The sequence below is a fragment of the Coffea arabica genome, chromosome 11e, assembly GCF_036785885.1.
Source record: "Coffea arabica cultivar ET-39 chromosome 11e, Coffea Arabica ET-39 HiFi, whole genome shotgun sequence".
Lineage (NCBI taxonomy): Eukaryota > Viridiplantae > Streptophyta > Magnoliopsida > Gentianales > Rubiaceae > Coffea > Coffea arabica.
The window spans coordinates 43027651-43098125 of NC_092331.1; the positions used below are offsets into that span (position 1 = coordinate 43027651).

General features: G+C 33.8%; 1 protein-coding gene and 1 long non-coding RNA gene across 3 annotated transcripts; one reads left to right on the forward strand and one right to left on the reverse strand.

The window, feature by feature from the left end:
- Positions 1–15410: 15410 nt before the first annotated feature.
- LOC113719647 (uncharacterized) lies at positions 15411–19539 on the reverse strand. The gene is made up of 3 exons (XM_027244902.2): positions 18920–19539; positions 17946–18076; positions 15411–16571 (listed from the first exon to the last, which is right to left on the reverse strand). Exons 1-3 carry the CDS (start codon positions 19157–19159, stop codon positions 15761–15763), a joined length of 1182 nt encoding a protein of 393 aa, XP_027100703.1. The 5' UTR covers positions 19160–19539; the 3' UTR covers positions 15411–15760.
- Positions 19540–38902: 19363 nt separating this feature from the next.
- Positions 38903–41528, forward strand: LOC113717862 (uncharacterized). 2 transcript variants are annotated; one of them, XR_003454533.2, is made up of 4 exons: positions 38903–39270; positions 39691–40035; positions 41040–41078; positions 41212–41528. It is a non-coding gene; the product is annotated as an uncharacterized lncRNA (long non-coding RNA). The 2 variants fall into 2 exon arrangements; XR_011825065.1 differs by lacking the exon at positions 41040–41078 and having other exon boundaries at positions 38905–39270.
- Positions 41529–70475: the final 28947 nt, after the last annotated feature.

The following is a 70475-nucleotide window of genomic DNA, read 5'->3' on the forward strand; positions in this document are numbered from 1 at the left end:
CCTGATGAATATATATTGAAGAGATGGACAAAAGCAGCTAAAACAGAAAATATACATGTTTGCAATGAAAGTAGTTCGGAAATGGAGTTAAAGGCAAAATTAAGTTTTCGTTACAAAACGTTATCCTATCTATATATGCAGCTGATGACAAAAGTTTCTGAATGTGATGAAGCTTATCAAATTGCTAAAGATGGATTTTGGAAAATGTCAGAACAAATGGATGCATGTTGTAAAGGGAAAAAGAAAATGAAAGAAATGCGTATTGAAGAAAATAAAAGTGTATCAAGATGTTGACACTAATCCATCTGAAATCGACTATAATAAAATAAAAGGCATCAAAATGAGAGAAAGAGACACTTACAAGTCGAGCAAGAGACCAAGAAGTGCACTAGAAATGGCTACTAAGAAACGCAAGTATAAGGTGAAAGAGAAGTCTTTATCAAAAAGATTACAGGTTAGACAATTTATTTAGTTTATGTGAACAATGCTATTTTATTGTTTGACTATTACTTTTTTTGGTTCCTTAGTTCTATGATGAATGATGAGCATAGAAATAGTATTAGGATCCTTATTTATAATTTGGATAAAAATGATTGTAGGAATTTGAAAATAATGTTGTTCATTCAAATATGGATTCTTCTACAATTCAAGGTTTTGTCCGAGAATTACCACCACAGCAGGTATAGTTATTCGTCATTTTTGTCTTGTATAGCATAGTAGATATGTAATTCATTTTAAATTTTTATTTGAATGTTTTATTTTTTAAATGACTAAACTACATTAAAGATATTTTTTTCAATGATATTTTTAATTTGTGGCCATCTCTCTTTAATTATATCAGGAATTTGGAATTCCAACAGAAGACATCTACAATAGGCGATATGTTAAAAATATGACACAATTATTGCAAGTAAGTAAATAATATGTTTTTTGTAGATATTATGTCAACCATTAGTTGCATGTTGTTTCTTATTTATCTTAATTTTTTCCTAGTATTATACTTTTGCAAGTTTATAGCTGTTTGTTTGTATGTGTGGTCTTCTATTTCTTATTTTTTCGGCAGACGTTCGACCCTAACTTCTATCAAGGCTATGATTTGAGGTCTTCAAGTTCAATAGCACACCAGCATGCATCAATGAGTTTTGTCCAAGTAAGAAAAAACCTTGATTAATTACTTAATCTTATATATATTAGTTTGATAAGTTACAATTATAATTCAATACATTTGCTAACTTAGCATTTGTTTTTTGTAGGCACAAGAACTAGAAAAAAATGATGATACTGATCAACAAGTTGCTAACATTCAGTGCAAAAAACTTGGATGGTGTGAAGTTATGCAAAAAACACCAGTGCAAAAATTGTCACGTATCAACAAAATTCAAGGAGACAACATTCTTTATTAGATAAAGAAAACTGAAACTGATGCTGAGAGATGTCTGATGCCAATGGAAGACTAGTGGGTTGGTTTGTTTTATTCAATCTCCTATGTCCTGAGTTGGCTGGATGTTCCTATAATTAGCTAATCATCCCTTTACTGGTTGTGTAATGATGTATTGCTGATGACTAAGCCTTTACTGAAAATCAAGCCACGGTGTTAGTGGTACTACTACAGATGTTTTTCTCAAATGAATGTTAGTTCAAATTAATCAGCAAGTATTTATTGTTTTCTAGCACAATATTCCCTTTCACTCTATTCCTGACGTTTACATTTTTTTTATTATTGAACGATCCCATGATTTTCTTTTTATTATGACCAGAAATTATTGTATGACTAATTTAGCTCTTCGCCGCAGTTGTGCATGATGGACTCGAGCAAATACTAATCTTTTATAGTTCACGTATCAGCTTCAAACAGGCGTCATTGGTGAATCGAGCCCCCAAATTATGATGATACTCTGTTCTTTCTTTTGCTACAAGGGAGATGGTTATCCGTACACGTAGAAAAGGAAGTGTGGAGGGCATAATAGGAAGTATGGAGGGTAGTTGTCCACATTGTAATTATGATTCTGCCCGAGGAGATCAATGTGAAAACTGTGGAAAGCTTTTAAATCCTACAGAAATGATTTTAAATAGACTAGAGGAGAATAGATTTTCAAATATATACAAAAATCAGGATGTAGGTTACGAGGGTACAATGTGATATACATATGTGGTATGGATGAGTACGGAACAGCTACAGAGAATAAGGCTCTTGAAGAGGGACTTACTCCTCAGGAAATTTGAGATGAGTAAATTTTTTTTTTATTTTGGTTTTGTGGGCTTACAATTTTGGTTCATTAGTTTAATTTTTTGAGTGTTAATTGTGATGTATGTATTGATTCTACATAGATGTTTAGTTCGTATTTTATTATTTTTCCTTTTCTTTTTGCATTTACTTTATGCCTATTATGTTGAGAAGTTATTCAGTGTCTGTTAGAGAAAGTACAGTTCCTGTTAATGACTGGAAATTTAGGTCGCATTAAGAAAATGGAAAAGTTTATACAGATTAGGTATGTGATAACTTAGTTCCATGCTTCATTGAGAACTCGGAAATTAAAGAGTGTAAGTCCATCTAGTTGAGCTATTACTATTGTTTTTTCATGTAAGATATAAACTGCAAAGGGATTGATCTCGATTTTGAGATTATGAAAGTTCTTGTTAGCACTTCATCATTTTCTATTGACAAGATGGGTTTTGGTGGCAATTTGATTCTGGAGTTCTGAGTGTTCTCATGCTTCTCTAGTAATAGGTACTCTTTCGATAGAAAATGACATGCTGTTGCTGCTGTATCATTTCATTACTTGAATCATATGATACAACACTCATCACTATGATCACTTTGACTTTTACTACGAGTATGTATTTGTACTGAGGTATTTTATTTCTTCTTGTAGATACCATGCAATCCATAAAAGCATCTACGAGTGGTTTGATATTAGTTTTGATAAGTTTGGACGTACTTCAAGTCCTGAACAGACAAAGGTTTGCCAAGCAATTTTCAAGAAATTATTGGAAAACAATTGGTTGTCCGAGAACACAATGCAGCAGGTAAAGGGTTATGGTATGCCTGAATATTTTCCGAGAACAGGATAATGCTGCTGATCTTAATTCCTCTTATCAGCCTCATTTGGCAATTTTTCAAGTTTGCAATATGGGAGCTTGCTAACCAAAACTACTTTGTGAATGCAGCTTTACTACGATACATGCCAAAGATTCTTAGCTGATCGATTTGTGGAGGGTAGTTGTCCACATTGTAATTATGATTCTGCCCGAGAAGATCAATGTGCAAACTGTGGAAAGCTTTTAAATCCTACATAAATGATTTTGAATAGACTAGAGGAGAATAGCTTTTCAAATATGTACAAAAATTAGGATGGAGGTGAATTTGTTCGACAACTAGCCCGTTTAAGAAGGGTGCATGAGCAAAAACTGATATGCCCAGAAATAACCATTTCTTTATTTACTATAAAGTATAAACTAGCGAGTTACTAACGTGATGCTTTGGCATCAAACTAAGGAACAATGCACGTAAAGTAATAGAGCAAGTAGCTAAACAGAACATGAAGAAAAGGGTTCAGATTGGAAAAAACTTCAAGCGTATATTACTGATTGCAATAGTCTGCTGATATAGTTACAAGAATTTCACAAAAAAAGGGAAGATACAATCATTCCTAAAATCATGTAATGGAAAGCTAAAACTACTCCTACAATCACGTCATGACAGAAACATATATGGTAACAATATATATAGCTATATGATTGAATATCTCAACACTCCCCCTCAAGTTGGAGCATGGAGATTGCGAATGCCCAACTTGCCCAACAAATGGTGGAACTAAGCTTTCCTAAGTGCTTTGGTGAACAAGTCGCCAATTTGATCACATGAGCGAACGTGAGCAGTCTGCAACTCGTTGCTTAGTATGCGATCACGAATGAAATGGCAATTAATTTCAATGTACTTTGTACTTTCATGAAAAACTGGATTTGCAGCAATGTGTAGAGCAGCTTGGTTGTCACAAAAGAGAGACATGGGTGATGCTAACGAAACTTTCAAATCTGCAAACAAAGAATGCAGCCAGAGAAGTTCACTAGTAGCATTGGCCATTGCCCTATACTCTGCTTCAACGGATGAGCGGGAAACTGTAGTTTGCTTTTTGGACTTCCAAGAAACCGGGCTATTACAGAGGAAAATGATATAACCACTTGTCGATCGTCAAGATGTTGGGCAGCTGGCCCAATCTAAGTCACAATAAGCAGTGAGTTGCAGCAAACTAGCAGATGACAAGAATATACCTTGGCCTGGTGCCCTTTTGAGGTAGCGAAGGACTCGATAAGCTGTATCCAAGTGAGAAACACGTGGATCTTGCATAAATTGACTGAGAACTTGTACTGGATAACTAATGTCAGGTCGAGTTATCGTCAAATAAAGTAGCCTTCCAATGAGACAACGATATTGACCAGCATCTTTAACTACTGCACCAACTCCCGCTGCCAAGTTGTGTCGTTGTTCCATAGGAAAGTCAGCCAGACGTGCGTCAAGATGACAAGTCTCTTCAAGGAGGTCTAGAGTGTATTTTCGCTGGCTAAGTACAATTCCTTCCTTATTACGAGCCACCTCAATACCAAGAAAATATTTGAGTTGCCCAAGATCTTTGACGCGTTGAATCATTTCTAGCCACAATAACATCATCTACATAAACTAACAAAGCAGTAAAGTGTGCTCCACTGGTGAATGTAAAAAGTGAATTATCTTTAGCAGATTGACTAAAACCAATATTCTGCAAGCAACTAGAAAATGTTTGAAACCAATTTCTAGAGGCTTGTTTAAGGCCATAAAGGGACTTCTGAAGTCGACAAACCCGATTGTCACCTGGTTTTGCAAAGCCTTGTGGTATTTTCATGTATACCTCTTCACATAGATCTCCATGCAGGAAGGCATTATTAATGTCCAGCTGATGTAATTCCCAATGTCGTACTGCAGCCACAGCTAATAGACAACGTAGAGTTGTAAGCTTTTCAACTAGAGCAAAAGTATCATGGTAATCGAGTCCTTCAACCTGTGTAAAACCTTTAGCAACCAAACGTGCCTTAAACCGCTCAATTGTGCCATCAGACTTGTACTTGATTTTGTACACCCACTTGGAATCAATGGCATGCTTACCAGGTGGTACATGCTCTAAGGTCCAAGTTTGATTCTCCTCCAGTGCCTTAATTTTTTGCTGCATAGCAAGTCTCCAACGATGATCCCTAACTGCTTGGGAAAAAAACTTTGGTTTGTCTAATGAACTGATGGAGGTCAAAAAAGCTTTATGGGCATCAGTGAAATGAGAATAGGACAAGTTACGAGAGATAGGATAAATTGTACCTGAGTTTGCTGATGGAGGGGACTCCCGAAATGGTTCCAAGGAGGGTAACTACTTATAATCAAAACCAGAAAGCTTTGTGGACACATGCCTTACTCGATGTGGACGCTGCAAGGAAGGAATTATATTTTCACTAGGGCTGCCAGTATGTGGTTGTAGTGTAGAATTATCTTTTTCATGATGGATTTGTTGGGAAAATGTATGTTCAATAGGAGATGGTGTGGTGTCCATCGAAGTGGAGTTTATAGGAGGTGGAATTGGGTCAGATTGTGAGTAATCATGCTGATCTATATGGGGTTGCACACTCCACATTGAAGGTTTAGACTCGTTATTTGATTGAAAAGGAAATTCTGTCTCATAAAATATCACATCCCGTGATACAAATACTTTTTCTCTTTCCAAATCATAGACTTTATAGCCCTTTTGTCCATGGGAATAACCAAGAAAAATGCACCGATGGGCTCTAGTAGAGAATTTATCTCGGTGTTTGTCATGATTATGAGTATAACAAAGTGATTCAAACACCTTCAAATGATTGTAATTGGGTTTTCTTTTGAAAAGTACCTCATATGGGCTCTTGCCTTTGAGAGTAGGAGTGGGCATCAAATTGATAAGTTGAACTGCTGTCAAAACACATTCTCCCCAAAATTTCAAAGGTAAATGGGCTTGAAAACGCAATGCTCGCGCAACCTCAAGAATGTGGCAATGTTTGCGCTCCACTCACCCATTTTGTTGTGGAGTATCAACACAAGAGGTTTGATAGTCAATCCCTTGACTAGCAAAAAAATCTCTCATGGTCCGTAAGACAAATTCACTCCTATTATCACTTCTCACAACCTGTACTGGGTAACCAAATTGAGTTTGTATAGATTGGCAGAACATGGTTAGAAAATCATAGGCCTGGAATTTATTTTTCAAAAGAAAGACCCAAGTACATCGTGAAAAATCATCAACAATAGTTAAGAAATAATGAGCACTACTAAGTGATGAGACAGAATATGCTCCCCAAAGATCAACATGAATCAAAGCAAAAGGTTTAACACTTTTCTTATTGCTGTTTGGAAAAGACAATCTTGTTTGTTTGGCCCTATGGCATACATCACAAATGTGATTAAAATTGCTAGGAAAAGGAATACTAGAAATTAATTTTAATCGGCTAAAGGAAGGATGACCCAAGCGCATGTGCCACAAGGTAGCATCAGATTCAGTAACACTAAGACTTGCGAGCCCGTGGCCTCCTTCTAATTGATAAACCCCATCTCGGAGCCTACCCACTCCAATCAGCATCCTCGTACACAGGTCCTGAAAAAAACAAGAATCAGGAAGAAAGGTTGCTGAGCAGTTTAATTCCTTTGTAGCTTTGGCAATAGAGAGGAGATTGAACTTGAAACCAGGCACACAAATAACATTTTTCAAATTGATATTTGGTGTTAGGTAGGCATTACCAACGTGAGTTACAGGGAGACTAGAGCCATTTGCGATTCTCACATTTGGATATGAAGAGATGCATTTAACATTGTCAAGTATACTTTTGTCTCCAACCATATGGTTAGAGGCACCAGTATCCAAAAATCCATGAGTTATGAAATGAATTGCGTTTACCTGCAAAGTTGACCAAGGCCTCATTATCATGATTTGGTGGTCCAAGGATTTGCATGAGTTTGTTGTACTGGTCCATTGTCAATCCAAGAGGTTGTTGTGACTGTGACTTCTCACTTGGGTTGATAAATTGGTGGTCAGTTGCTGCTATGTTGCCATAGATTTGCATCTGCCCTGAATTGTTCTTGCCTCCACCACGATTGTCACCTCTGCTTTGTTGATTATTCTTCCAATTTGCTGGATACCCTATTATCTCAAAGCATTCTTCCTTGAGATGTCCCATTTTCTTGCAATGTTCACACCTTTTACTTGATCGACTTCTTGGGGCTTGACTCCTGGTATTTTCGTTGCCCCTACGATCAGTTTTTGCTGCAAAAGCCGCTCCTTCCAGGCTGTGTGATGTTTGTTCATTTACTCGTACAAAGGATTGCTCTTCTTGTAAAGCCAAGGAAAATAGTTTACTGAGTGAAAGTGTAGGTCCCATGGACAGCACATTAGATCTCAACCGATCGAAATTTCCATTCAATCCCAGTAGAAATTGAAGGGCTTTTTCTTTTTCTCGGCGTAATAAGTGATCCTTGGCTGCCTCGCATTTGCAATAAGGCAATGGATCGCAGATTTGCAGTTCTTGCCATAAAGTTTTGAACTTGGTATAATATTGAGTTAAAGGCTGCCCATCTCCTTGGAACATGTTGGAAAATTCTTTTTTTATTTTATAAAGTTGAGGTGCATTACTTTGTCCATACCTTTCACAAATCTCAGTCCAAATTTCTCGTGCCGTGCCGATGTAGACAACGCTCTCTTGTATGTCCTTGGCCAAGGAATTCCTCAGCCATGCCCTAACCAATGCATCATTCTTCTTCCACCGTTGAAAGTCTGGTGACTTTAGATCTGGCACTTCTAGACTGCCGTCAATGAAACCACCCTTGCCTTTGGCATATAGGGCTGTTTCCATGGTGCTTTTCCATGCTGCAAAATTTTCTCCTGCGAATGGTGTGGAGACAAATTGCAGCCCTGGATGATCTGAAGGGTACAACACATAGGGGGAGTCATCATAGATTGTAACCTCTCCCCCTTTCGTTGAATTCTCTGGAGTTGACATATTTTAGTGTCAACAATTGTTAAGGCTCAACCTGCTCTGATGCCATGAAGAAAAGGGTTCAGATTGGGAAAAACTTCAAGCGTATATTACTGATTGCAATAGTCTGCTGATATAGTTACAAGAATTTGACAAAAAAAGGGAAGATACAATCATTCCTAAAATCATGTAATGGAAAGCTAAAACTACTCCTACAATCACGTCATGACAGAAACATATATGGTAACAATATATACAGCTATATTATTGAATATCTCAACAGAACACTTGCCCATGACATAGTCCCGTGCAGGCACCCCACCTTGAAGAATCATTTCGTTAAGTACATTTTTCTAATCTCTAAAACAAATATAGTAAGTATATTATACTAGCACATTCACATTCTGATCAAGTTGCCATGTGTTTTAAGTTTCAACATTTAAATCACTCTGATGAAAATGTGCCTTTTTTTGTACAAAGGATTAGACAAATTTAATCCATTAAGCACATCATCCGTGACATGGAAAGCATATTCAGGTGGGATCCTACCATGCCATGCAGTTTTTGTCAACTTGGGTTGTTGGCAGGAACTAACCATCTGGGGAAATTGAGCTGCATTCGGGACAAAACAATCAAGCCCAGCAACTACTAAGATAGAAAAATTGCCACGTATCTCAGGAAATGAATCTAGATTGAAGTCCAACCAACATCTCAGCTTGTGTAGCAGTTCTCTTGCCTCCTCATGAAGTCCAACCACTATTTTTTCCTTTATAAAAGAACTGGGATTGTGTACCAAAGAAATTTTAACAGAAGGCTTTGCAGCTTTATCAGGTGCTTCATTGCCATTGAAAGTAACCAATACCTCTTGCTCCACGGACTTGATCTTCTTCAACAAATGACCAATCGTCCAATAATATTGGTGGAAGTGCATCACCGAATTCAAAGCCAAACCGAAAGCCAAGAGGAATAGAATGAGCAAAAGCTGAAGCATAATAACCAAAAGAGCATGCTGAGGGTTATAATCTTGGAGGGACAGCCTCTCGTAATTCTGAGGCAAATGTATAAAAGATTTGAGGAAGCCCATCCCAGCATTCTGAAGGAATTCTCAAGAATATTGGAGGAAGCCCATCCTAGAATGCTGAGGGTATCAGTGAATTCCACGGAAAAGCTGATTCATGACGCTTAGGCATTTGATCGAACGGGTGGTGAGCTTCGTCCAATTGCCCATTGAGAGCACATAATCTGATGAGCTCTGACGAGATGCCCATATTTTCCCGAACGATGTTTTGCTTCTGCTCTTAGATGTTGCTCTTGGCACCTAGGAGGTGCGCGGCTTCCCAACTGGTAGACACTTCCTTTTCCCCTAGATCAATGAAGAAGGAAGACGTAAGTGGATTCTTCCGAAGAACCGGAAGCAAAACACTATGCCGGACGGGGGGACGGGAAAAGAAAGGGCTCCGAAGAAGAAATTGAGGTTCCCAATGCTTCTCCACGCTCAACGAGATGCGCCAACCTCTGGATGCTTTACTCCTAACCCCACAAGGTTCCATGACGGAGCTTAACCTGAGTCTCGGTTAGAACAGCAATGATCTACCTTTCACACGGTGCACGATTCCATGGATAGTTTCATTCGACTTCGTGATGGAGGACATAGCTTACGATCATCGGCTTTGATCATGCCACTAGGCATTTGAATTGTGAGTGATTTTTGGGAGATGACGAGAGGGTATGGTGGAGATGATGACGAGAGGGTTTCGTGGTTTTTTTTTCCTTGATAAATCGTGATTTTGTGAGAGGGTTTTATTTTAATTGATTTTGGTTAAAGAGATTAAGTTTCTCTGCCCGATTAATCGGTTAATTAATTAAACATGGTCCGAGTTGGGTTGTTTCAGGATTTGGTTTATCAAGGAACACTTGGCAAGATTAGAAGGAGTGGGATAGGATGTGAGACAGGGCATGACATAGAGGATCCGTTGCACTTGGTTTTCGTATTTGTAGTTGTTTTCGGGAATTTATTACGAAATTATTTATTCAGGTTTAGTGGATTTGGGTGAATTTACCAATATGACTCTTTGATTAGGAACTTTATTGACTTATTGGAGGGTTTTTTTTTTTTTTTTTACATTTTATTGGCAAATCCTAGAGATTGGCAGTCCCTAAATTTATTAATGTTTAATAAAAAAAAATGAAGGTGGCCATGGACCTAACCTCCATTAAAAGTGAAAAAAAATTCAAAAAAAAAATAAGGAGTATTACTCCCTTACTAAAAAAAGTCATGATGTAAGGAAAATTAATGTTATATAAACTAATGCTACTCATTGGGGGTGCATTGCTTATTGTAATTTAATACTTTCTAATTGAAAATTGAAAATTGAAAATTGAAAATTTTGTTTTACTATCTATTATTGATTTCGGAAGAATGACTCTTATTTTGAGACAAGTCCACCAATACACAGTGACTGAAAAATTATGATATTTCAAAACAGTAGACACAAAAAAAAAAAGAATTCCCGATATGGGCCAATTTTAAGAAATCCCCAATATCAAGTAGATGAGCTAGTTTTTAGTTTGTATCTATCACTTTTAGATACAAACAAAGATTTCGGGATATTTCAAAGTCAGACACAAACAAGAAATCCTAAAACCAAGGACATTGATCATTTTTAAGAAATCCCTAAAATCAAGTAGGTGGCCTATCTTTATGAAATCCCTAAAATCAAGTATGTGGCCTATCTTTTAGTTTGTGTCTATCACTTAATCATATATCACGCTTTAGTTGCTTAGTATAGAATTATTCTTTTGAGACAATAAAAAGTAAAAACATGATACTTGACCGTGACACTTTGTAGATTTTTAGATTCTTCTTTTTTGGCAAAGCGAATTTCAACTCCATTTCTTATCAAATACTACATCGCGCTTCAATTCTTAGTCATTAAAGATCAAACAACTTGAAAACTTGTATAGAGAATCCATTTAATTTAGACTACTAAAACTTCTTTTTGGTAAATTATACTCCCTTGCAATTTCTTTGTCCGATTTTTGCGCACCATACGGTGGGGCATGTGGGATTTCCGCTATATGTTTGATGCAGCAATAATTAAGGTTCCGTGCACGAAAATTAAGAGAATCTGATATCACTTTGTCATTAACTTTTCGATAAAGTTCAAGATTCATCTTGTGAAGTTGGGGAAAACTGTTAATTAAGGGTAGGTGTTTAGTGTAAATTATAGGTGATAGACAGCATCATTAAGGCCAATCCGAATAACTATGCAAGTCAATGTAACATTGTAACGTGGGAGGAGCTTTAACGAGATTCCAAGGCAACCCACTGCTTGCAATTATAGCGCCAGATAATAAAGTAAAGAAAGTTGCAACCTAGAATTTTAAAAAAAAAAAATCAACGTTTAGTCTGTATCAAGTGGAATTTTTTAAAATATGTTATTGAATGATGTAACAGAAGATGAATAGATATAAGGGCAATTTTTTTTTTTTTTTTAAGGGACTGTAAAAATTTCCTAAAGTTTGAGTTATCTTTGCAATGCAGATACTGTCCTTTGAGCTGCTTAAGTTGTTCAATGCATAGGTTAAATAATTGATCATGTTTTATATGTAGTGCATTTTAATCTAGTTCCTTCACCAAAAAATAAATAAACTCTTTTGATAATTCCGTCACTGGTCTCCAAATCTTCATCTCCTTGTCTTTTTGGTGTTCAAACTTACAGTATTGCGAAATTCAAGTATGTTAATTTTCACTGTGCCACCTAGGATTTGACTTAAATGTCATTTTCACCTCTAACAGTAAAAAATAAGACATATTAGCCATTCTTAAAAATTTTATATGTTTATATTAGGGTTAATTACAAAAGACCCCTCCAGATATACGATGGCATCGCTCCGACCCGTAAATGTTTAATTTCATCAATCTTCCCCTCATGGTATCTATATTTTCTCAATCAAGTACAGTCAGCACATAAGCTTCAATTGCTCTTTCATTTGCTTACATAAGGACAAAGTAACCTATAAAGATGAGTCTATTTCAAAAAGTACCACTGGGTTTAATGGACTTTTTTTTACTTTGCTGAGGTATCAATTTTTTAGAATAATTTGCGATGACATATACAAGAGTTGTATGTATAGAAGTTCATTACAAATGTGTGTTGTGGGTTATTTAGTGTTCACACCATATGAGCAAATGAAAGAGAAATTGGGACTTATCTGCTAATTACTTGTCATTGAGACAATTTAAATGCCAGAGGGGGCAAAGTGATGCAACTGAATATTCATAGGGACCAAGTGATGAAACAATACTGTTAGAGGTGGTAATTTGGAATTATTTCTTTATATTATTGCTATAATCATAATTTTCGTTGTTAATAGTCCAAACAAAGTCTAACATAAGAAAAAGCAGATAATCTAAAATAAACATTAAACCCAACATGAATAAGAAAAATTTTCGAGGAAAATTAAACAAAAAAACTACCTTTCCTATTATCAGTTTAATATTTTGGTGTAGTCAAGATTATCAATAAGAAGTGACAAATGTTGACAGATAGAAAATGACAAAAAGGTCATTTGTCTCCGTGTCAATAAGAAGTGACAAGCCACCACCATAGCCTTTAAGGCTTGGTGGGGTGGGAGGTCAAGATTCAAACTTTACGTTTCACCAATTATCACTATATGTGGCACATCACTTTAAGTGGCTTAAATCTATACCAGTGCGTAGTGCACTCATTTGGTCCGATGGTGATTCAGTTTTCGTCGGTTCCCTAGTAGGTAAAAAATTATTATTCCCATGTCCCATGCATTCATCCGAGCCTTCAAAAAAATATATGTATCCTAATATAATTCCTAATTCTTTTTCTTTTTTGATGAAAAGGGGAAAGCTTTTATTACTAGACTTGTTGAAAATCGTCGTATACAAATTCGTGAACAAAGTTCGGGGTGGTCAAATTTCAAAGAGACTCAAACAAAATTGGCTATTTGATATAATGTGCCAATTCATGCGCATCCAGTATCTCGTGGAACCCAACTAGCTTCACTATTGAAGTGACTAAATGAAACAACACACAAGCTCTCAATTATTCGACCAATTGCAGAATTTTGCCAGTTAATTTTGAGGCATATGCTATATGACTATGAAAAATTAGTCAAAATGAAAAAAAAAAAAAATTGTTAAAACTGACCCTCAAAATCTGCCTCAACATGAACTTGTAACCACATTGTCATACTTTATAATACTCCCAAAATCTCCCTATTAGTTTTATGTATACAATATACCTCTTTAATACTTCAAACGCCGGTGTTGGCACCGGAAACTCATTACCTCAGCCGCTTTACAAAGGCAATTGGAATTTAAAATTCACCTTTTCTGATAAATTCTAAACACAAAATTCCTAAATTACATCACCGAATTCAGGCTCTTAAATGGCATAAACAAATCTGTATGTACTTAGGGACAAATTTCTTCACTAAGCTATTTGTTTAGTGCTACAAAGCCTATGCAGAAATCCGACTTATACCAGTCACAATTGTTTCTTCAAAGCTAATCATTCTATTTAAACAAAAATTGGCATGAAATTAATTATCTGTATGATGATTACTTGATTTGGGAAGTGTGTTACTTCTAAATTTCAACACCCCTGTAATTAGAGGCAGCTCAAGTTTTGGACAAAGCTTAAACTGCACAGATACAAAATCAGCTCAACTCAATGATCAAATTTTATTTATAAATTTTACAAATCCAGAAGTAATTTTTGATAAAAATATCATCATTAGTTGAATTTGCACTAATGATAGAAACTAGTGCAACCATATATAAATACAAACAGATCTGAAGAACAAGTCTAGATATTATTTCTTCAGATTTAAAAAGTCAAGAGACTATTACACTGTAAAATTCAAAAAAAAAGAAAAGAGAAAAAAATAAGCAAAGGAATAGAGGATTCTCATATTTGAGAACTTACAATTTGCAGAGCAAGCTGCAACTTTTAAACGATGAAAGAAAGAAGGCGTGAATGTTTTTATACAAAAAAAAAGAGAAAGAAACAAGCAGCTATAATGATTTCTAAGTTTTAAAATCTAGGTATCACTTTTCAGGAGGATGACTTTAATAGCACAAAAGGATCCAATTGCCAAGAAAATAATCAAGGCAAATATTTAAAACTTGCTAAAACGTGTGCTTTAGCTTTGAATGCCCTTAAATAAAAATTGGGCCAATTTTACGTATCCTATGTTTAGGCTGCTATCAAAACAAAGCACTCTATAGGTGTTGGCAAACAAAAAGTTCAGTCGGTAGACAGAAAAGGTCCAATTAGGCCAGTTTTATGAAATACAATAAACCAAAAAGCAAGTCAAGTCTACAAGTGTAAACATTTGCAAACTTGTGGTACAAACTTGAATAGGGATGCCAAGGGGCGGGTCCCCCGCCCTGCCCCCCCTCCTCCCCCGGCTCTGCCCCACTTTTTCTGTAGGACTAATAAAAATTTGTTATATAATTTTATTATAGTCAAATTTTAATAAATAATCAAATACTAAAATATCGACACATTACAGAGTTATTATCCATTATAATTTCACAATTGAAACTTATAAAAACAATCAAACAAAAGTTATTTGAATACAATTCAACATGACGAAAAAAATACAACTAAAGTAGTCAAGTTTTCACTTTTGATACAAATACAATCACTAAATTATTATTGTGTTTTTTTTTAGAAAAAAAAATGTTATTGTGTCAAGTGTAATTAGGAATTTAGTATAAATGTATTAGTAAATTTACTATAACTAATTAATAATTTCTATTAATAGACATGTATAATTATTAGTATAATTGATAATATCAATTATATTACATACACTAATATACAATATATAATACATATGACTAATAATACATTATTATAAGTTTGTAACTAATTAAGATAAATATTATATATATAATTATATACATATATATATATATATATATGTATTTATATATTTATTAATTTTTTTGGATAGCGGGACGGGGTTATACTCCCCCCTCCCGCCCCGTTTCTAAACGAGGGGGAAAAAATTCTCTCCCGCCTCATTTGCTCCCAACGGGCACCCATCCCAATTAGGATACCTAAACTTGAAAAGTAAGATATGTGTATCCAGGATGTCATATGAGATCATCGTTATCCTATTGAAGTATTTTCCTGTGCTCAGTCCTCCATTGCACCACGGAATTTTTTTCCCTAAACAGAAAGTGCAGGAGCAACAATCTGGAACAGCATAGATAAGATAGTGGCCCTCAGTTTTAAGGGTTAAAAGGTCATTACACGATTAACTTCGGTATTGTATTTCATCTGAATCCAATTATATGATACATAAAGATGAAAGGGAAATTGATAAAAGAATGTATAAATACATTTATAAAAACATCCTTTCCTCATTTGCATTAAGATCTCTATCTATTTGATGTACATTTTCTATAACTTTCAATATGCATAATGCATTGTATAACAAATCCTGCCAAAAACACAGTAAGACATTGGCAGCATTCTGCTGCTGACTAAAATTTTCGGTCCTAACATTTAACTCCGAACTTCGTTCAAAGGAAACAGTGAACATCTTTCAGCCAAAACTGAAGGGCTGTTTCATGAAATAATCAAATATTGCTTTATCTCTGTTTTTCTGCCCCATTCCTCCGTGTCCAACTGTGGATGCCTCGTTAAAATTCGAAAGATAATAAACCAATCAATCATCTCAAGGAATTGTACTAATCAAGTGCAGCTTTGTTTCTACGACCAGATATGGGCTTAGGTAAACCGTCAAAGATTGGTCTCGTAATCACTGCAGAGGAAAGGGCCTGCAGATCTGGCTTCAAGCTCCACTTTGTTGTAGGCCATAGGGATGACAAAGTGCCATTCTCTGAATCTTGCAAACTTGATGTACTTGATGATTTCCTCACGCCACTAAGACTGTCAATTACAAAAGATTCCCCCAAACCTATAGGAATAGGGTTTGGCAAGCCTGCTTCAGCTTCAGCTCCAGGTAGAGTTCGACTAGTTGACTTGGGTCTCAAAGCCAAGCCTTTACCAGTAATTGCTGAAAAGCCACTAGCACCGCTATTATCCTCCTTCAGCAGCTTCTCAGGAGTACGAGAACTAAAATCAGCCTCAGATTTCTGACGCCTTCGCACTAGAAGCTTTTCAATCCAATTATCCGAGTCACTATCGGTACTTTCTTGAGCAGACAGATGATCATCTAGGTGACCATTTTCTGTAGCAAAACCATTAGCTTCACTTTTAGATTTTCTATGATGACTCAGTGGTGGGTTCAGATTACTGGAAGGCCTGGCAAATGGCCCATCCTCTAAATAGTGAGCTCCACCTTTCCAATACACAGCCATTTCAAAGCCTTCTGACGCAGATTTCTCCTCTGCTGGTTTAAGACCATAATAACCTTGTAAACTGCTCATGGCTGGAGAGACCTTCCGCTGAGGAGAAGGCGTCAACTTCAGTGACTGAAATGAGTCAAATAAATCAGAGTGCCTGCGGGTGGGTTGGGTCTGCTCACAGCCACGTGGCCTGCAAATAAGCAATCACAACCAGCAACAGTTTAACCATTTTGGATTACCGGAAGAGAAAAGCGAAGCAAAAAGATAAGGAGGATGCAAAGCTATAATTATCAAATTCTCAGCTATGTTTCAGATACAGATATAGTTACCAAAACCAAAAAGGACACCAATAAATATAATAGGTCCAGTTCATTGTTATTCACAACCCAGTATTATCGTGCAGTTACCAACATGGAACTGGATGGCAAATGGCACTTTTCTTCATTGTACCATCATGATTTAATCAAGCAATGAGTTTGTAAAGTATCATCCTTATTCAAACATATCAGTCCCAATTAAATAGTAAATTCTTAATAACTCAAAACTTAGGTTCTCCAGACAGCAATTTAAACCGAATAAAACAGACTCTATCAGTTAACTTATGAGACTAAATGTCTTTCAAGGCATAATGTTAATAGGCATCTTCTGAACATGCTTAAACTTAAAAAAATCCACAATGTCCTTTTAGCATTTTTAGCGACATCTGAAATAAGTTCATGGATAAATTTGCCACTTCTAATTACCAGCCAAGACAGTTGTCTTTTCTGCTTATTATGATACGACCAAAGCACATTTCTTTACATAGTATGGTGCTTTAATCAGGCAGGGCGCAGTGAACTCTTACTACCAGAATCAATTAGAATGTGGAACAACAGTTCTAATAATGGCATAAATCCTAATATTGTAGTATCTTTACTTTAATGTAGAATTGGATAAAGATATGCAGGGAGAGAAAATCAAATTCATTATCCTACTACAGCAAGATATTAACCTTAGTTAAGTAAACGAAAAGAAGAGTTAGAATGTTTGTTGCCCAACTCATAAGCAGATAAAAGTTGCAAATTTAAACATGATAAAGGCAAATTAAATATTCTAATCAAAAGTAGGATGGGTTAAAAGAATCAACTGTGGAGTATCCTAGTGATAACGAGCTTTTGGCACCGTACTTGTATCTGACCGAAAACAAACTCAATTAAACTCCACAACCAGCCAAAGAAACTCATACATGTAAAAATCTGGCATGACATAAACAGGTCTAACTGTTTCGTCTTCAGCAACGTGGCTGCCTATGCACTGCTTGTCAGTTTCTGCCAACAATAAAAACACCCACACAGCAACTAGAATGCAAAAGGACAAAATACATCCATAATAGGAATGCAATCATCAAGTAGAAAGTTCAAAGAATCAGAACCAAAAATGGTTTTCCGCAAATATCAGATACACACCACTTGCAACTCAGAGCTGAGGATTCCCAAAAAAAGTATGTTGGGCATATATAAATGTAAGAACAATGGAAATTCCGTAGATTAAAATGTAAACATCAAGCACATGAAAATTGCTATACCCTTGTGTATCCAAACCATTCGATAAGCTGGGTGATGGAGGATGCCTTCCTGGTAATGGTATTTGAAGCGTCTTTAGAGCAAACATTTGGAGATCTGACACCAAGCCATTCATCCTCTTTATATCAGCCACCTGATACATCAAAAGCCACCAATGCCAAATACAGCATTAATATGGCATCATAACCGAAAAACCATTGAAAGAAAATGAAAACCCCAAAAAGACAAAAGCAGTTAGAACAGCACAAGCCCCACAAATACTATGCACTCAAAGAAAACCTCCAATGTCAAAACAAAACAACTCTCCAAACATCAAAACAAAACCTGAGTGTCACAGTGCACTGAAATTGGATGATAAACACATGTAGAAGTTACGTCATCATCCAATTATCTCATAATACAACAAAACTACGAAACATACAACTTTAACACATTCAGTATACATGCCAGTTATCTTAAATGAATAAACATACTCCGACATGCTATTTTAAATGCAAACCAAACTAAACATAATCTCTAGAAAATAGGGGAAAACCTTAATTCAAAACATATATTGCCCTTTCATTTGGCCGCTCAAGCGTTGTTAGTAAATACTTTTTCGATCAGAGTTTTGGAGTTCAGACCTATACTTTCCTTCTTCATGGATTAGGACTTCAAATGCGCCCTTTTCACTAATTATACCAACAATCCATATGGTCGATGTTTTCACAACAATCAAATCTCCAATATCAAAGGGAAAGAAAAAACACACACAAGCACACACATAATTCATATATCAGTTCAGCATTTTCAAAATTCAGCAGGATAATTCTGCGTCCGTCCATATCCACGCAACAAAACAATATTAAAAGCTCAAAGAATCGGATCCTCACCTCTGGCTCAAAGTAAAAATTTCTAGGTTAAACTAGCACTGAACATAAATAATCAAAAAAGCCAGATTTCAAAATTATTATCACTACTGGACGAGAGAATTTACCTCTACACCGTATTTGATAGCGACACCGGCAAGCGTATCAAATTTAGAAACCGTATGTTCTATATAACCACCGACACCCACGGCCGCCGTCGGCGGAGGTGAATTCACAGCAAAAATTTTGGCCGGCGTTGATGATGACGACGGCGACGACGAAGAAGAGGACGCCATTCCCGTGGATCGATCCACCTCATCATAATAATCTCCAAATCCGAACCCTCCTCCATTCATTCTCCTATCCATCCCAATTTCTGTACCAAAATTCCTAATTCCCCGGAAAAACAAAAAGAAAAAAGGAATCCAGTTGGCCAATTCCTGTTAAGAATCGTGCATTCTAGCATGAAAAACAATAGTTAATGGATCAATTTTCACAAGTATTGTTCTAACTACATAGATGTTGAAAGGAGAAAAATGGGATTGGGGATTGGGGGTCCCTTAGATCTGGTAGGAAAGTAGGTGATCTGGTGCTTCAACGGGGTGTTTTTTTCATGTGTATTAAATTCTTCTTTAAGTTCAATTTGACAAAAAAAGGGGAAAAATATATGCTATAGATAAAAGAAAAAAGGAAGAAAGTGTGAAGTCGGGGAGGAGGGTAACGGGTGTCAAAAGCCTTTGAAAAGAATGGTTGGGTTGTTGCATTCTCAAGGCCCTTGAAAATTAGGCAACCTGGGCGTCTATGAACTAAAATATTTAGGCAAAAGTACGTTGAGCTATTAAAAACAGGAAAAAGTAGGATTATGAGATGCAGTCATTAAACTTTTGAAAGTTTCGTTTCGACCACTATATAAAGATTGATCTATATTATATAGTGGTCGAAATGAAACTTTATAAAAGTTTAATGACTATAACTCATAATTCTACTTTTTCTCTTTTAAATAATTTAATAGTGTATGCACTGCTAATATATTTAAAATTATGAGATATAACTGAGTTATAAATTGTTAGGACAATGGGAGAGAGATTAGGAGTGTGCTTGATAAATCTAAAATTTGAAATTTGAATCTATTAAGTTATTGAATTATTAAATATTAAATCTAATAAATTTGGTGTATATAACATTCAGTAATAAGTAAATAGTTTATCACTTATTTTTGTAAGCAAGTTTTACCTAAAAATTTCAATATCACTTAATTAATTTCTATGTTCAATTTTTGGTTATCAAATGTGTTTGAACATGTTAAATTTAAGTGTCTAATTGGGTTATCAAACGGGCCGAACTCATATAATTTTGTGTTAACTGATCCATATATTGCTAGAATTGCTAGAAGCGTTGTACCATTGCCCATATTTGCTTGGTTAGAAGACAAGCTAATTTCACATGACTACGTGGCATTTTTTTTCCCCGGTAAGCAGGGAAGATGGACTTAATTAGGGAGAGAAATGGAAATTTGTAATTTTTAGAGTCTCAAGGCCTTCAACATTAGTCACTAAATTAAGGGCTTCTCAGTCATATTACATTTGCAAGGCCATATTCATTGCTTTTGCATACTCATACTCTTACATGCATTTAAATTGTATTAAAAATTAATAAAAATTTGGTGTCTACACATACACATAAGAATATATATATATATATATATGGAAAAATTACATATGTATAGAAACTAAAGAAAATATAACACAAAATGTGTGATTTGGGATGTCCCAAAAAAAGGTCAGCTGTTTTTGAAAGCGCAAATTAAGATTTTCACACATCTCTCAATCTCTCATTTATCTTTGAAAAATGGCATGCATTTTATATCACAGTTGTATTCAAAATTTTGATATTAGGATATTAGAAATTCTTGCAACTGTTTTTGAAAGTTCATGCTCAAGATTTGGCCAAAAAAAAAAATTATAAGGTCCAAATTTCATTTTGTACCTCGATTTTTACATCATATGTGGGGTTCACAAAATTTTGTTCTATAATTACACGTTATTGAAAATAAATTATGTCATCTGCAGATAGAATTATGCAATATGCATTTTGCACAAAACCGCTTCGAACGGTTTTCTCTAACCGTGGGTGCCCCTTGTCCTCGCAGACCATCAGTTGTACTTGCACATGCAGGGCATCAATGTACTCACACGTAAAGGGCGAACCCAACTGATTCAACACCATGAGAAAACAACTGGTTGTTTAATATGAGCTATTAACGTTCATTCGGGCAATCAGGGTTGGAGCTCAGGAGCACAATGAGCTCAAGCAGTGTGAATTGTTGATGCAACAGTTAGTTTCAAATAGACCAATATTACATTTTTGTTGCCGATCTGAATATGATTCCAAAAACTATTTTTGAAGATGCCAGATAAATTTAGATATTGTTACATAAGTTAAAGGTTACTGTTAGCGTTTTAATAATTTTGTACAAATTACGCTAAAAGGAAAAAGTTTATAAGAGAATGAAAACTTCGTAGAAAAGGATGTTTTTGGTTAGTTTCGGCTTCAATTAGAAACATTTCTTTTTGACTTTGAAATTTTGAAGTTTATGAATTGTTCGTCTTGTTTGCTACTTTCATGATTGCCAAGTTAGGTTCTTGAAGATACTTGTTGCTTTCAACTTGTTTTATTTCCAATTCAGAATGAAAGTAGAACTTGTAAAATTTGAAGGTCCAAAAGGCACTTGATCTCGTTCAAGATTAAGATGCCAACTCAAGAATATTCGTCTACAAAGATCCGGTGATTGCGGAGTGTCTACAGGTTCTTAAGAATTCCAAAATCACAATTCTGGTAATGTAAAAATTCCACATGTAAAAAAGAGTTTAAAGTTGAGAAAATCGTTCAAAATATTCATCACATTTTATCAAATGAATTTTTCCGTCATGCACTTTTAAAATGTTAATCTTACGTTCTCTATAAATTCAAAATTGTCAAATTTGGTTTCAATTTAATGATCCATTTGGATTGTGTACTTTTTAGGTATCTATATAAAATTTTATTATAACTTATTATAGAATTTCTTAAAAAAATTATGTGGAGAAAATGAAAAAATTATTTTTCCTTTTATTTTTTCCCTTTTTTCCACTTTCCTTCTTCCTCCTTGCCATCGTTGCTGCTCCAACCACTGCCGCAATTACTGCCTCCCCTTCCCTTTTCTTTTTCCTCCCTCCCCTCCTCCCTCCGTCCTCCTCTCCTCCTTCTCCTTTCCCTACCACACCCTCTCTTCGCCCCGATCCCCTCCCCCTTCCCCTATGGCGTGATTAGTCCATAGCCATAAAGGAAGGGAAAGGGGGGCAAAGTGAAAGGAGAGAGGGATAGGGGATGGCGGGGAAGGAGGAGGAGAAAGAAGGAGAAAGAAGAAGAAAAAAAATGATAGGGAAGGGTGATGGTAGCGGTGAAGGTAGCGATCGTGGCGGTGGTGGTTGACTAAGGTGGGAGACGAGGTGGGTGGAAATGGAAATAGTTAGGGAGGGTGGTGGCAGATGAGAGGAATAAGTGTGTGTTCTTGGTTATTTTGGGATGTGCTTTGCCTATTGGAAACAAACAAAAAAATAGGCCTACCAAAACAGATCCTATATTTTGGACTACTTTTTACCCTAAAATTATCACATGACCAGGATACAATTATTTATAGGTGTACAAAAATTTCATATCCAACTTTTTTAGTGGCAGTACTGAATATAGATTGAGTTGGATCTCACTTTTTTATGACAAAAATGAATATAGTTCGAGTCAGATTTTACTTTTTTAGAGGTAAAAATAAATATGAATCAGGTCATTTATTTAACTACAAATGGAATCCAATATTTTTTGCCCAAAAAAATGATCATGTGTGGATCACATAATAGATTAAGGGTAAAAAATGGTCAAAAATCTAAGTTAAGATCAAAATTTACTAACTTGATTTTGTAAGGAATGTAAAATTATCATTTTAAAAAGTGAAATATAAAAAAGTTCATTTGACAAAATATGATGAATGCTTTAAATGATTTTCCCTTTAAAAGTTTGTATCATGTTATCCATACGTTGTTGGAGTGAAAAAACATGGATACAAATTTATATGGTCTCGTGTCTTTGGAAATGGTTCCCTCATCTCGAGTTTCATCGAGCACGGAGGAGTTATGTCAGTTCCCACATTCGATTTGATAATCTTAGAGCAGGATCGGTTAAAAGAACTTCTATAAATCATTTCAGTATTTGCATTTCTCACATATAATGACTGAAGAGTTAATGAGCAGATTTCCTAACTATCAAATTTGGCATTATGGAATGCCACGCTCAGAACCAGAACCAGGAACTTATGAGACAGATAAAGTACAAGAGTCCCTCTAACAGTAGTCTAGCTACCTTGATAGATGACATACTTAGCATGCAGAAGATGTTTCGCATGTGCTTGTTTTGCTTGGTTAATGAAGAATGCATAGAACGAAGTAAAGAATTAAGTTCTCATGCCTTTAGCATCATTGTGGATGAGGAATGGAATTTCCTCAGTGCTATGTGAGCACTAGTTTGTACAATTCTTTCGAGCCTTTGCTCGTACATGTAATTTCTTGTTACAGTGAATGAAATGATTCTAACGTTTCGAAAAAAAAAAAGAATGCCAAGCACTTGTTTGCATACTTTGCAACACCTGATGGTAAATAATGTTAAGAATCCGAATAGGCTATACTTTCTAATATTCATGTGAATTATTCGTCAATTATTTTCCAATGTTATGAAATTTTATAGGCCAAACAACTGAAGGTCTCGAGATTGAGCTGCAAAAGAGCACTAATTTAGTTTAGAATTAAACACAGAGAAACCAAATTGTGGCCTCATTTGGGGTTGCGGTGCTTTTGGCAAAAAAGTACTTTTAAACTGTTTGATGAATATTATCCCATAAAATTAAGAGTAACTTTTTTATGTTAAAAGCACTTTTAACAAAAATTCAAATTTTATGTTTTTAGCGTGGCTTTTGTGATTTAAAAAATAAAATAATAAATTTAATCATCTTATCCTATATAATGAACAAAATAAAGAGATAAACACTTTTAAAAATTTTCAAATTACACATTATCCAATTCAATAAGTACTTATTGAATTATGTGTCTAAACAATATATTTAAAACCACTTAAGCAGTTATTCTTTTAGATTCTTGTATATGGAGAAACTCTCATCCATCTTTTATTAGTGCTGCACTTGTTGCAGATTTGATTTCATGATTAATAAAATTATTTTATTTTATTATAAAAAAATCACTTAAGCAGTTGATAAGTACTTTTATTAAAAGGGATAATTTCAGAAACCTCTCCTGAGGTTTCTGACAGTCTCACTCACCTCCTCTGAACTTTGCAAAATATCAGATACCTCCCCTGAACTTATAGTTGGAGTAACAAGATCAGCCCATGTCAGAAAAATGAGCATTAAAAAAATATTTTGAGGAGTGAGATGATATTTGTGTTCCACATATGCCCTTTTTGCTTATCCACAACTTGAGCTAAAGCAAAAGCAAAAAAAAGTAATAAGTTGAACCAGATAGAGACAAATGCAGATGGCTTCTTCAAGCAATATTACAATGCTATTTATATTTTTTTGTTCTAGCTATTAGACATTTATTTAGCTAATATGATCATTCAATTAATTGAAACATACTTCTGGTGATATAAAAAAAATGTATAGTTTTATAATTTGAGTGATTAAAAGTATAAATTTTTACTAGTTAAGTCACAAAATTTTTTTCACTATTTGGTTAATTGAGTGAATGGCAATTGCAGTTAAATAAATAGTGTAACGATCAAATAACCAAATTCTCAATAGTTTAATAACTCTTTTTGCGATTTTCTCTATGGAAAATGAAATGAAGTAGCAAGATACTTCATTTCATTTAGTGCTAGATACTTTAGTTGATATATTTTTTTAAAAAAATTAATTCACACTGTAGTTAGTCGAATTTATTCAACAAGCTTCCTTTGAATACCAGAACTTAGGTAGATCTGATTTTCAAAAAATTCAATAACCCAAATTGTGTCGCATCACTTTATGAGATGATGTAATATACAATTTACGTCATTGAATTTTTGAAACCAAATTTACCCAAATATAAGTAATGAGTTACACTAGATAATTGTCTTACAAAAAAAACATGAAATACATGACTTTAGAGAAAGGTAACACTAGTGCTAAACTCTTCATTGGTGATTGTACTACGAATAAAAAGTGTAAAGTGAAATAGAAGGTATATCATAAGTTATATCAAAAGTTATATTTCTATTACTCATTTAACTAATTCTATCAAAATAGCTTCAAAATATATCATAAGTTATGAGGGTATATCTGCCAATTCATCATCAATGATATCACAAATAGGGCCCAATAATCTGACAAGAGAGGTATTTGATATTTTGTAAAGTTTAGGGGAGGTGAGTGAGATTGTCAGAAACTTCAGGGGAGGTTTCTGAAATTATCCCTTATTAAAACCTTTATTTGAGAAGTATTTTTCGGTAAATTACCACGATGGCACGATCCCAAGTGGGCCTAGGACAAGTGATGATTATTAAAAGGTTAAAAACAATAGTACCAATCTATCCATGAATTTTGGTTTGAGAAAGTGAGAGTTTTGAAATCAGAAAGTTCCGTACTATCAATGTCTTGACTATTGATACCGCTGGAAAGTTGAACAGAAAAGTGAATGAGATGATGGGACTAAAAGGCGTGTAGTCGTTATGGGTGTCCATTTGTACGTGGAGCTTGTCGACGGCTTCCGCGTCCCGTCATTGGCTATCAAAGACCCGATCCGACTTCTCTGGCATAAAAACAAAGGCTGGCCTTTTCATTCTTAACTAGAATTTTGTCCCGTGGAGAAACAAGTTTGTTTTCTTATATTATATATATTAGTATTAGCTGTGAATTTGCACGCAGCTATGAATAATTAAAAATATATATAAAATAATATTCTTACACATACATTTTATCTTTGAAAAATAAATTAATGTTTTCGGTGCTGTTTAAATCTTTCAAAACTTCTACACGTAGATTTTATCTTAATATAATATTATACATTAAATATGCAAGGTAACAAAAAGATTGATATGTATTCTTTAGACTTATATGATTAAAAACTTAAAACTATATATTTGCATTCAAAAACTTAATTATTAGATTAACAAAAACATTAATTATTAGATTTATATGATTAAAAACTTAAAACTATATATTTGTATTCAACTAAATATCATATATACAAAAATATATTTTCTCCATGAATGAGTTTTAAGGTTCTAACAACGTTATGTAGTAACAAATAAAATAAAATAATATAAAGTTATATACATATGAATAAAATAAATTAAGAAAATTTACTAACACAAATGTAGTTTGGTAAAGAGAGAGGAAAAGTATAATAAGAGATTATTCAAATTCATTTAGAAAGGATTAAGTCGTTAGAAGAAAGAGAAAAAAATTAGGAAAATTGATTAGAGAAGAGTTATATATCAATATGCGTAAAACTCAGGTATCCAAATGACCCATCAATTCTGTTTAGTTAGGCATGTCACTTAGGGTGCGTTTGATAAAATTGAAATTTGAAATTTGAAATCTGATTCCATTAAATTATTGAATTGTTAAATACTAAATCTGATACATTTGAGTGTATATCACATTAAAATAACTTATCGCTTATTTTTAAGAGCAAGTTTTGTAAAGGAAATTCAATGCCACTTAATTAACTAGATATTCAATTTTTTGTTATTAAACGCGTCTAAACATGTTAAGACCTTAATCTATTAATTTTAAGTAATAAATTCGGTTATCAAACAAGAACTTGGTTTTGTAAATTAGTATGATTCCAATCACTCTTTAAAATTTGGAAAAAAAAACATGTTGCTTAGGAGAGAGAAAATAGGTAATTAAATTAAAACATATACATGTATATATATATTTTGCCATATGTCTTTATATATATATATATATACACATACAATAAAAGTCGTATTCTAATATTTATCCATTTATTCTATTTTTTTCCTATATGGCTGCTTGACAGAGCAAGTGTCACGTACTCGGTCTCTAATCGTCTATGCGCTTTAAAATTTCTTTATTTTCTCTCTCTCAATTTTCCTTTTTGATAAACCTAACCAACAATCTCTCCAAAATTTTCTCTGTAACTTTCTCTCTCTTACCCGTTTCTCCTTATGGCAAACTCTCAATGGTTAAAAAATGGAGTTTGATAAGTCTAATCTGTATCATCTTAATTTCATCTTGACTTCAAATCCCAACATCTCATTTTTATCTTGTCCTAATAGTTTCAATTTCCCATTCATTATTCGCCAGCTTTTACTATTTCCTATTCTTTTTTATTTTCTTCTTCTTTCACATCTTTCTTTCCTTTTAATTTCAAACATTCTTAAAGATGAAATTTCAATGGTATTGTTGTTTTTTTTTCCCTTTTTCATGTTGTGTTCAATTAGGCTACTAATAGTGCAGGAGGTTGCTGCAATTTGGTTATTTCTGATCATAAGATCATTCTTCATTCAAGTTATTTTCTTTTCATAGTGACCTCTAAAAGCCATTTAGATTTAGTACAGAAACTAATATATGGCCATTTTCTTATGTTGGTTCTTATGTTTCTACATTGGAGGCTTCTATTGCACGTATTGAAGTTTCAATTTTTTGGTTTTGCAGGTTCGTTTGGTATTTTACTGTTAGCTTAAACACTTGTTGCCTTATATTGTCAATTATATCCTAAATTTTCTTTTTCGTTTTCTAGATTAATAAAAGCTATATTGGTTCGTCACCAATTCCAGATTTGTTCTCCTTGAATGCTAATAAAAAACATATGGATTTGTCTATTGCTTTTTTTCTAATAGATTATATGACCGAGATTTCTACATATTTGTGATTTAACAATAATAGAAAAATTACGAAGATGCAGTGGGTAGAATAAAGTTGCCAAAGAAAGGGAGCAAGGTGGTGGTCAGGCAAGTGGGAAGAGACAATATTGCTAGGCTTCTTAAAAAAATTTAAAAAATAGAAGGCTACTATTGAGAAAAGTAACCTTCCCTCTCTATTTTATTTTCTTTTCATTTTGTCCTAAAACAAAAATGAGCATTTTAAAACCGAGATTGACGTGTCCAATTTTTTGTCTACTCATATGGCTAACTATTAAGTAGAGTTTTGTGTAACTTAGAGCAGATTATTTCTAATTTTGTTTCTCTTTTTCATCGGCAGTTTATGTTAGAATCAGTTTTTGTTTCAAATGAGAACTTTTCGTTTGTGATTTCATTGAAATAGTTGTTTGGTGCAGGTAAGATATATATCTTTGTTATTTGTTCTGTATTATGATCTCAATACTATGAAGTTGTTCTTTGAATATGGGAATAGTTAATGTTTCATTGGGATTGTTTTATTTTCATATTGGTCTTCCAAATTCATGAATTGAAAATTTCCCTACAGATTGCCCATTATGGCTCAAAATTTATTCATGAGTGTTTTTGCAAAATAATCTCCATCTTGACAATTTTATTATTTTTTCAAATTAATTTCTAGTTAATTATGCAAAAAAAAGAACAAAATATTATTGCTGCAATTTATTTTGATGGTATATTTACTCCAATATTTTGGAAAAGTTAAATAAATTTGTTTGTCAAAGTCTCTTCCCTGAGGCTTCAATCATATCCATCAAACTAACTAAGAAAAGATAAATTTTTCAAATATATGTCATTTTTAAGGATTAGCTTTCCCATTTTTTAAGGTTAATCTTTTGCTTTATCTATTCAAATTATATTTGTATGTCTGACATTTGGGAATACTATTTACATCTTCGTTAAACATCAAAAAATTGAGGCTTAAGATTCCATCAAGTGTATCCTCTATTTCAGTCATTTTGGACACAAGGATAATGGGCTTAAGATTGGTCAAGTTTTAGGCAAATATTTTCTTGAATACAGGATTGAGCTTAATAAGGAAATTATGTAAAATTGAATTTGAAGGAGTTAAGATATCACAATGCCTTTGTTAACAGGGCTTCAAGAACTAATACTAATGCTAATGCTTTCTTCTTCTTTTTTTGGTGCTTTGTAAAATATTTTTTTATTAAACTAAGCATAGGCACTGAATATATTATGTTTTATTATGCATGATTTGTAATCATGTTAGTGCATTTAATAATTATTATGGCATTTTACTTGGTGAATTTTATGAATGTATCTTATTTTCCTCTTTTTAAATAGATTTTTGATATGTTAGTTTAATCACATTTATAACTAACTCTTCATACCCATTTTAAGGAAATATCTTTGTTGTTCAATTAATATTAAGATGGAAATGGACGATCATCCTCAAATTGTTCCCCGTGCAATGAACGGGGTATAAAACCAGTTAAATATAAAGTTATGCCAAATAACTCTATCCATTTCAAAATTTTAGGGAAAATGACCTATTTCATCCCTCACATTTCGCAAAAATATTCTTTTCGTCCCTCACTTTTAAAATGAAGCAAATTCGTCTCTGACATTTAAAAATTAAAGCTATTACATCCCTGAACCTAATTTTCAATATGAATCAAACCATCTAATAACCCAGTAATAAATTTCGAAAATAGAATTGATAGATCATTCGGTGAATTTCATCGTATTCACATGACATTTATTAAACCAAAAAAATAAAAATTATAACATAAAAGGCCATTCTTTGTCTTGGAATAGAAGAGTTTTTTTTTTTGATAAATCTTTTCATGCACCGTTAGTATATCCGCTTGCGAATCTAGATATGCATCATAAATATAAAATTTGGTGTTTAAATTTAAATTAAAATGATATGGCGGTACATAAAACCGTTAGTGTATACAATGATAATGTAGAAAAGATGAATCTTTCTTTTTTATATTATAATTTTTTCTTTTTCCTTTTTAGGTTCATTAAATTTTACATGAATATCAAGTTGAGCTAAACCAAGTGATCTACCAATTACACCCCCAAAATTTGTAATCAGATTGATTCAAATTGAAATTTGGGTTCAGGGATGTAATAATTTTAGTTTTTAAATGTCAAGGACGAAATTGCTTCATTTTAAAAGTGATGAACGAAAAGAATATTTTTGTGAAATGTGAAGGATGAAACCGATCATTTTCCCAAAATTTTATTATATATGTAACATACATAAGCTTCTTCGCTTTTTCCCATTATACTGTAAAAGTAACTAAATGTCACCATGTAATTTTAATTTACTTATGGAAATTAATCTTTGAAACTAATTTACACCAACTAAAAACAAATATTTGTACATAATAAAACATTATAAGACGTGATTACACTAGATCTTTTATTTAACAGCATAATTACTAAATCTGGCCCAACTTGATACTTGAACTGCTCGTTAGCTTAACCAAACACGGTCTGGGCCGGGCTAAACCTCTGATTTTATCGGATGAGGAGTTGGCCGAATCAAATCTGATCAACTTCAACTAAGAACCCATCTGGCTTTGGTTACCTTCTTTTTTTTTTTTTTTTTTTCAAATGAATGTGGTTCTTTATTTTTTTTTGGACCAAAATGCATCTATGGTTTTTACAAGGTTGCATATTGGTTCTCATTTTAAATGTGCATAAAATTTTACCACCTGCTAAGTTTTTATTTGATAACTTTATGTTCCTTTAAATAAATTTGTTTATTTTTAATTATGCAATTAATAATTTTGACTTCCAAACTAAAATTGTTATTATTATGTGATAATTAGTTGAGTAGTTAGAAAATTATTTTATTTTAATCAAAAAAGTAAAAAATTATGCTATTTCCTTGAATCTAAATGAAATAGTTTTGTTTTATGTATGACTACATAGTTTATTTTTGTAATAGTACAATAAAATGAAAATTAAGTCTTTTAACAATATTTATATTTTCATTATATATTTTCTAAACACAATAATTAATATCTAAAAGCACTTTATTATATTTTTTTACTATACTAAAGTAACTAATTTTATTAATAAATATTGTAGCAACCCTCTGATTCAACCATGAAGTAGTAATACATCTACCCAGTCTCTTTGTCGAGTTAGACTTAATAACTATGCACGATAGTTTTGTGTGTTTCTATATAAACTAGAATTTTACCTGTGCCTTAGTACGGTCTTCTTTTTATTTATTGTGAATTTATACAAATATGAATAATTTAAATATAAAAATTAACAACAGTTCTACATGTTTATTCATATTAATTTTTTGTTCAATTATTTACTAATCTTTAAAAATTTGTTTACATACTTTCACTATAATACGATAGTATACATCAAATAATATACCCCATATCCAAAACTTGGTAGATATTCCTTTTTATAAATATTCTTTTAGATAATTTAAATTTTTGTAATTACCATAAACCTAGACTTATATATTCATACCTAATTAAGTAGAAAAAGATCCATTAATCCATTTTTCTTCATCAATAAATATTCAATTTCCAATAATATTAGTAAATCTATCGATGTAACAGTTAATTCTCTTTTTTACACTAAGTTAATTCAAAATTAAGAATAGATGATGAACAATTTGAATATTAATCAATGATATGGTGGTGAAATGAAGTAATTTATAAGAAATATAATATTTTAATAATTGTGATTTAAAAAAGTTTTACTATACTTCTATGTAATAATTTGGTTGAAAGCAGATATTATTAAGACAAGATTAGTTATTTTTTAAAGCTATTTTAAAATTAAAGATAATTTTTAAACATATAATGTAATCATTATAATAATTTGTTAGAAAGCAGATATCGTTAAGATAAGATTATTATTTTTTAAAATTAGAAATAATTTTTAAACACATAATATAATCCAAATAGGATTCAGTATGGGTAAAACTCAAGTGACCCATAACCCATTAATACTCTTCAATTGGGCATGTCACATAGGAGTGAGAAACACTGTGATTAAAATAGCTACTTTCACATATATATATATATTAGGGCCCTGATAAGGTCTAGATACGGGTCTTAATTATGCAAAACTATATCCTACCTAGACTTATAATTTTATTATAGGGTCTTGATTTAGGTAGCGTCAAATTTTAAAATTTTAAAACCCAAACCAATGAAAAGCATGGTAGAAATAGGATAATATGCTCATGAGCAGTGCAAAATTGTTCTTATTTTGTGCTTTGTTGGTGGGTGCTGTATTTCATAAGGAGAATATAGGGTAATCACACAGTTCACACTTGTGAAATGGCTTATCTATTGGATTAATCATCATCGACATTTGGGTCTTTATTGAAAATAAATTCTTCATATTTAATTAACTGTTGTCCCTTATAGTCAAGAATAAGCAGCAATCACACATTTAAAAAATTTATAAATTGCCCCATAATGACTAACAGTCAAATGTATGTGGGAGGCAAAAAGACTACTATTCCCTTATTGGAGAAATTTACTCTTTTCCTTTTTCTCTCTTCTTCCTCATTTAAATTATGTTTAGATTTATTTTTCTTTCTCTTTGAATTTGTTTTATGATCTACAAATTTTGACAATAATGTATTAAAGAATTTGTTTCTTAGTTAAATGAGTAAATTTTATATACATTGACTGTGTATAATTAATAATACATGTGCAAAAGTTAGCTTTCAAATTTAAATTTTGTATAGTTGTCATTTATCCAAGACTAATAGTGTATACACTGTCAGTATAGGAAAAATTAATCCCAATTAAATAATATTTTGTTATGGAAATATTTAATTATCTTGAATTCTTATAATAAATTAAAGAGTATATATTTGATAAAGATAATTAAATTGTTTCCACTTTTATGATGAATATCTTATTATGCATTATATGCTAATAAAATAGAAATTGATGATTTAGTAAAAGCATTTTACGTTAAATTTTTTCTTCTTTATCCTTATTAGTAATTTTTTATTCCTAAGTGTGTAATATTATTTTCTTGTAAAAAAAAATTTAATTATCAAGTATTATCATAAAATATTAAAAGTATATACTTAGTGAAAGTAATTCATGTAATTTCTTTTGTTACAAGACTCCAAATTGTAACATTTGTGCCATAATTATATGAGCAAATTATCCGGATGGCCATTGAACTTTTGGAATTGTTGAGTTTTGGCCACTGAACTATTAAAAGTCTAGTTTTGGCATCTGAATTATGTAAAATTTAGATTTCGAGTCATTCCGTCAAATTTAGTTGTTAACCATACCCTTTCTTTTATCTTGTGAATTGTGCGAGCACTCAGATCTATCATGTTTAATGATTAAATCTAACGGAATGGTCTGAAATTTAAACTTTAGACAACTCAGTGGTCAAACCAGATTTTTAATAGTTTAATGGTCAAAATTCAATGATTCCAAAAGTTTGGTGGCCATCTAGATAATTTGCTCTAATTATAACTATATTGGGGAAGCTAAATAGATTAGTCTAAATGATGGAGTACTACTAAGTTACTAACTAAATATTACTTCTCACTAAGATTCTAATCTTTCATTAATGATTTAAGATTTTTACTAATTGTTGAGGACCTTCAAAACTTTGAGCATTCAATCATCATTCTCATCCTCTTTAGGAGTATCACAGAACTCATACTCTTTTTTCTTTGCAAATACACACATAAAGACATGTATATTGATCACATAGATTACATAGATAAATTTTTTGGCAAAATCTTTGTGTTTGAAAAATAATAGTCCATAGTTAGTGGCATATTGTTCATAATATATTGTTGATAATCATATCATATTTTAAATTGTATTACATAAAAGAATATGGCATTATTGGTCTTTGAATATTTCTCCTACAAATTAACCTTTTTACGAAGGTAGCCAAGAAGACTAGGACTTATAAGGCCTATCATCATTGTTATATTTATTTTCTTATAATGATCCATATGTTCTTTACCATATTTATTTATGATCATCAATGATTTCTTGATATTTTTCATTACCCATGCAGTCATACATAGAACATAATATTCATCAAATATAGCCACTTACATGATGGTTATTATATAAATATTTGGAATTATCCATATGATATCCATTTTTCAAAAAAAGGGCATTTCGAAACACAAATTTATAAAAGTAACTTTAGTTTCTGGTGGTAAAATGCTATTTAAAAAATAATAGTTTGTAAACCAAAATTTCAAACACCAAATGTTATACAAACTGCCCACCTTTGGTCCTTAATTTTTCAAGTATTTTCACCACTTCTTCGTTATCTTCAATCCCTAAGTATAATTCAATTACTTTTCAATCAAAGATATACATGTGAGATCATAAAAGCAATAACTTTTACCCTTCCTAGATGCATTGTTGATTATGTGCCCCTACTCGGTCATGTTCGAAGACATAAAGCACCATGAATCCAAGAATAATTTCTTAAACTTTTCACCAGGAATGTTATAACTAAGAATTGTTTGTGAAAAAATCATAAGATTTAGAACCTCTAAAAGCTATTATTAGAACTTTTGTGCAGATGATGTGAAGTTTTAAATTAAACTTATACTTTAATTACTACAAATATATAGATCGTATCCGAGTATAGAGAGAATTCAAATATCAATCTCACAGCAAAATTTAACCAATTACCAACATTTATTGAACTCATTTATTATTTAGACTAACACAAATGAAGGTAACTAAATCTACAGTATAAACATGTCACATAAGATAACAAAACTAACAATAAAAGGCTCTTTAGGGTTTTGAATTTCCAATGAATTTACTGGTTAACTAAGTTCGATTACCTTAGTTAAGCAATGGTGTAATTTTCAAAAGTATGTGATACTTACTTTTGCCAGTATACTAACTATACTTATAACTATTCTATACCTACTTTCTGGTTATGAAACTAGGTATAAATTCATTAGATTTCATGAAATTACTTGGTTAAAAAGCACAAAGGTGCACCTCTACTTTAATGAGTATATTTTCTAGGTTTAGCACTTCTATGAATTAATATTGAAAGTATCACTACACCTTTCAATATCTTGAAATAATAACTATTAATGGCATGATAATCATGATTAAAATAGCAAATGTCCTCAATAACCTGCTCAATATATAAGCTTAAATAGCCAAGAAATATTACAAATAAAGCATAGAAAATACATCCAATCTCTAGTCATAAAATTAACAAAACATTAAGACAAAGAAACAAACAAGAATTTTGTGTTGAAACTAAATATTGAAGTTCAAATATAAGAAATCAAAAGTGTAGAGAGAACAAACTCATTTGTGAGCCTCCAATCTCTTCTTCTTCAATCTTCCATCTTTATCCATGTTTAGATGTATACAAAGATCAGATCACATTTATCTAACCTATACTAACTTGAAGAACTAAGAGTTTCAAGTTGAAGTCTACATTTTGGATAGTGATCATTTCTACCCTCCAAAAGTTGCTTCAAAAGGTGGCCTTGGAGGGTATTTATATAGAGGCAAAAAGACGTAAGAAAATGTGAGAACAAACCTTTAAAACATCCCAGCTGCCATCAAACTAATTTAAGGATTTGCATGCATATCATTCAGATCTACTAAGGGATCCAAATGCTACATTTTGTTTATGCTCTCACAATCAGATCTGCACCTAAATTTGTGCCATCCCTATTTGGATCTGCTTGCAGATCCCTCTTGACTGCAGTTTTGTACTTTCTGATGGATTTGCAACATAGCTCTATTTTTCCACTGATTTGAAGCGCAAATGTTTCGATGATAGATGCTGAACTAGCTGTTATAAAATACACAAATTTTTAACCAGTTGAAATAGCTTTCTAATGAATCAACAATGAAAGCATTTAAAAGTGTAAGGAATGTATTATGATTAACTTACTCTAGACTGGTTAGAATATTTGTATTTCAAAATTTTGGATATGAAGATGTGAGAACTGGAATTTGATATTTTGCAAGAATTCTAGATCTTGGTCTTAGTTTTAAAAGAAATCAAGAATCATCTCAATCCAATCTTTGTATCTCCAGTTATAGTCGAAATACCAAAGTATGTCATTTTTGCCAATCCTTTTCCTTACTGTTTTTTTATTGCATTTCATCCCCTAAATCTTTTGCACTTCATGCCACTTGGAATTAACTTCAAATCATCATCCTACAAATATCTTCTCATTGCATTCCAATTGATGATTGAATAGCTAAAAGTTACAAAAACATGAAGTTTTGACCACTTAACTCTATAGAAATGCAACTTTTCTTATTTACCACACAATGATAAATCTAGCTCAAACCCTAGTTTTTTTTTTTTTTATATATATATTTTTTTTTATTTTTTATTGATGAAGCAAAACCGTAATCAGAATTACACAGAGTCCAGCACCCGGACAGACCGCTCCACCTCCCTTACTATCCTTCTAACAGAAGACATGCCTAGCTTGTCTAAACGAATCTCCCCCTTCGCTAACTTCGGAATTATGCTAGTGCTATCATACATAATGTAACCCTGCTGTGGGTGAGAAACACCCACATTGGCCAGAATATCCGCCACCCGGTTGGCTTCTCTGTAGCAATGAGAGACTCTCACTCCGGTAGCTGCCAAGTCCCAGATTTGCTCTATCTCAGGCCGGATCTGCCACGGACACCGGAAGCGACGCTGGATAATCCCCACTAACACCCGAGAATCCGATTGAAGGTCTACTGTTACAAACCCTTGCTTCACACACATCCGAAGGCCGGTTAGCATTGCGAGGGCTTCCGCGTGTAAACTCGATCGTATGCCGAAGAAAGCCGAGAAAGCCAGGATAGGCCCCCCAGAAGCGTCACGCAAGATACCACCTCCCCCACTACACCCTGGGTTACCCTTGGAGCACCCATCCGTATTCAGAGTTAAACAGCCTGGCCTTGCCGACCACCGCACTATGTGAAAGCTAACTCTACTGGCTGGCTTACTGGACAACTCGTAGAGCTGAGGAAATGAGAGACAACCAAGCCTCTTATGAAAATGAATCTCCATCGCTAACCTTATGTCGGACGAAACGGCTTGACAAATGGTTTTTGAGTGCATCCGGACCCCTTCAAACATCGATGCGTTCCGCGCCCTCCAAATGTGCCAGCCAATGAAACTCGGCAGCAACCTGAAGATAAACCGTCTGTATGCTGAGCACGGAGACGACATCCACCAAGCCACTACCCTCGCCCGCAAAGACGACCCACCATACATAATACCGTACAAACCAGTAAAATAGGACCACACCTCCTTAGCCGCCTGCCCCTCAGAAAATGCATGTTCCACCGTCTCGCACGCTCCCTCCGGGCAGCACCAACATTTAGATGGCCTCATCTGAAAACCCATTTTACACAACACATCAGGGAGTGGCAACCTCCCCAACAACAATCGCAGCATGAAGAAAGAGATTTTCAACGGGATGCGAGGATGCCAGAGATGAGAATGGACGAAAGAAGGGCAACGAGCCTGTCGAACCTCCTCAAAAGCCGAAGCCACTGAAAATTCGCCAGACGAAGTCAATCTCCATATGGGCTCATCCGCTCGACCACCGTAAGGGATCGGGAGTGATACAACAGAAGGAACTAAGTCAGGGGGAAGAGCTAGGGAGAGTAAACTTGAGCTCCACTTTCCGTTAACGATGAAGTCATTAAAGGAGAGGGTTGGGGCCACCGTAGCCTTATGAAACAAAGCGCCTGTCTCAAGCCAGTTATCAAACCAAAAATGGCAAGACCCCCCTGGATCCGCCAACCCACAGAAAATTCTGCTTGCCTACTAATGTTTACCATTCTCCGCCAAGTGCCGGAGACGTGACGACTCAGCTCCACCTCGCACGGATGGAGGTCTCGACAATATTTAGCACGCATAAAGCTCGCCCAGAGTGATGATCCGGCCCTAAACTGCCACCACAATTTACAAGAAAAAGCCATATAACTGTCACGTAACCTTCTGAGACCCACTCCTCCCTCCTCAACCGGGTAGCATAATTGAGACCACCCAATCCAGTGATACCTCGTGCCTTCGTCCGAAGCACCCCATAGGAAGTTCGCGCACACCTTTTCCACCAATCTGAAAAGCGAAGCAGGTAACACCGCAGCCGAGAGCAGGTGACCCGGAACAGACAAAAAGCACATGCCGAATCAAGGTTACATAGCCTTTGTATGTTTTAAATATTTTAAGAGTTAACCTTGAGTCTTACATCATTGATTTTTGGATATTCGGCCTATCAATTAGCCTTTCTAGAAAGATAGCTAAGAAGTCTGGGACTTGTAAGGCTCATCATCATTGTTAAATTATCAATCGGTTCTTTGCCATATTTTTTGTGATCATAAATGAGTTTCATGGTATTTTAATTATCCATGCGGTCATAATTATCTACATGAGATCTATTTTCCAAAAGAAAAAAAAATAGCATTTGAAAAAACACAAATTTACAAAGTAACTTTAGTTTCTCATAATAAATGACATTTAAAAAATGATATTAGTTTGTTCCAATATTTTTTCAAACACCAAATGTGATAAGAACTACTCACATTTGATCATTAGCTTATCAAGTACTTTCACCACGTCTTCGTTATTTTCAATTCCTAAGCACAATTCCATTACTTTTCAATCTAATATATATATATATATATATATATATATATATATATATATATATATATATATATGTAAAATCATTAAAAGAATAACATTCCTTTTCTTGTATGTGTTGCTGAATGTCACATCCCTAGCCTTTCACGCTAGAAGATGTAACACATCATGAATCCAAGAATGATTTCTTGAATTTTTTCACCGAATATTGCCACACTAAATGGGAAAATTTTGAAAAAGGAAATGGAAAGATTCAAATTCATAAAGAAGGTATAAGTTTTGATAAATTTATAAAAAGGGAAAAAGGCTACTATAGCTAAAATGTTAAATAAAATACATGTTGCTACTAGAATGATTAAATGGCCCACAAAATAGTACTCCCTTCGTCCTGCAAAGTCTATCGTACTTGGGAAACAAGGCTTTTTATGCACAGTAACATCCACTTATCTGTAAACTCATGTGTTCCAAGTTTGCCCTTTACATTTCACTGACTCGTCCAAGAAACAAATGGGTCAAAGTGAGACCCATCAAAAAGCACTCCTTTGTTTCAGCTACAAAAAATTCATTTCCTTATCAAAATCTTCTTCATCCAAGAAACAAATGAGTCAAAATAGGACCCACCAAAAAGCCATCCTTTGTTTCATCCACATAGAACCGGCTTCCTTATCAAAATCTTCTTCTAGCAGCCATTCATCACCGTCTACTATAGAATCCTCTCTGATTCTCCATAGTTAGCCATCCTTCAATTGCTGCAAATTAAGCTACGATAATTTCTCTGGAATAACTACAAATTCCCTCTTCTCATACTCCATATTCACTTGAAAGTTTTCACCTTTGATTACAAGTGCTCCAGTTGAAGAGAGAAGCATTGGAAGGACATGAAGTAGATTTCTAATCCAAAGTTGATAACAAATGAGATTAAAAGGTTAGTTAATTGTCTTTTATTCTTTCTTGTTAATGGTTTTTTTTTCTATTTTCTCATGTGAGAAAGGCTGGATCTTTTAAACTTTTTTAATGTTTATTTATTGATTATTTTGTCTATAATTTCTTAAAGATTTGCAGCCAAATTATTTACTGAAAATTTGGGTTGTGGCAGATTGCTCCAAAAATAAGTCTTGAAATGGCTATTTTAAAATATTTAATGGGATTATACCACTGACTTGTACCTCTATATATGCAGTCCGTTTGTTTTTTTTTTTAACACTTTGTTTCTTCTTTTTTACACCATGTTTCAGAGGTGACTTTTAAAAGAAATATGGATACTTTTAATGATGTTGAAACTAACAATTCTACGAAGAGATTAACTAATCAAGAAAGACAAATGATTTTTGAAGCATTATTACAGGAAAGTAATGCAGGTAAATAGAAAAAGGGAACGATCAAGAACATTGCAAGCCTATTTAAAACAAGTGTTAGGACAGTCCGGAGAATTTGGAAGCTAGCAGCAATTACTTCTATAGATGGAGGAGTTGATGTATCACGCAGATTTCCTAAAAGATGCGGGAGAAAACGAGTGGAGATTGATTTTACTTTGATCATGGCAATTCCTCTTTGGCGCCGAACAAACATCAGGTCACTTTCCAGTGAAATGAAAGTGTCCAAATCAACCCTTCACCGACGAATTAAAGAAGGTGCTATAAGGCCACACTCAAATGCACTCAAACCACAATTGACAAATCAGAATAAACAAGTAAGGCTTAACTTTTGCTTGTCAATGCTTGAACCAAAAAGTCTCAACACCAATCCAATGTTTATGATTATGTTCAATGTTGTGCATATTGATGAAAAGTGGTTTTATATGACTAAAGAATGTGAAAAGTATTATCTTCATCCTCAAGAAGAACAACCTCTTAGGACATGTAAGAGCAAAAAGTTCATTGTGAAAGTTATGTTCCTAGCTGCTGTTGCTCGACCACGTTTTGATTGCTCTGGTAACCCAACATTTGATGGGAAAATTGGGATTTTCCCTTTTGTATTCAAAGAACCAGCAAAGAGGAGTAGTAAAAATCATATGGCAAGTACATTAGAGACTAAGCCAATATTGTCAGTGACCAAGGAAGTATATAGGAGATGTTTAATTGAACAGGTTTTGCCTGCAATACTTGCTAAATAGCCACGAGATAGTGGTAGTGTTACTGAAATTTTGATCCAACAGGATAGTGCAAAACCACATATTAATCCCATTGATCCTGAATTTATTGAAGCTGCTTCTAGGGATGGATTTGATATTCACTTGTCATTTCAACCTCCTAATAGTTCGGACATGAATGTTCTTGACTTGGGATATTTTAGAGCAATACAATCCTTGCAACATCAAGAAGCACCCATATCAATTGATGAGCTAATTTTTGCCGTGGAAAAGTCATTTGATCAATTATCAAGTGAAAGTTTGAACAATGTTTTCTTAACATTGCAATCATGTATGGTAGAGGTGATGAAAAATCTTGGGGGAAATAACTATAAAGTGCCACACATTGGGAAGCACCATTTAATGAAAGAAAGTTGTCTTCCACTACAAATAGAATGTGAAAAAGAACTTGTGAATCAAGTTCTAAGTCATACGCAAGTATGATTATCTTCACTGGACAGGCCAGATTTTATAAAGCTTTTTTGTTTTTTAAGATTTTTGATCTCTAATTTCTTGTGTGTATGGTTGTTTAAACTAACTAGTGTTCTTTATTTTCATATTTGTAGGTACTTAAACTGTATTAATCATGTGTTTTGAACAAAATGGTATGGGTGTTCTACTGTGCAAAATGCACATGTACTAAATGTTCATTTGTTTAGCTATTCTTGTTCACTTTGGTCTGGAGCATCTTTATTTGTTGTTTTTCACTAAGTTGTGTCCTATCTTATCTTTTGGTAGATGGTTGAAGTCAAGCAATCAAGCCTTTTGATTTTGTGGTGCAAGCTTTTGATTGGGCAAAGAATATAGAAGCACTTTTATATACTAGTGATTTTTGGATTGATTGCTTTTATTTCAATTTGCAAGATTTTAGAATAGCTCTGTAAAGTTAGCTTGATGTTAGTAGCAGTAGTATGACTTTTGTACAAAAGGGAAAATGTGCAATGCTGAGTGAAGCTATGTACATGTATAGACATTGAAGTACTACTTTTGTTGGAGTTTTTGAAACTGTCAATAGCATTATTCTATAAAGTGGAAATATTGCATATTGGTTTGCATTCTTTTGCTCTTTGGTTGGTGGAATATCTGTTTTTGCATTTTTGTGTTTTGGAATATTAAAGAAAAATGAGAGGAACTGACACTTTCATAGACTACATTTAAATTAAATTTGGTAGTGACTGTAGTTTTTTTTTTCTCCAAGTAGAATAACATGCCTTATTATTTTGCTCATTTAGTTTTTGTGTCAATCTAAAATTATTCACCTATTTTTACACCATTTTCTTGTTTTTAATATGAATTTATTTTGTGAAAGTTGATCATTCTTAACAAATTAGTGCATATGAAAATAATTTAAAAATTGAAAGCTTTCAAAAGAAAATCACTAATTAAGTCATCTCGATATTCTATTTACTGCAAAAAATCGAAATGATCCTCTTGATAACAAAACCAGTCTTCAATTGAACTTTAAAAGAGCCATATACACATTCTTGGTGATGAATTTGGCTGGAGTCGGGACCAAGAATTTTGCTAGAGCCGGAAGTCTAACATGGTACAAGTTGGGACATTTGGATGTCCTTTGGGACCACACATCAATTTGTCGGCCAACTAGCACATGCATTATCACATCATTAGTGGAGGGCAGAAATGGGAATTCATAACTTAAAATAGTTTGAAATGTCAAACATGACAAATATTTTAGGACATCCCAAAAAGGAAAGTATGACACTTTTAATGGGACGGAGGGAGTATATCACTACTGACTTGGACATTAGTAAAATTTTATAATAAATATGAAGAAGAAATTAGTTTTCCTAAATCTCTCACACCACACAATCATCGTCTCCCACACCTAAATTGACATCTCCTCATTTAATTCTCAAACTAAACATATTCATCATAATTGCCTTGTTTATGACTTCAAAATTCATTTGCATTTCATAGTCTAAAGTTACCATTCCAAACATTACATTGTAGAAGAACCTCAATCCCGACAATTATCATAAACTTTCGACATCTCTCACCATTATTGTAGCAGTTACAGCAGCCACATAGTGGTACAATTCTATAATAATGTTCTTTATGTATTTTGAATGCCCTTTTATTTTCTTTTTTATTTATAAAGTTTGTCTAATAAGAAGCTATTTGGACAAGATAGTAACTTAGCATAGAGGAAAGTCATTATTTTTAGAGAAAAAAGTCCCAATAGCCCTTCAACTTTTAACCAGGTGAACTTTTGACCCTTTAACAATTAAAAAAAAACTTTTGACCTCTGATCCATCAAAAGAACAAATTATTGGTCATTCTGTCAAGTTCAGCAGTTATAAGTGACGGAAACCATTATTACGTGTGACACATGAGAAAATATGAAGGGCATTGTAGTCCACCCAGAAAGCTGGAAACCAACACGTCACTTTGCAGATGAGTCAGATTCATGAATATTATCTCCTCTGCCAATATTGTTAATCAGCAGGGACAGATGAGAAATTGAGTCAAATGAAAGCAGCTTCAATCTCTCACCAAACCCATTTAAGTTGGCTTTTGCCGAAACAGCAAGTTGTGAGAGTTCAGGAAGCTTTAAGGATTTCAAGATGTTAAAGATTGATGGATGATGACTCCATGAAAGGAGAATCAATACCCCAGATTGATATACAAAGCAATCATGAGTACCGGCAGCAATGAAATAGACTTCAATTTTATGAAGAACCAAGGTCTTGCTTTCACCATATCATTGTCAGTTCCATTAGACATACGACAACTATTAGGTGAGAAACCAGATCAAGGTTTTTGGTTCCTCTTTTTCTTCAATAATCCCCTTGAATGATTTCTTAGTAATCGGTTCACCGATGGTTGGCACTGGGACTTTTTTCCCTAAAAATTATAGTGAAGATGAGAAACCAAAAAAAATGAAGATATTTGAATAGGGAGAAAATGGGGGGAGAGGTGTTAGTACTAAATCGTATCAGTAACAATTACAGATCTAAAGTAACAGTTAGTTACAAATCTAAAACTATCTCATCTTTCCATGTGTGGATGATGTCTAAGAAACAGAGGTTTAAAATTTCTCAAAAAAATAAAAAGGAAATAAAGAAAAGTCAACTGGTAATTAAGGAAGCATTGTGCTGGAACGGGGCTAGAGGTGGATCTCCGGTGGCAGCAGCAAGAGCACATGATGACAACAACAAAGATCTACTGAGTGGGTACGTAACTTGACTGGAATCGACTGCTTATCTAGGCAATCTCTGTGGAAGACATGAGTGGACCTGGAAAGCTACCTCACCTTGAGCTTCAAATCTATGTGGTCTAGGCAAATGGTGCAGATCTTCTGTGGGAGAATATCATCTTCTTAGTTCGACGATGGTGGTGATGATTCTGCTTCTTCTTCTTGTTCTTCTTGTTGAAATTATTGGTAGAATCTCATGGGCAGACAAGAATGCCCATACTAATTCCTCGTGCATCGCATGTGATGTTGCTTTCTGTCATTCTCAACTGCTGGAATTGACGGAAGAATCAATATTTTGCACTTTTGATAGATCGGGGACCAAAAATTTACTTCTAATTGTTGGAGGGCTAAAAGTTGACCTGGATAAAAGTTTAAGAACCATTGGGACTTTTTCCTCTTATTTTTATAACTTTCTTTGGAGTACTTAAGTATTATGCTATTTATGTATATAGATATTTATTTCAACATCAGTACTTTGCTCTAGCAAATAATTGTGCGATTGTTTTTCTAATTAAGGAGAAAATAATTATAGGTTGTTGATATTAGATAATTTTTCATAAATAACAATACTGATGTGTTTATTTGGATAATTAAATTGACAAAAATATGGTGAAAATATTTCTAAATTGGAAATAGTCTAGCTAGTATTATTTTTTTGAAAGTGCCATTCTTTACAATTTTTTTGACCATATGATTAAGTAAGATGTCTTAAATTCATGTAATAAATCTATAGATGTATGCGTATAAATGTTAACATGTGCTCATGTAGAGCTGTGCACACATACTTATTCATATTTGCATAATGTTGCGTTAGTTTCTTGAAGTATAAAAGACAATGAATGAGTATACAAGGCAGCCATAATTCTTGGTTTTGTTTGAAATTTGTGCTAATATAATTTGACATTCTTTTTTTTTTATGGGAATGCTCTATTTGAACTTTAGGGAAAGTAAAAGTTTGAATATAGTTGGAAGATATAAACAAAGGTGTAGATTGGTACAGAAGGAAAGAAAATATGAGTTTTGTTATAGTGTTGCATAGCTCTGAAATTACACAATAGTGAACATAAACTATCATTTTCATGAACGTATTAGAAAATATAAATGTTGATTAATAGCAGAGACACTTACCTTTTTTTTTTTTTTCAATGGCAATCCCCATTCACGGGGTTGAGATGCTAGCATAAAATTTTATTAAATAATAAATAAAACTAACAAAAGCTCGATGAGGGCCAAACCTGATCTCGAAAAATTAATGACCAAAAATAAAAAAGAGGTACTACTCCCTTACAGATGAGAACGAACATAATAAAAAAGGAATACTACTCCCTTACAGATTGAGAACAAACATAAGAAAAAAACCTACAATCTAACAATAATGTTGATTGTATACTCGAAGGTAATTGACTAGCCGAAGAAGAAAGGAATCTGAAGAAAGAAGAAGAAGAAAATCACCTTGGACTTGACATTGCACGAGCTAATTGGTCGAAACTGATGCCATTGTGAAGCACCTTGAATCTTAGGAATAAGGACTATAAGAAAACTGGTGAAACCACGAGGTTGCTGGCCTCCCATAAAAAATTGTGAATTGCTACTAATAAATCATCCTTGATAATAGACCAACAACACTGATAAAAGCCAGCACCAAATCCATCTGGCCAGGAGCGCTATTCAGATTCATTGAAAAAACCATCGATTTAACCTCCTCCAATGAAGGGAGAGTGCAAATCATTTCATTGTTTAACTCATCAATCTAAAGTAACTGAAAAAATAGATGGGGATCCACATGACCATCCCAATCCGAAGAAAAAAGTTTAGAATAAAAATCCACTACAAACTACTTCATCGGATCCAGCTCCTCTAACCAAATACCCGATTCATTCTTCACTCTAGAAATAAAATTGTAATTTCTTCTATGCTTAACACAAGAATGAAAAAACTTCGTATTGGCATCTCCGGCCTAAATCCATTTAACAGAAGCTTTCTGCCACCAAATTTCACACTCAATTGCAACATCTCTAGTGTAAACTACCCTTGCATCCCCAAACCTAGTTTGAGGTGCCTCATCCCTTAGGGAATCATATTCAGCCTCACACTCCTTCATATGAATTTTAGCCTCTTTCACCTTAGAAAAAATCTTTCCAAAAATCTGAGAACTCCACTGTTTAAGACGACGTCTCGTATGCATCAACTTGTTAAAAAATAGTTGCATCCCTGCAATCGAGACAAGAGCTTCCCAAGCCTCACTTACTATTTGAATAAAAGTGGGGTGTTTCTGCCAAACATTAAGGAATTTAAATGATGACTTTTTAGTTCCAACTAATCCACACTTAACCAGCAAAAGGCAATGATTCGACCTTCCTCAGGTCAAATGTGAAACCCAAGTAGTATCAAACAAATCTGCCCGAGCACCATTAGTCAACATCCTATCCAACCTCTGCCACACAGAACCATTTGTCCAACTATAGGGGCTGACCATCAAAGTTAACTGACAAAAGACCACAATTAAACATACACGAATTAAACTCATCCATTTTCCTAGCATTAGCTGGGGCATCTCTAACCCTCTCTATAGCCGAAGATATAACATTAAAATCTCCTCCTACCATTCATGGTGACTGAGAATCCAATCGTATATCCTCTAGAGCTTGCCATAACGATCTCCTCCCCACTCGAGTACATTTTGCGTAAACAACTGATAACCAAAAAAAGTAATCAAACATAGAGGACACATTGCATATGAACCATGAGGCGAGGAACCATTGCATATGAACCATTCACCATTTCATTAAAATCTAATGAAAATTCATCAAACCACAGTACCCAAATTTTGCCCTCAAGGAATGACTGATCTTTATCAAACCGTAGCAACAGCTTAATGTTGACTAAATGAGAAACCTTAGACATAGGTTCCAATAAAACTAATAAACAAACATTATTATTCCTACACAACTATTGTAAAAATTGCTGTGAGTCACGATGAAAAACACCCTGTATATTCCAAATTGACATATTAACTTCATTTATCATTAAGAACAAGGGAGGACTTAGCTTGAGAATGAAAAGATGCCATCTTCTTCTGATAATTAAGGGATCTGCCTAGTTTCTTTGCAATTTGATTTAACAAGTGCACATCTTTCTCATCAACAATAGCTGAACGTGGACAGCCTAAATCCAATAAATCCATGCTCCACAATTTGAGATTGAAAATCCATAAGCTGCTGCACTAACATAATATCATTAAGAAGGTTTGAGGATGACATTCTTCGAGTTATAGGAAAAATCCTTCAAGCCCACATCAGTGGCAAAGAATGAGAAATATTAGGTTGCTGAAAACTCTCATTGTCTAAGAATTTAAGATTTCAAAAGGATTTGAAGTAGCAAGATAATCACAATCTATATTAGGATCTGTATACTCTCCCTCCAGTATCACCTTTTTAGAAATTTGTTTAGACGCTGCTACGTTTCTTACTACGTGTACTGCACCAAATTTAAGTCTGAAATGGGAACAACATCCAAATTTATTTTTTCTTCCAATCCCTTGTCAGGTACAACCGGCGAAGGATCTTTGATCAATGAATGGGATTGTTTTGAATCCTCCTGTTCATTTGAAGACTCGCCAATATGAGCTTGTTGTATCACCTTTTCTCCATCAAGCTTATCATAAAAAGTTTTGGAAAGGACCTTATCTTTGCCCTTATTCTCTTTGAGAACATATGTTTGCGGTAGCACTTTCGGCCGCTAAATAGCAGCCTTGACAGGCTTCAACGAGGGATTATTTTTAAAACATTCTAATTTAGTATGCCTAATTGTCAAACAAAAAGGGCAGTATGAAGGCCAATCCTCGGATTTCACTCTCCGCCAATGACAAAAATTCTCATCTCCTATCCAAATATGCCTATTTGGCACTTGAGTTGCATCAATTTCTATCAGCACACGAGCTATAGACGACGGCTTAAAAGAAGACGTTGCCGAATCTACTTGCAATGACCATCCCAACAGAAAACCCAGTTTTAACAAATATTTCATGTTAAAAAAAGGTAGAGGCAAACTAGGAAAATTCACCCAAATAGGTGCAATGGACAATTCATGATTTCATTTAAAATCCAGCATCCACTTGAAAACAGTCATCGATGAATTGTTAACTAACCACGTCCTCCTTACAAAGATTCTTGTATAATCATATTCTAAAACTAGTTGAATGATCATGTGATTAGAGTCAAGCAACCCTACCGAGCATGATCCTTTAAGGCTGAGAGAGACAAAATTTCTATTCACCTCCATTGGAGACCTGCTGAAAGCAAACCTTATTGAATGAAATCTTATCTATCACCAAATTGTTAAGTATTGTTAGCTATAAACTAGCAACAAAATAAGAGAAAAATAAAAAATAAAAATTCAAAGAAAATAAATCAATAAAGCACTAATCCTCGACAATGGTGCCAAAATTTGTTGGGTGTCAAACCAGCAAAAATAAAATTCCTACTCTAGTAATATGAATTCAAGTGTAGGGGTGAGTAGGGTCGTATCTACATAGACTGGGTGATTTATTTCTTTGTAAAGGTAATAAATAATAGAGGGTTTGTGGGAAAATAACCTAAATAATTTAAATAAAAATAATAATTCAAAAATTAAATAAAACTAAATCAACAATAGACTACTTTCTAGTCAAAAGTCTAATCTCCGGATTGGTGCATTTTACTGATCATCGATATAAAGTTAAAATTCATTTATTTGTAAATAAATTGGTTATGATTGTCAACAAGTTCTGACAACTTGCCTCTCCTTACTGTTTCTATATTCACAACAAGCTTTGTGACTATTAACCTAGTGACAGTATTAATAATTAGGGAAGTTACCAATTCTAACCAACAAACACACAAGTTCGGTTCATTTGATCTAGATTATATATTTCTATGACATAAATTTGAAAGTTTCTATACAATCAAATTATATCACCCGCTACAAACACTAAAATCATTAAATAATTATGAATTTTAGATGGTAATAGATTATTTTGTCAAATCAAATAAGGGCCCTTCATTCAATTCAATCAAAACAATCATATTGATAAAGAGTAAAGAATATATAAATACTTATAAGCAAATGAAACAATAAAACCAAATTAAATCTCACAGTATTATTGAATCAAAGTTTCGATTATCCTTCAACTAGAGATAATGTCCAGCCAAAGAAAAACTAGGCTTTATTATTAAAGATAAAAGAAGAAAAAGAGTACCAAGGCCAGAGAATCAATGTTTCCTTCTGGCTTATTTCATTTCTTCCTGAATGTCTAATACATATCCTACTGCTCACGGACTTTCTATTTTATAAGGATAAGAATCTTCTTTCTAATATGATTCTAATAATTAATAATACTACTAGATAAGAAATATCATCTTAAATAATCAACAATTCCTATTCCTATATAAAAAAAATGAACAATTCGTTCCTATTGATCAGCAAGAATCCCAACTACGGGGTCCATGTCCAATCTCATGACATCCAAACTTCTCAGCAGAATAAGACGTAGTCGCATCTTGTAGAACATAGTATTTTGAAATTTCACATTTAATGTACCTTTTATTCTCTTTCTACTACAAATTCCTTGAAAGAACACTAACAATTAAATATGAGTAGAATTTAACAATTAACACCATATTTTAGCAAAAATAAAGGGGAAAATATTCACAAATCAAGTGCACAATTAACCATCTGACAAACACCATAATACTAGATATAAAAATCATCTTTGCAACGTGAACATAATCACGTTGAAAATTATTCATCACTCAAAAATCAACTTGAAATACATGTTTTAGACAGACATAGGCTGATTACTAGCCATCTTTAACAAATTTCTGAGAGTTATGTATAAAAATTTGGGTCTACAAAATTTACATATTGTAAATTATTCTGGCTCTAGCTTCATACAAAATCAATGGTATTTGATTTCCAATTTCCTACTTCAATGCAATATTTCCAAATACCAAAACTTGCTTAGCCCGTTATATGAATTTCTACATTTGGAAACTCTTAAAAAAGGCTTTTCAAAATAATCCGATTCTCATTTAAAAATTTGTAAAACTCTTTCTTAACTTCATATATATTTCTAGAAAGATTTAATCTCTTTTATACCCTTCAAAATCTGTTTACTAAGTTACCCAAACTGGCAAAAAAAAGTAAATCTGCACATCTATTTTCTTTAATTTAAGAAATGCTTTTAAATTCTTTAATAAATCCTCAAAATCTCAATATCCAAGATAGGTTCACTTATAAATCGTACTTTTGTCTTGGAGACTACTTTTCAAGAGTTGTTGGTTCATGCACAAAAATATCAACTACTGAACCTATCCAACTTCCAACAGTTTTGAAAACTCAAATTTAGTTCTTCTAGACCCATATATGAAATGAAATGAAATTAAACTCTACTTATCACTAGCAAGTGCATGGATCAATATAGGCAAGGCACGTATTTAGATGTCGTGTCCTACAAAGAAGATTTAATCAAGTACTTACATTTATCAAATTTCTTTATTATTTAGATTGCAAAACTCATGAATATAGCAAATAAAGAACAAAACTAATTCAAACTAAACCTAACCAAGAATAAACGATTCTCAAGGTTTAGATTTTTTTCAATTTTTCTAGCCAAAAATCTTATCTTGGTCAATTAATTATCTCTTATGCTAAACTATGGTAAAATTTTCTAATTATGTAAAACCTACTTTTTGCTAGTGAATCAACTACATCAATAACAAGGAGTAATCTACATTCATGATCTAAACCAAGTTAAAGATTTATTAGGATTAAGAGATTATGCAATTATCCTCTGAGTGTTTCTCTACTCTTGTGGATAAACTCCTTAAAGTTTATGTTTTTATTAACTAGTATTAACTAATTAACACCTTAGATGCTTCACAAATAATAGCCAATTAATTGCAAAGATGGAAACAAAGGACATAAAATAGCATGCATAATATTGATCAACTAAAATAGAATATAAATTAAGCAATACTTGATTTCATCTAACCCTAAGAAGAAGCAATTAAGTAAACATAATTTAATTAAATAAAAATAGCAAATAACATGGAATTAATTAAAAGGAAAAGAAGAAGAAACTCTTTTTCCAAAACAAGTGAAAAGCTCTTTATTCTTCCTTCAATGTTCATCAAAATTTGTATAATAGTAATGAAAATCTAACAAGAAGAAAAATAATAGAAACTAATATAACCTACACTAACCCTAAAATCTATAAGTTATTGGGAGATCTACATTATTTATAGATACTCTACCCACAACCTAGATAAAACCCTATTGTGAAACCTATTTTTGCCAGTGAATTAATGATATCAATGACAATGAATAGTCTACTTTCATGATCAAAAACAAATTAAAGAGTCATTAGGATCATAAGATTGTGCAAAAACCCTTTATGTGTTTCTCTACTTTTGTGAGTTACACAATAAAGTTCATACCTTTTTCAACTAATATTAATTAAAACTCTATTCATCAATATCTGTGCACAATGCTTCACAATGATGAAAAAATTTGGAGTATTCCAGGAAGATGTCTATCCATACTGGAGTGATAGTACAAAATCCTATCATTCCATTTAATGCCATGGATCGGGGTTAGAAAATGTTCATCAATCTTCATTGTGTTATGTATTGATAGTAGATCAGAGGAGAGATGATAATGGAACTGATTGCTTTTTAATAAAGAATTCATGGGTCCATGTTTTGGCTTCCATGGTTATGTGAAAGTGGATAAGAGGTTGATAGTTGGATTTGCGTATCTAGTAAGCTCGATTCAGGAGTATGAGGTTCATTAGCAGGGTCTGGAGAATTTTATCTCTAGTATTGTCCCTTCAAGATCAGATTGAGGTGCATGTGAATATAGTATTTAGTCTCTAGTCATTGTCTCTTCAGAGTTTTAGGATATAGTCTGCAACTGCTCCACTCCTTAGCTGTGAACTTATTGAATATTCATTCTTCCAATTGAAGGAAAGTTTCAAAACTGTAAAAAAATAAAAAAAAATAAAATCATTACTTGGATACTTTACAACTATAAGCCTTTTAGTTGTAAAGATGAAAAACAAAGGTATAAAATAGTATGGATGATTCACCAATTAATCAAGCAAGATCATAAACTATGGAGTAATTGAATCCATATAATCCTAGAACAAGTGATTCATTACACATAATTAAATTAAACACGAACACAATAAAACAAAATAGATATATATATATATATATATATATATATTGTTCATTAAAAATTAAGAAAGAGAAAGAAAATTCTTATCCAAGATAGGCATGAAATTCCATCTTCTTCTTCTTCCAATTTTCAATAAAATCCCTAACTAAGATAAAGAAGAAGAAAAGTTACTCTATTATATACTAACATAAAAACTACTTTACAATAGAGATCTATATTATTAGTAGACTCCAGCATATGCTTAAAGTTCTCAAATTTGTCCATGTAATGCTCCTTTTGTGAGACCCCGAAATTTTACTTTTCTTTATAACCTTTATGTGAACTCACTTTCGTTTGATTCTTGGTTGCTTTAATGGTTGAATTTGAGTCAAGGGAGTGAATTTTGTTAAGAAAAGTTTCATAATCTCAAGTTGTTAGAAAATCTAGAATTTTCGCAGGAGGCTCTGCGCAGTTTTGGGAAATTGGGTATAACTTCGTATAGGAAAGTCGGAATTGAGTTCCGTTTATTGCATTCGAAACTAGACTCAGAGAGCGTCGTACGGTGTAAAATTTAGAGTTTGATTCAATGTTTATAAATTCTAGGAAATTGGCAAACTTGACTGAAAATTCTGCCTTGCACAAGTAAACATAGGACTGTTGAAGTAGCTTATGGCTCAATTTGGACCAACTTATGAACTAAATCTCTTTGAGGTGCCTTCTAACGATTCTTAGTATTTGAAATCTCGTTTTAACAAGCCAAGTTATATAAATTTTTGATATTTATAACTCAGGTTATAATTTTTCTAAAGGAAGGACATAAGTTAGGGTTTTGTGCATACTAGGGTTTTGTTGTATGTTTTTGTGTGTATTTTGGTAGTATGATTGTGAGAACCCGTAAAATTCCCTTAGTTTATATTATTTTATTTTCTTTTATTTCACATGCATTTTCTACACTTTACTTTACTATATTAATTTTTTCAAAGATTTTATAAGTGAGTATAGTTTTTAAATCATTTTCCTAGTATAAGATAGTTTATATTAAATTTGAAGTGTATTATGGGCGTGGGACCCGCTAGTGCACTAAGTGCGATAAAATTTTGATGATTAGTTGATGATTTGTATAAAGGGATATTATTTTACAAGGTGATAGGTGACAATTAGAGGTTAGCTAGATAAATAACCATTGGAAGACAAAAAGATGAGGATTAACCCTTGGATGCCATTTGTCCTTGAAACATTGGATCTTGACTTTGACTTGGACTTGTCTTAACCTTTACTAAACCAAATTTTGACCCAATTTCTTTCCATTTTCATTGTCTTGGTCGAAATTTATGGAGAGGAAAGAACAAGAGAGCAAAGCTTCAACTTCATCCTCCATTCTTGGCTTAAATCTTGAGTTTTAACCGTTAGATTTGGAAACTACACTATACAAGTGCTTATTAAGGAGGAACAAAGGTCTTGGTGGAGTGATTTTTGTAGAAGAAACCCTAAACTATCATCTTTCCTCTAGTTTCAAGGTAAATTCCCTAAAAATTTCCTTTTACTCTTGATAATTGTCAATTAGTGGATTGGAGAGGTTAAATAGGTAACTTTGTGGACAAGTTTATGGTTTGAAGTAGGGGCATGGTGAATTTCAGTTTTTATAGTAAATTTTCTGTCCTCATATGATGATTGATGTTTAGCCATGATTTGGTAGTTGTCATGAGTAATTTTGAGCTTGAAAATGCTAGTTTTGTTGCCTTCAAAGAATTTCAGCTAAGAGTGCATATATTTCAGTTTTAAGGTTTCCAATTTGCCCTGTTCTGCCTGGTTCTGTTTGACCATGTTAGAAGCCGAATTAGGTTTAGTACAAAACATGAAAGTTGTAGAAAATAATGTTTTATAACTTCCTGTAAAATTTCAACTCAATCGGAGCACTGTAGCATGCGAAATAACTGAAATATCCTTGACTACCCATAAGCCCTGTTTCGCGGACAGTTTTCTGTCTTCGTGGAGATTTCAATTTTTGACTCTGAAAATGCATGATTTAGCCTTGGAGAGCTTCATAAGAAATTTAGGTATATGTCTTGGCTTCGAAACGCCATAAGATATACCTTAATCGGATTTTGGTAGCCTGAGTTATTGTCATTTAATCATAGTGCGGTTAACTAGTCTGATTGTGAGATGCTGGTTATGTAATTTGAAATTTTGACCTAGATAAACTATGAACTGTACTGAGTGGTCTTCATCAAAGTTGTAGGCCTTTATCTTAGCTTCGAAACGGTATAAATTTCACCCCAATCTGATAAGCGTAGCTTTGGTTGTGTCTGTTCCGCTAAGCAACGTCAAATCTGTCTTTTGTTTTCTGACTTAAACTTCATTTCCGGACATTTTCCTAGCTTGAATTTGTACTTGTATGACTTTGAGCCTATTGAACGGCTATTGAAATGAGTTTATTTTATTTATGACTTTGGGATTAATTGAGGAAAATAATGAAGACATAAATGATTGGAAAATAGGTAAATACAAAGGGCATGCTGCCCAAAATTTTAGGGCTACGCGATTCCTTCAAGTTGAATTGATCTTGGTAAAAATGAAGGGTTTTGGGAGTTGTTTGTAACCCTAGGACCAACTGTTATCTTTCTGGTCAAAAGTCATAGTTTATTCTTTTGTACTAGTACTTAACCTGGGAAGGCATACGACTTGTAGTCGAGCCTCATTGATGCATTCCATTTACTGCGTTTGTGGATGTGCGAACTATAATTGTTTTATATTGGTTATTTTAGGGTTTTTTGGCGATTAAAGCCACTTTGGGTAAAAACTTTTGAAGTATCTGTACTGGAACCGGTGAGTGTACCACTCCCCTCATTTATTGCTTAACTTGGTTTCTGCACCTGCAATCTGTGATTTGAATGACTGTACTATCTGTTTATTCTGTTTGAGACGAGGGTGTACTTTATCACACTCGTTCTCTTGTCTGTCTGTATGCCTATTTAGTGTGTGTAATCTGTTATTTGTATTTGAGTCTGTTCAGACGTGGTTTGGAGGCTGGTATCCAACGACCTTTCTGTGACCTCTGAGCTCAACACCTGTGGCTAGTTACTCGAATCGGGCTGGCAAGGGCCTGGTCGATTAGATAACGAACCACGGTAGTCTGTTTTTGAGAATTTTTGAGTATTAAGACTCTTGATTCCGATATACTTGAGTATTACCACTTTGTTTCTGTTGAAGTGTTCGGGCCCGATAAGAGGTATGTTTGGTGGACGGAATTTGGTGTAAAGTGGGGTCTACGGACATGTTGGTTCTATATATGTTGACGGAGAGTCAACGAGTTTGGATCAAGTTCTGCCATGGAAATCTGGCTCCTGAGAGCCACCTGTATCCTTCCTATTTGAATCATTGTGTCTAACTATGTTACTTTATATCTGGCATGTATACCTGATTGGTTAAACGTGAAATGCCGAGATTTGACTGCTATTATTTTGGTACTTCATTGAGCGTAAACTCACCCCTTTCCCATTATCTTTGTTTTCCTTTCAGGGGCAAATTTTGAATCCATGATGTTGGAAGAAAGGGGCGAGCTAGTGTAATTAGTATTTTGTTAAACTCTTTTGCAACCGAAACCCGAATCGTATTTTTAAGTGTATGAATACTTTGGCTTGTATTTTAGTTTAGTTAATTTGCCAAAGACTCCGATGTAAATATATGTATAAGTGTTTAACCTTGTCTATTAAGTGTATTCAGTTGAGATTATGATTTTATAGTTTGGTAAGCATGTTCTCACCTTAGTAGTCTCCGATTGTTCGTTTTCTTTGGGTCCTATCGCGCGTACTATATTGGGTTTGTGTGATTCGACTCCGTAGTCCTGGCGAGAGTTGGGCAGGCGGTCCGTCGAACCCTTTGGTTCGCCTTAGGGGGAGGTGGGGCTGTCACACCTTTTATACATGAAAAGAATTGAAAATTGATTGGGAAGAGAAAACCTTATTAGAGTTGGATTACGACTATTTAGTCCTTAATTTGAGATAGAAAAAACGCGATAAAGACAATCAAATCAGCTCTTGAGTAAAAGAGAAAATTTATAGAAAATTGAATAAGATTTTCAATAATTTAACAATCAACTCATTTGAACATCTACGTATCCAAAATACTATAAATTGGTCATAAAACAATTCTAGAAGTTAAAAAATATATATAGTACTAGGAAACTGTTTCTGTATTTTGAACTTTTGTATGGAAAATGATAGAAATAGATTTTGATTTGCTCATAAGAATTATAACCCTCATCTTAGTTTCAAAATGCATCAAGAATCACCTTAATCTGATATCAGTGGCTCGATTGATAGCCAAAATAAACATGTCAAAGTAGAATTCAATTCTTCTTTGGAAATTGACTTCCTTAATCTCAATTTAATTTCTTTCTTATTCTAAATTTCTTAAATATCATTTAGTATCTAACAACCTTCCTTAAATGCATCTTTAAGCACTTTTCTATCATTGTTCTAAATTCTATCAAAACAAATATAAAACACTATTTAAAACCATTAATTTTGTATTTTAATCTCAAACTATATTTAAAGCACAAAATTTTTTATTAAACCCTAAAATAAATCACTTTCAAACAAATAACAAATGGACTCAAACATATATGAAAATAATGTAAAATACGAATTTTATCAATACACAAAGAGTAAATCTTATATATAGTGATAGCGTATGCACTATCACCATTGGATCAATGACACATTCAAAAATTAGATTTCAAATTCAATTTTTTTTTGCATAATTGTCATTCATCTAAAAGTGATAGTATATACACTTTTAGTGTGTAAAAGATTAATCCTTATATAAAATATCTACAAAATTAGATAACCATCTTAAAGTGAAACTTACATCTTAAAAGATCATATATAAAATTTCTTGAGCAATCGATGATTTAAAAACTTTCTATGGACAACCAAATCTATCCATCTTAAACTCTCTACACAAAAGAGGAAGCAAAACACTTGGCCGTGAAATAATAGGATCAATTCCTCTTCTTCCTTGAGTTTAAGTAACCTCTCAAACTAATCTAAATAATTCATATGCCACACCCTCAATAAAAACATGGTATTGAAAAATGATATATTCATGAAAGTTTCTAGACAAAGATAGAAATAATGACATAGATAGGTAAAAAAAAGAAACATATGGAAAAACCAAAGAAGAAAAGAAATCAAGAAAAGAAATAAAAAATCCTTTATGAAAATAAAGAAGAAGGAAGCAACCTGAAGGAATGAGAAGTATGAAAAAGCAGAAATTCCTATTAGGAAGATCTAAAAGAGATAAAGACTTATAGATGCAAGAAGAGACCATAGAGAGAAAATCCATATGAGACTTATTAACCCTCCACGACCTGACATAATAATTGAGAAATTTTACTTTAAACTCAAACTTCCTCTACTATAAGTGTACAAATTGTGTACAAGTATACGGAATATTTGAGTGCCGATCTCACAAGAAAGATTGTTAATTACCGATGTGATTCAAACCCCTCTATTATTTAGATTACCACTATTAAACAAGAAAATCTAAACTACTAACATGCAACAAAAGTAATAAAAATGACAATTAAATGGTTCCTAGGGTTATGGAATTTCTAACTATTCTTGCAACTAAAATTACCAGTTAAATGAGTTTATTTACCTTGACTAATTATCACGTAATTTCTTAATGTTTATGATATCCATTTTCACCAGTATACCAACCATACCTATAAGTACTTCACACCTATTAATGTCATCATGAAACAAGGTGTAAATTCATTAGATTCTATAAAATTACTTCGTTAAAGTTACAAAGGTGCGACCCTACTGAGTAGTCTATATTTGACCTATTTTTAGTTAGATTTTAAATTATGTTTTTGATGTATTTTAAATTAAAATGGAAGATTTCAATTCCTTTATAAGTTAATTTTCATACAAGTAGTGTTTCTTAACCAAAACATGCAAAAGTATGGGTTAATAGGCAAGTTTGTGTTGTTTGTGTAGGTTTTGGTCTCATATGAATTGATTGAAGACAAAAGGAGTTTCACAACTTTGACACATTGTGGTATTTTGGAGATATCTTGAGTTACAAGTATCGGATTGAGGTGATTCTTAAACCATTTTGAAGCTAAGAGACAATTCTTATGAAGACATTGAAATCCAATTTATTGATATTCCTAGTCAAATGTTCAAAATATAGTGGGGAAAATTTTCTGTCAAAAGCTGAAACAAAACATTTACTAGTTTGAGGTAGTTTGGTTCTTTCTCAACCAACACAAATCCAAATGAAATGATTCTTGAGGGATTGGAAAGCTAATGCAAAGAGCTACAACTTTTACATTTGTGTAAGACCTAATTCAGCTTCCGTCATCGAGAAATTCACAGTTGAAGTTGGACCAAAAATAGAGCAAAGTTGAGATTGAAGTTAAAAGTGCAAAACTGAGCACAAAGAAGATCCATGAGGTAGATCCACGAGGCTAGGGTCGCGGATCCACCTTGCAGATCCTTGATTCGTAGCTGCAACTTACTCTGCAACTTCCATTTTGTTCACACAACCTTTTTGACCATTTCCTCTGCAAGAAAAACTATTAGAAACAACTAAATATGAGTTGAAGAAGTGAAAATCAACTTTGCGACTACATTATGTGCACATTTTCTCATCCAAAACATCTATAAGTATCCTTGTGTCTCATTAATTTGAACATGAATTTAGCAAGAGATAGCACCTTGTAGAGTAGAGCAGAAGTAGAGATAGAAGTAGTTTAGGTCTAGTTTCATATTGAGAATTTCTTTATTTGTTTAAAGAGCTTTGAGAGGGAGGTGTAAACATTCTTGTATCAAACTTATTTGAGAGATCAACTTGTGAAGGAATTCAAGGATTCAAGTTTCAAGATATTAAACAAGAATTATTCTTCCTAAACTTTGTCTCTTGTTCTTATTTGCCATATTTTGTTACAAGTTTGTTTCATACTTAGATGTTCTTAATATGATGTCTAGTTAACCTTTTTCATATCCTAGGGTGAAGATGAACTTGTTATAGTTTTGATTTGAAGTAGTTAAGGGATGATTATACTTTTTCATGATTTGTTAGTTTAAGAACTTGTGCTTCTACTTTTTAGTTATTTGGTCATCAATTATGAATGATTTGATAAAGTTGAGCAATGAAAGTCTCCTTCTAATAGATCTAAATTCTTAAACAGTAGCCTTATTCTCACGAAAGTAGTGAATAATGATTGGTTGGATTTATATAATAACTTCATTGAGTTTATTTAACTTGTTTTTTACCCTTTCTTTATGAACATAGGTAAAGGATAATTCAAGGAGTTAAAGGAATTGGTGAAAGCATTTTCTAGAGGAATTAGCCAAGACAGTTTCTCTTAAATGTCCATTGGCAAAAGTAAGAACATATATTTAGAAGCTACTCCTTGACAAATCATGGAAGTATAAATATAATCATCTTAACTAACTTCTAATCTTGACATAACAAAGGATTCTAATCCCTAGAATCCTCTCACTTAATCTTTAAGTAATTCTAATCTAACTTATCTTTACTTTTATTTACTCTCTTGCAACTTACCACCTGTACAGTTGGTTTTATATTATTTGCTTATAACTTCTATGGCCGGTTGTACCGTCTAAACTAATTTCTAACTTTTATAGCCGGTTGTACCGTCTAAACTAAGTTTTATGGCCGGTTTTACCACCTAATTAACTTTATTTGTTTTTACTTTCTTAAACTTTAATTATCTAGACAATAAAGCAAGTGGTTAAACTCAAGTGACTACCAAATTCTAAGTCCCTATGGAATTGACACCTATTATCTCTATACTCAATAAATGAACTGTGCACTTGCGGAATTAGGGTAATAAGGTTTTACAATTTGTAGTGTAGTAAAATACCCTATCACCTACATTAATAAGTTAACTATGTATTTTTACATTTCTATGAACTAATATTGAATTCCAATACTCATTAATGTTGCAACACCTTTAGATAATTACAACTAATAGCCAATTAATCATGATTGTAATAGTAAAAGTGTTAAATAACTTGCACAAGACATAAGTTCAAATAACCATGAAAATATCATATAACAAGCATAGATAGTTCATCCATACCCCTAGGTGTAAAACTAGCAATACGAAAAGAAAACAAAAGCAAGTATCAAACTTGTATTAACACTAAACATGAGAATCAAATACAAGAAGTAAAAAGTTGAAAAGAGTAAACCCCTTGTCAATGGGAGTGTGAACCTCTCCATCTTCAATCCTCAATCTTCATCTATGTTTAGGTAGTAGAAGAATGGATGAAACTATATTAATCCTATGTTACCAAATGAACTAAGAAGTTCGACCAAAAGACTACATATTGTGTAGAGTTTTTCCTAAACTCCAAAGTTGCAAAATATGTTCTCAAGGCCCCTATTTATAGATGAATAAAGATCCAAATGATCTTATTTGAGTTGATGCAAATTGTGCCATGGAATCTCTAAAAGTTGTTTCTTGAAGTTCGCAAGATCTTTTTGTGTAGATCTAGTGGAAATTCTTTTAGAGAAAATGGTTAAAAAGTTTGTGTAAACAAACTATAAGTTGCTCTACTACTTGCACAATATGGATTTGCTCACTAGATTCGTGAAGTATGTCTCGTGGATCTGATTTGTGGATGCATTATATTGCAAGTTTTGCATTTTCTAATGAATCCTCAAAATTGCTTTGTTTTGCATTGATTTAAAGCACAAATTTCTCCATGATAGAAGTTGAACTAACTCTTGCATAAAATGCAAAAATTATAATTCATTGAGTTAGCTCTTGAATACATCAAGAATCACATCATTTGAATGAGAGCTATGAAATGATCAAAATATCCATGACTAGTCAACAGACTCTTCCAGATTGTAGCAACAAAAATGTACTTCTATGTTTAACTTTTTAACTATAGAGACACATGAACTAGATTTTGATGTCTCAAAAGAAGTGTAGAGCTTGATCTTAACTTCACAATACTTTAAGAATCATATCAATCCAATATGTGTAGCTCAAATTATAGCAAAAATGCAAAAATATATTAGTGCTCCTTATGCTTTTCTTCTTTAATTTATAATTGCGCTTCATCCTTTGATAATTTTGCCTTCATGCCCCTTGAAATCATTTCAAATCATCAAGAATCACACACGTATCGTTTCACTTCACTCTAATTGATGATTTAGTCATTAAAACCTACAAAAATATGAAGTTTTAACCACTTAAATCTATAGAAATACAATTTTGCTTGCTTAAAATACAAAATGCAAAATTCATTATAAATCTAGTTATTTGACTCTTAAAATGACTACAACACACTAAAAACTAAGAAATAACACACACTAAAAATATGAAAAATATACAATTATCACCTAAAATCACAAAATTATTAATATGGATAAATGATTGTTGTAATTACTTAATTTAGCATAATTTAGGAGATCTATAATAGAAACTATTAAGCTAGCATAGACACATTGTGTGACGACCTCACCTCCCCCTAGGGCGTATCCCAGGGTTTAGCGGACCGCCTGCTTACCTCTTGCCAGGACTCACTCACTTCAAATAAAATAAGTTACAACCTCAAGAGTAAAAGAAATAACAGTTCCCAAATTTGGAACGTACATGTACATTCATTTCTATCCAAAGCATTCGTACAATCCCAAATATATCACAAGATTTAAGTTCTCAATACATTCAACTCTAATTGAGCGAGCGACAAGTGCGAGTACAATCGCAAAATTTCCAAAAATTAGACTATGCTAATCTGTACCAGTTTCATGCCTCGCTCGTACTCCCTGTAAGGAAAACAAATGGCGTGGAATGAGTTAGAAACCCAGTGAGGTTCCAAATAGCAAGTTGACTATTATTGAAAAGTTCACGTATCAAAGTAGCAAAGTAGCGAGCATAACCAGTCCATAAAAGTGAGCAATAACACTTCAAGTAACAAATCTCAAAATGAGCGAGTGTAAAATTCTTTTTTAAATGAAACAATAACACTACGAATAACAATCAAAGTATAAGGATACAGATGGCTCTCAGGAGCCAATTTCCCGTTGCTTCACCAGAGCTCGATCAATTATTAGTTGACACTCCGTCAACCTTCAAGTAAAGTAACCAATCCAGTAGTGCTTCGCTTAACACCAATCCGTCCACCATTCAACCCCCTTACCGAGCCCGAACACTAACTAAACACTGGTGGTAATACTCTAGCATACCGATTAGTCGAGGAGGTATCATTCCACTCGACAAAATAAAAGACCCACGATTCGTTATCTAATCGACCAAACCCTTATCGGCTCGACTCGATCAACTAGCCAATGGGGTTTGGGTTCCCAAGTAGTTACTATAGTCGATGACCAATCGACTTAGTCACGAGAAAAGTACGGAGACGGGAATGAGAGTTACCTGCCACTCGTATCGAGTGTGGTACATACTACTGCCCAACAATTACAAGCCAAGCACAAGTACAAATACAAGTACAGGTCAATGCAAATCAAGTCACTTGTACAAGCATGAATGAGATATCAAGTATTTAGTTGAGTTAGGTCAAGTGCGATAAAGTACACACTTGCCCGACCAAACCAAGCAAATCTTATCCGATCACATTGGTAAATCAAATATCAAGTTCAATCATGTATTTGGAAGCACTCACCAAAGATTTAGTACTTGTCAAAATTACGCTCAGGTGTAACCCTTTCGTTGGAGTCCAAATCTGCGATAAAACATCGTTTAAGAGTTTTGAAATTAACTAAGGTTCGAAACTTAAGCGTTTTGTTTAACGAAAATCAAGTAACTAAAACTCATTTGGGTAATATTCATATTACTTATCACACCCTCGAAAACTCATGCTCGCTCTTTTAGTTTTGGTAAGGAAGTGATTAAAACTTTGGAATTCTCATTTGAGTCAAAAAGACAAGGAAAACGTATTTCTATTGGTCGCTACTTTCATGTTTCCAAGGGTACGAGTTTCGGTCAAATTTCAGCTTATATACCTTTATAAAAGAAGATTCGAATACCCTAGACAATTCAAATTCAATTCGACCTCAAATCTTCGCTCAAATCGCGAGTACTCACGCCTAACCCTCGAATGAAAATTTGGGCGGCATGCCCTTTGTATTTAGCTAATTTACAACCATTTATGGCTTCATTATTCTCCTCAACTCAGCCCAAATTCACATATAAACAATCTTAACACAATAGCCGCTCAACTAAGCTCAATGTCATCCAAATACAAAGCAATTCTAGTAATGCAATCCAAAAATCAAAGTTGGAAACTAGCATTAAAGAAGAATAACTAAGTAGTAGGCTTGACACCTACTGGCGTTTTGGTTACAACTGAAGCTACAATTATCAGATTATGGTATATTTTATGGCGTGTCGAAGCTAAGACAGAGAGTTACATTTCTTATGAAGATATCACCACCCAGTTCGTACATTTTCAAGGTCAAAATGTGAAATCTCAGAGAAAACAGAAAACTGCCTGTGAAATAGAGCTTTTGGCAGTCAGCGGTAGGGATGGCAACGGGGTGGGGTTGGGGCGGGGGACCCCTCCCCTACCCCCGCCCTGTTGCCTATTAATTCCCCCCGACCCCGGCCCCGTCCCCCGCCTCCCACTCCCCCCGCCCCGCCCCACTTCCCCCGCGGGGTTAATAAAATTGTCCTCGCGGGATTAATAAAATTTTATTATTGTTAAATTTTAATAAATAATCAAGTACTAAAATATCAACACATCATCAAGTTATTATTCATTGTAATTTTATAATTGAAACTCATAAAAACAATCAAACAAACGTTATTTGAATACAATCCAACATGATGAAATAAATACAACTAAAATAGTCAAGTTTTCACTTTTGGTACAAATACAATCACTAATTCATTATTGTGTTTGTGCTTTTTTTTTTTTTAAAAAAAGTGTTATTCTATTAAGTGTAATTAGAAATTTAGTATAAATGTATTAGTAAATTTAGTATAACTAATTAATAAATTCTATTAGTAGATATGTCTAATTATTCATATAATTGATAATATCAATTATATTACATACACTAATATACATTATATAATACATCTAACTAATAATATCATTATCATAAGTTTATAACTAATTAAATTACATATTATATATATATATTTATATATATATATATACTTTTCTTTTGCGGGTGGTGGGGCGGGGGATGGGGCAGGGGTATACTCCCCCGCCCCCCGCCCCTGCCCCACCCCCCGCCTCAACCCCCGCCTCGAGAGCCCCTCGCGGGCACCCGCCCCCATTGCCATCCATAGTCAGCGGTATTTTAGTCATTTCACATGTTACAGTGCTTCGATTGAGTTGAAATTTTGCAGGCAGATAGTTAACTCCATTCCCTACAACTTTTATGCTTTGACCTTGACCTGATTCGGCCTCTAACATGGACGAATATGCAGGTCAGAAACAGGGCAGATTGATCATTAATGCTGGAAATTTGATGATTCAATGCTTACAAATAACATTCATGTCTTTAATCATTTCCCCAAGTCCCTATCCAAGCTCATCAACATCATATACTAGATAAACAACAATAATCACAACTGAAATTTTCAAACCCTAGCTGAAAATTATAAGCTATTAAGCAAGACCATAAAATCTTCTATAAAATCCATCACAATCAAGCCATGTGTTGCTTAAATTGCAAAAGAAGAAAGAAAAGAGAAGTTGCTAGTATTATACCTCAAACCCCCCAAAATAAGTTGTGATACAAGAACTTCCTTCCTCCCAAAAGTTCCACCAAGCTCACCTCCAAGCTTTCCCAAAGATTAATCGGAGTGAATTCAAGTTTCACTTTACTTTTCTCAAGATTCAAGCAAGATATTAAGTTGGAAAAACTTAGGAATTTTCTCTCTTCTTCTCTCCCTTAGATCTCGGCCAACAAGAACCAAAATGGAGAAGAAATGAAGTCAATGTAAAGATAAGAAGATAGGAAATTTGTTTAGTCAAAGGTAATTTTTATTTCCGCCAAGTGTCGCTTTAGGGTTAGATCTCAATTTTTTTCTTTTCTCTCTTTTCTTTGGTCAAAGATTGTGGCTGGTTTGAGGGATATTTTAGGGTTAATTAGCTGAAATGAAAGCAAGGATAAGGTAATAAAGTAGTGTTCAAGTGGGTATTCAATCGGTAACAACCGGTGTACGTCGGTTCAAGGGTATTTCCTTAACTCGCATGTACTTGTGTTTTTACTTATAGTTCACTAATTTTTATTATCACTTCTAATCACACATTTTTTCTTATCTAAAACTCACCCTTAACCACCAAATTTAGTACACACATCTCACCAAGTGATCACACGGCCAAAATACGCGAAAACCCTAATTTACTCGAACTATAAAACTAAGGGTAAAACCCTTAAATCTCTTATTCATTACAACTATTGAGGGAGTAAATGAGTAGTAAAACTATCATAAAGTAATTGAGTCAAAATAAAATGGAATTTTAAGAAAATATGAGTGACTTTTCCAGTCGTCACACTCTCTCCCCCTTAAAAGAATTTCGTCCTCGAAATTCATACATTTATTCGTAAATAACTCAGAGTATTTTTCTTGCATGTCCTTCTCTAACTCCCAGGTCTCACCATTAGCCAAACTTTTAGCCAGATAATGAAAAACATGAAATTTACCTTGGTGGTCTAAGGCATACACTCTGGCTGGCACTCTGGGTTTATCCCCTCCTACATTTGGTTGTTTAGGGTTTGATTTCCCAGCCGACTGAGCATCACTAATCAGGGGGCAATTGGCAATCTGATGCTCAGTACTTCCACACCTTAAGCACTTTCAAGCTTTTCTCCAGCAATTATCCTCGGTATGGTTATATTTTCCACAGTACCCACAAGTTACTCGAGGGGCTGAGGTCTGACGTCCCTGCGAGGCACCTCTTGCTTGTCCTCTTTCACCTGAGGCTTCTCTTGCAGTAACTTCCTTAGGTGTCCCCGAAATTTGCTCACCACCACCTTCTCGACCTATCTTAGAGGGTGGCAAACTTAGATCACCTTGTTCCTGTCCTTGACTTCCACCAGGCGCACCTCTCCGTATTGCATGAAAATCCCTTACTTGTGCCCTGACAATTTTTATTCTCTGGGCTTTCTCCAGAACCTCCATAAAAGTATTAATTTGTTGCGCCGCCAAGGCCTCCTGTATTTCTACATTGAGTCTCTGTACAAACTTCCTTACTCTCCTTTGCTTTGTAGCTATTATTTCGAGAGCAAACTTGGATAACTTAGTGAACTGAGTCTCATACTCAGATACACTTAGGGTTCCCTGACGGAGTTTAATAAAATCATCCTCCCTCTTCTTCTGGAGTATCGGTGGAAGATATTTCTCGTTAAACTCCCGCACGAAATTCAACCAGGTCCATGCGGTCCCCTCTCTTTCCCATTTAGCCTTAATTACGTTCCACCAGACTCTCGTTGGTCCCTCAAATTGAAATACAACAAAATTCACCTGCGTATCCTCCGTATAGTTTAAGGCAACGAAAATATTAATTATCGTCTCTAACCACCTCTCAGCTACCTAAGGGTCCGGTCCTCCAAGAAACTTAGGAGGAAAAAACTTTTGGAATCTCTCTAAAGCCCTATTTTGCCCCATTTCAGGGTCCCTAAGTTGATTAACAGGGGCTTGACCCTATTGCTCTACCAGTCGAGCAAGTATATTGGTCATTTGCTGAATTGCCGTTACTACTTGATCCCCCCTTCAGCTCGAGGTCCAGGTTGTGGCTCAACCGTTTCACCTCTCTCCTCTCTCGGTTCCCGTACTGGTTCTTGTGTCTGTCTAACCCCACGGCCACGGTTAGAACCGTGTCCTCGGGTAGTTCCACATCCTTGGCCCCGCCTACCCTCCACACCTCTTTTGGACAATAGCTTATATAAGTATAAGCAAAATAAAGTAACTATAAAGTTCGATAAAGCATTTTCAAGTCATAAAATGAAAAATAATAGAACACATTGAAAATAACATACTTTCGTTATTTGCATTTCATAGCAATCCATATATCCTATGGGACATTAACCCTAGGTATTGTTCAAGCACTACACTTAATCAAAACTTGAAGAAGTACAACTAAATACGTACACGTGAATAATAAGGGTTCCAAATCTCACTAATATTTTCAATATATTCCAAGTCCAGTCTATTCGCATCCCCCGTGCCTTGGCTTTCGCCATCCAGGCTTATCCTAATATTACTCGGGGTATCGACTTATCATAAAGGTATCACTTTTTGGTACTCAGATACAGGAATCTGAAAATATGATAATTCACCACTCGAGTTAGTTAGGCTCAAGAGGAAATCAGCCACTTTTGAGATTCCTACCCAACATACATATCTAAGGTCCCCAACAATAGATATTTGTTTCGCATTTAGCAAGCCAATCCCCACAGTCCGAGAACCTTCTCCCGGCACGGGCTCGATAAGTGCTCTGATACCATCTGTGACGACCCCACCTCCCCCTAGGGCATATCCCAGGGTTTAGCAGATCGCCTGTTCACCTCTCACCAGGACTCACTCACTCACTCACTTCAAATAAAATAAGTTACAACCTCAAGAGTAAAGAAAATAATAGTTCCCAAATTTGAAACGTACATGTAGATTCATTTCTATTCAAATCATTTGTACAATCTCAAATATATCACAAGATTTAATTTCTCAATATATTCAACCTTAATTGAGCGAGCGACTAGTGCGAGTACAATCGCAAAATTTTTAAAAACTAGACTATGCTAACTTGTACTAGTTTCATGCCTCACTCATACCCCCTGTAAGAAAAACAAATGGCGTGGAATGAGTTAAAAATCCAGTGAGATTCCAAAAAGTAAGTTGACTATTATTGAAAAGTTCACGTATTAAAGTAGCAAAGTAGCGAGCATAACCAGTCTATAAAAGTGAGCAATAACAGTTCAAATAACAAATCTCAAAATGAGCAAAAGTAAAATTCTTTTCTAAAAGAAACAATAACACTACGAATAACAATCAAAATATAAGGATACAGATGGCTCTCAGGAGCCAATTTTCCGTTGCTTCACCAGAGGTTGATCAATTATTAGTTGACACTTCGTCAACCTTCAAGTAAAGTAACCAATCCAGTAGTGCTTCGCTTAACACCAATCCGTCCACCATTCAACCCTCTTACCGGGCCCGAATACCAACTAAACACTGGTGGTAATACTCGAGCATACCGATTAGTCGAGGAGGTATCACTCCACTCGACAAAATAAGAGACCCATGATTCATTATCTAATCGACCAGACCCTTGTCGGCTCGACTCGATCAACTAGCCAGTGGGATTTGCGTTCCCAAGTAGTCACTATAGTCGATGACCAATCGATTTAGTCACGAGAAAAGTACGGAGACGGGAATGAGAGGTACCTCCCACTCGTATCGAGTGTGGTACATACTGCTGCTCAGCACTTACAAGTCAAGTACAAATACAAATACAAGTATAGGTCAATGCAAATCAAGTCATTTGTGCAAGCATGAATGAGATATCAAGTATTTAGTTGAATTAGGTCAAGTGCGATAAAGTACACACTTGCCTGACCAAACCAAGCAAATCTTATCCGATCACGTTGGTAAATCAAATATCAAGTTCAATCATGTATTTGGAAGCACTCACCAAAGATTTAGTGCTTGTCAAAATCACGTTCAGGTGTAACTCCTTCGTTGGAGTCCAAATCTGCGATAAAACATCGTTTAAGAGCTTTGAAATTAACTAAGGTTCGAAACTTAAGCGTTTCATTTAACGAAAATCAAGTAACTGAAACTCATTTGGGTAATATTCATATTACTCATCACACCCTAGAAAACTCATGCTCGCTCTTTTAGTTTTGGTAAGGAAGTGATTAAAACTTTGAAATTCTCATTTGAGTCAAAAAGATGAGGAAAACGTATTACTATTGGTCGCTACTTTCATGTTTTCAAGTGTACAAGTTTCGGCCAAATTTCAACTTATATACCTTTACAAAAGAAGATTCGAATACCCTAGACAATTCAAGTTCAATTCGACCTCAAATCTTCGTTCAAATCGCGAGTACTCACGCCTAACCCTCGAGTGAAAATTTGGGCGGCATTCCCTTTGTATTTAGCTATTTTCCAGCCATTTATGGTTCATTATTTTCCTCAACTCACCCCAAATTTACACAAACAATCTTAACATAATAGCCCTTCAACTAGGCTCAATGTCATTCAAATACAAAGCAATTCTAGCAATGCAATCCAAAAATTAAAGTTGGAAACTAGTATTAAAGAAGAATAACTAAGTAGCAGGCTTGACACCTTCTGGAATTTTGGTCACAACTGAAGCTACACTTATCAGATTGTGGTATATTTTATGGCGTGTCGAAGCTAAGACAGAGAGTTACATTTCTTATGAAGATATCACCACCCAGTTCGTGCATTTTCAAGGTCAAAATGTGAAATCTCAGAGAAAACAGAAAGCTGCCTGTGAAATAGGGCTTTTGGCAGTCAGCGGTATTTTAGTCATTTCACATGCTACAGTGCTTCGATTGAGTTGAAGTTTTGCAGGCAGATAGTTAACTCCATTCCCTACAACTTTTATGCTTTGACCTAGACCTGATTCGGCCTCTAACATGGACGAATATGCAGGTCAGAAACAGGGCAGATTGATCATTAATGCTGGAAATTTGATGATTCAATGCTTACAAATAACATTCATGTCTTTAATCATTACCCCAAGTCCCTATCCAAGTTCATCAACATCATACACTAGATAAACAACAATAATCACAACTGAAATTTTCAAACCCTAGCTGAAAATTATAAGCTATTAAGCAAGACCATAAAATCTTCTATAAAATCCATCACAATCAAGCCATGTGTTGCTTAAATTGCAAAAGAAGAAAGAAAAGAGAAGTTGCTAGTATTATACCTCAAACCCCCCAAAATAAGTTGTGATACAAGAACTTCCTTCCTCCCAAAAGTTCCACCAAGCTCACCTCCAAGCTTTCCCAAAGATTAATCAGAGTGAATTCAAGTTTCACTTTACTTTTCTCAAGATTCAAGCAAGATATTAAGTTGAAAAAACTTGGGAATTTTCTCTCTTCTTCTCTCCCTTAGATCTCGGCCAACAAGAACCAAAATGGGGAAGAAATGAAGTCAATGTAAAGATAAGAAGATAGGAAATTTGTTTAGTCAAAGGTAATTTTTATTTCCGCCAAGTGTCGCTTTAGGGTTAGATCTCAATTTTTTTCTTTTCTCTCTTTTCTTTGGTCAAAGATTGTGGCTGGTTTGAGGGATATTTTAGGGTTAATTAGCTGAAATGAAAGCAAGGATAAGGTAATAAAGTAGTGTTCAAGTGGGTATTCAATCAGTAACAACCGGTGTACGTTGGTTTAAGGCTATTTTCCTTAACTCGCACGTACTTGTGTTTTTACTTATAGTTCACTAACTTATTATTATCACTTCTAATCATACACTTTTTCTTATCTAAAACTCACTCTTAACTACCAAATTTAGTACACACACCTCACCAAGTGATCACACGGCCAAAATACGCGAAAACTCTAATTTACTCGAACTATAAAA

Coding starts and splice junctions, on each gene's coding strand:
- LOC113719647 (XM_027244902.2), bottom strand. CDS start 19,159: ATGGATAGGAGAATGAATGGAGGAGGGTTCGGATTTGGAGATTATTAT. Junction 18,077..18,919: donor CTATCAAATACGGTGTAGAG/GTAAATTCTCTC, acceptor TTGATGTATCAG/GTGGCTGATATAAAGAGGAT. Junction 16,572..17,945: donor AATGGTTTGGATACACAAGG/GTATAGCAATTT, acceptor GCTTATTTGCAG/GCCACGTGGCTGTGAGCAGA.